The 72,089-nt window shown below is 39.0% G+C and overlaps 2 protein-coding genes across 2 annotated transcripts; one reads left to right on the top strand and one right to left on the bottom strand.

The window, feature by feature from the left end:
• Positions 1–11,168: 11,168 nt before the first annotated feature.
• Positions 11,169–29,991, top strand: onecutl (one cut domain, family member, like). The gene is made up of 3 exons (XM_041794362.1): positions 11,169–11,261; positions 11,668–13,035; positions 29,681–29,991. The coding sequence occupies exons 2-3, from the start codon at positions 12,009–12,011 to the stop codon at positions 29,989–29,991; spliced, it is 1,338 nt and encodes a 445-aa protein (XP_041650296.1). The 5' UTR covers positions 11,169–11,261; positions 11,668–12,008.
• A 9,652-nt stretch (positions 29,992–39,643) lies between these two features.
• LOC121513325 (cathepsin S-like) lies at positions 39,644–64,220 on the bottom strand. Its single transcript, XM_041792994.1, has 8 exons — positions 64,104–64,220; positions 55,596–55,720; positions 55,365–55,487; positions 47,603–47,755; positions 46,756–46,980; positions 44,158–44,323; positions 43,081–43,183; positions 39,644–40,015 (listed from the first exon to the last, which is right to left on the bottom strand). Exons 1-8 carry the CDS (start codon positions 64,120–64,122, stop codon positions 39,916–39,918), a joined length of 1,014 nt encoding a protein of 337 aa, XP_041648928.1. The 5' UTR covers positions 64,123–64,220; the 3' UTR covers positions 39,644–39,915.
• Positions 64,221–72,089: the final 7,869 nt, after the last annotated feature.

The following is a 72,089-nucleotide window of genomic DNA, read 5'->3' on the forward strand; positions in this document are numbered from 1 at the left end:
TAGACCGGACTCTCTGTTATATCATTCATAAATTAAACCAGTATGAGCTCAGCACTGGCCAGTGTTTAGCAGTTATAATGGATGTCACTGATACGTTTTATTAAAGCTGTCTTTGTTGTTAGACAAAAATAGAAATATTACACAACAGCGATACTGATCCACACCTCAGGACACAGCCTGGTAAAATAGATCACAACTAAAATATTAAAAAAAAGCCCCAAAGTCATGAGAAAGTTCGTCCAACTTAAGAGCATCCTCGAGCTACAGCTCTGTGGAGAAGTTTGATCCAGCATGTTGGTCACCCATTACGCATGCTCGAGAGTTTTAAACTTTTAGCGCAGTAAATTACGCAAACTTACTTTTTAGCAGATATAACAGCGAGAAGTTGGAGTACAGGGGCCGTTTTACTGACAGATTCATTTTCATAAAGCATCTTTTTTCATTATTTATTACATTATTTATTACATTGGAATCCCAGTAGTGGTCACAGTACAACATTTAGCACATGCACTAACAATAAAGAAAAAAAATATAAGGATAAAAAAACCTCTTTTCAGCCAGATTAGTCCCCTTTAGTTCAGAATAAACAATAATGATAAAACTTTACCTTAAGCCTGTTGCGTTGAACGTTTGGCTTTCAGAGTGTTCTTGTTTATTGAAACAGTTCTTTACTAAATAAGTGGGCTATCATAACTCAAACCTTTCACCACAGTCATTCAGTCATATCCATACAATCATTGACGTGTGAGGAATCTGAGCTGCTGCTGCACATTGGAGAGAAATAAAAGAGTGAGGGGCTGCATGTATACTTCCGCTGGTAGGTTTAGGACTTGGTAAAAATATAGATCTGATATATAAAAAAAGGTTGTGAAGTGGAATGTTAATATTTCAAATGTGTGTGCAAAAGTTGCAACAGGGATGCTGTACACATGCGCAGATGTGTCTGTGACTAACATTGCACATGCACATGAGAAAAATCACTGACATGTGATTTATCCTGACGTCTTTACCTGCAGCCACACCTGATATAACCTGTTATATTGCCAGTAATTATAATAGATGATTAAATAATATAGTAATAACATTTCTATTGATGTTTTTAGATGATATTTGTCATGATGTATGACGTTGAACAGCGTCACTCCTGCACTGTAGCCTGTTTGTTTATGCACCTATGCAACAATAAATATAATAAAGCACTAACTTGTGTTTGTGTGTGTGTTATTCCACTTTTTGTGCGTGTGTGTGCAATCAAACAATGCATTGGATTGAATGGGAACAAAGTAATTTGCAACGCAACTTTATTGATCACCCTTCTTACGTCACAGGTTTGAAAGCAGCAAAAGACGTCAAACTGAACAATAAATATAAATAAATAAATAGATCATAAGAAATCTGATATGAGATTGAAATATTATAAAAATATCGAGTTGGATGAACAGAATCCTGACGCAGCAACCCCATCAGCGTGATATCGATAAACTGGGAGTGTACAATTAATTTCAGCAAAATTATTGATCTCTTTAATGTCTCTAAGTACACATCGTCAGAGGTATAATCACAATGCTGCTGCTGTTTTAATCCATCAGGTTCTTCTTCTGCAGGACGCTGCGTAAAAGCGTCATTTACGTGCTTTCATTTTATTTCTTTCACCGCTTCAAACCATCGAGTCCATGGCTGATCTAAACAGTGCATTTGCCCTCCATCCTTTATCATTTAGTAATAAGCGATCACGTTTACTCGGTGATTAAACAGCTGCTTTTAGGGGCGTAAAACGCTGCTGTGTACAGGATGAATAATGCAGCCTCTGTCCTGTTGCTGCTGCTGCTGCAGGCCTCACGGGACGAGCATGCACAAAAAAAATCACACCCAGCTTCTGCTCATTTCCATCATATAGAATATGAATTATGAGTCTTGACAAATCATTCTTGTGCACATTTCTCTCCCCGTAGATTCGTTTTTATTCTGGAATGAAGCATTCCAGCGTCTGCACACACTTCTATTTATTCTGCTGCACATGCATGGTCATTTCAAGGCCACACCAGTGTCCCCTGATCTTTGACCTCGTCGCTATTGGCTGCTTGTAATATCGGCCATGCAGGATTTGATGCAGGTCCGTACACGTCCCTCAGGATTATGCAGGCAGTTAAATGGTTAAAATCTAAACAGGCTCAATATCGGCTTCAGATTAAAAGCTTATTCTACAGCCAGCATATTGAAAGTCACTTTGGATAAAGGAGCTGCAGCTAAGTGGCCAGGAATGTGAGTATTTCTGAGCTGTATTTATGGCTCTGGATGCGTAATGGAGGCTTTGATGCTCCTGCTGTTGAAGCTCCTCTGAGAGCTGCAGCTAAATGGCTCTGATGTAAATGTTTGGGCTGTGATGCTGCTGGGAGGAGAAGCACTCTGGATGGGGTACACTGGTCCTATACTGTAGATACAGGGCTGGTGATATGGACTAAAAATCAGATTTTGATATTTTAAGTGAACACATATGTGATGCATGCTATTCTTTCTGTAAAGAATAAACAGCCAAATTTACATGGGCCAAATATCAGACACTTTTATTGACAACTAGCTGCACAAAGACAACATGTGCATGAAAAAAAGACATTAAAAAATAAACTTTCTGTTTGTGGAAAAAAACATATAATAATAAATATTCTCCCTGGATAAAAATTAAATGCATGCAATATTTATTCACTCTTTTTCAAATAAGATTATCTTGTGGTTAATAAGTATATTGTACTCCGTGGCTCCTACTGTAAACAATCCTTGCATTATAGGTCCTGCATCTATTTATGTACATATACTATATTTTCAAATCAATAAGGGCCCAAGCACTCAAAATGCAGGGCTGTTATCCATAGAGTTGTTCATCTTTTACAACTTTGTCCTCAATTATTAGTGTCTAAACGTGCTTAAAAACTCTGGATATTTGGCACAGACATTGGGCCAGATATTTTATGGGTCTTAAATTCAAGATTTACAAGAAGGCAACCACAAGGGTAAGTTTCATCCCATAAGATGAACTTTGGTGGACATATCAATCATACAGAGACCAGGCAGGACATCTGCTGATTTGATGACTCTTAAAAAATTGGTTGTTTTGGGGCCATTTCCATGAGCCCTTATACACTGTGAGCCTGGATGAGTTGAATTTACTTAAAAATTTTGAGGCAACCGGTTGCCCTAAAACATTTAAATAATGTATAATGAAAACTTGAGTGAATTTAAGTTTTTAAGCACAACAAACTAGAGGCCAAGTTGATTTAACTTAAAATGTCTTGCAAAGTCAATTGCTTTGCATACTTATTAAACTTAATATTTAAGTCCATTGCACTAAATTACAAGTTGATTAAATTGAAAATAATTTGGAAAATTAAATTAAGTCAACTCAATAGTTTCAAAATGTGTACACTGTAAACGGCTGTTAGTGACCCACTGAACCAGTAGTTTATATTAATGTCAGTGTGCCATCCAACATTAACAGACATTAACATTCCCCCTATTTAACTGAGACAGCAACTTCACTCATGGTGCATTTTATTTATTTATCTTATTTAACCAGGAGAAAACTTCTTTGAGATCAAAAATCTTTTTTTCAAACGTGTTCTGGCCAAGACAGTAGCAGCAAACAGAGTGCATAAAGGTTTAATGCCCAACGGCATTCTGGGAAAACTGCACATTTGTCATATGATGTTGCGTTTTACAGTGCAAGATGCTTAGAATTCTAGCTTCTGTCTTAGATGCTTGAACAAAGACATTGCGCAATTTTGTTTCAAACAAGCCAAGACAGGTTTGAATTCAACCAGCTAATCAGAATTCAACACCTCAAAGCGTTTGATGTTATAAGTTAACCAAAAGTTTAAGTTAAAAAAATAGAAATTTTAAGTTTATTTAACTCAAAACAACAAGTACACTCTACAGTCACATTATAATAGTAGAATGCACCAAAATGACTTAAGTTATGCAAGAAAACTTCATTTTTTTAAGTAATATTTACTTAAATTATTTGATCACGAACAAATTTCGGGTTAACAGTGTAGGATCAACTTCTCCTTGAGTGTTCATATCCAGCTAAATGTCGCCTTACAGCTACAAGACACCTGAATAAAGAAAGTTTTCTAACTTGTTTTCTTCTACACAGCACTCTGATGAAGTCGGAGGAAAGATATGATGTTGTTTTACTGTAGCATATCGATACAAACACTGTTTCCTAACCCATGGGCTGTTAACCATTAAGTAAGTTCAGGGGCGGAGCCAGACATGTTTAAAATCGGGGGCTAAGCCCCAACAAAAGATGGCCGAGGGGTGGGCACTTCCCTAGGATTTATTTGTGTATTGGACAGTTTAATGCACATTTTCTGTGCACTTTTAAATAAAAATTTAAATTCAAAATGGCAACATCATGGCATCAGTTAGGCAAAAATACTGTTGCTCAACCTAAAAAAATATTTAGTTGATTACATCTTTTTTTTTTTTCTTAACCTAACTGTGGTAAAAGTGTCATTGTTATTCTAAAATCATGATACATCATGCTGGAGTCCAATAATTTATATTTTAAGTAACGTTGCATAGGTAGGGTAGGAATTTGGTGAAAAAGTTGACAACTAAAGCCCTGCATTTTCAAAAAAAAGCACACAAAAAGCAACATGTTGAGTTAGAGATATGAATTTATTCATGAAAATGAGGAAAACTGTATTTTTAGAACTATTTTATAAGTATTTTTTACACTGCCATTAAAAACTGACATGCATTTTTTTATTCTAAGAGAAAGTCAAAACTCTGTCATGTTTCTTTGAATTAAAAAAAAACACATACCAAATGTTTTTGTTAAATGTCCCTAATCCTCCTCTGTACATGTGTTCTTAAAAGTAAAAAAAGGAAACAATCTGATTTTTAAAATTGCTTACATTTCCACACTGTGATCAGCAACATACTTAAAACCAACTTGAGAGATTGGGGGCTTTTAGGAAAACATTCAGGGCTGAAGCCCCATGAGCCACCCCCGAGCTCCGCCCATGAGTGAACTGCCAGTAGGTACACCTAAAATATGCATTATACACCTAAAATCCCTTTAAGATGTCAACTTTGAATGTAAATAAGGTGTGAGAGTGAATAAAAAGCAACAAAAAGGAGTTTGATTGCTCAAAGAAATCCTAGGGGAGGACCCCTTGCCCCAAAGCTACGTCTAAGCCCCCAGTGTCTTCAAATCAAGCAAACAAATGTTTGGTAGATCCCTACAGAAACACTGTAGCATGCAGTAAATACAAGTCTGCAGGAGAATGGACATGCACCAATAATTTGATGATGTGGGGAGTTTCATGGGTGTGTGTGTGTGTGTGGGGGGGGTGCTCCTCTCACACAAATGTCCATATGGTATACTTTAGTGCTGCAAAATAATGCTAGTAAAGTTTAATCTAACCACAGTAAAAATCTTAAATCCAAAAATCATGGTTCTAAAATACATTTAAATGCATGGACACTTGTAAAAATGACACATTTGTTGGTAAAGGGGGGCCCTGTGCAATATTCCTTCTTGGGGCCCAAAATCCCAAGCTGCATCCCTGGGAGTTTGATGCTCATCAGAGAGATGATGAGCACTGTGTATCATTAAACTAGATATAATGTCCAGCCTTAGTTAGATCTAGAAGCTAAATTAATCCTGATATTTAATGATCTGAATTTAAATCATATTTTTGTGTTCACATTTAGGGATTCTTAATAAATCAGTGGTTGGATAATAAGTGGCTCTTTGTGGCCCAGTGCTGACAGTGCCATCTTCTCCTTGTAAAAAGTTGGGGGCCCTTCCAGCTCGGGTATCAGCCTCCCTTCTCGGATTTTCCAGCCACAGAAGGTGAACTTTCACCCCGACCTTCCAGAAGGACCTTTTTTTTTTATTTTCGCTCTGTAGCTGTTGACCATTTTACCTCCAGCTACTCGCCATCCATACACGCACCCATCCCTCCGTGCTGGCTGCGCGCAGGGCGGATCGATAGGGCAGCATCTGCTCCGGGAAGCCGGCGGTCCCACACCGCGCAGCGCTCCGCTGTTTCCAAACGCCAGAACTGCTCATCTCTGAAAATTAAACTGACAGACACATATGATTAGTATGCGCTGCTGCTGCTCCCTGCTCTGTCTGTCTGCCTGTGTGTTTCTGCACGCACTAGGCCTCACCATGCAGACGAGATGTATATGCATGCGGCTTATGGGCACACACAGGCGCCAGTGCACATTAATGAGACACGTGAACGCGCGCTTATACAAGAACGCACGCACTCTTGCAGAAATGCATGGTTTCACACAGAGTCAGTCACAGATTACACAAATAAAAGCACGAGGGGAATTCAGGGATATTGGGGCAACTTTAGAATTTATGTCTTTTTATTTTCATGAATAAAAAAATGAGGGGGGATTTTATTTATTTTGAGGCCCTCGTTACAGACCAATATGAGGCCCTTTCTCATTTTGCTAAAAGCAATCATAACAAGTGAACAAAATATTTAAAAGCATCGTTTTTAAGTCAAGAAAGATGTCTGCTCTTTTACCCAGCAGTCCTAGCTCATCACCTCTTAGAGGATCATAACTCCAACTCATGCATGGCAGGGTGTAACTTATAAAAAAAGAAAAATATATGCTCATTAGTCAGGCAGGATTAGTTCTTTTACCATAAATTTTCATTTTAAATGCATTACATGCAATTTTTCCCACACCACTCACTTGTTTCAATGTGTCTATAAGGATCTACTTCATGTTATTTGCAGATATGAAGATATTTTTTAGCATTAAAGGAGGCTTAGACCTTGCTGTGGTGTCAAAGGGATCCTCCCCAGGGACTTTTCTGGATAATTAAAACCATTTTGATGCTATTTTATTCATCTTTGGTACTTTATTTGCATAGAAAATACACATCTTAATCAGTAGAAATAATTTTATGCACTTTATGTGCACCGTGCACTCTTATATCATGTAGATCTTGAGGCCCTTTGGAGCATGAGGCCCCGAGCAATTGCCTACCAGTGCTAAATGATAAAACCACTCTGTAACTGTGTAGATGTTTTCTCAATTTCAGGAGAAGAAGGGATTTATCAAATACAAAGTGGAAACTGCCTTCATTTTTGTGCACACTGGCCCTAAACCAGTATTTCTGGTCACATTTGGGTTAGTAGTGCAGCACACCGAACCACTGATCAAAGCTACTGTGAGCATTTTTCACATGCATCACGCTTTATTGAGGTAGGATATGTTTTATGAGTGTAAAATGGACGAGCAGGATTTTCCTAGGCGTTATAGCAACACGCAAGAGGCAGCCAGAGCAAGATCAAGCTCGTCCCATACAGTGTTAATTTCATGGACTAAAACTATGACTAAAAATGTTCATCGACAGCCTTTTTTTCCATGCCAAAAACTAGACTAAAACTAACAGAAATAGATCTGTGATGACTAAAACTGACAAAAAACTATGTTGTTTTCATCAGGATGGCTAAAACTAGACCAAAATGTAAAGTAGTTTTCGTCAGACATTCAAAATCCTTGATATTTCTCCAATCTGGGTAAATCTGTCAAAAAATAAAGCATCTGTGGCGATTCAGCCTCTCAGCTGTAGAAAGCAGGGCCCCCAAGTTTGGCAGAGTGCAGAGAACACACCACCATGACTTTGTACCAGATTAAGGCAAGAAAATTAATGCTTGGACTAAAAGTAAAGACTGAAATGTGAGGACTTTTTATGGACTAAAACTAGACTAAAATGTTTTTGAGCTTCCATCGACTAAAAATAGACTTAAACTAAAAAGCATAGAAATGACTAAAATATGACTAAAACTAAAATGCATTTCATTTAAAGACTTAAACTAAGACTTAAATCAAAAATAGCTGCCAAAATTAACACTGGTCCCATAGCGCTTGATTAGGGGTCTGCACACATTAAGAGGTTGGGAAACACTAATCTGGAGCATCAAGAACAGACTTAAGGGTTTCCTTTTGCAGGACTGAGCATTTCCTTTATTGAAAAAGCCTTTTTAACTTTATCCCAATCACTCAAAATTCATCTGTCCTATTTACCCAAATTAAACAGCATAAAACAATGTCATTCAATAACAGTAATAATGTAAAATAAGCACTGTTACTTGTTTTTCTGAAATGGAAATCTTATAAAAGCTTTGTCATTTTCTTCACCTCATGCAATACAAGTTCAACCTCCTGTTTGATGTTTGCCCCGCCCACCCATGTGATGTCAGACCAATGAGGGCATGTATTTGCATTAAGTAACCCAGTAGGGCTGTAAAAACGGTTTTGCTTTCATGCATCAGGTGAGAAAATAAATATGTTTTGTTGTCTAACTGTACCATATCTTATAAGTCCAAATCCGCCTGATTTTATCCTGGGTAGAGTTCGTTAAAGCAAGAAATCCCATTCATTGAACCCGCTTGCACACGCATCCTGCAGCGTGTCTGTTCGCCTCTTACAGCAGCAGCAGGTCGAGGGTCTTCGTGGAAAGAAGAGGGTCGCATTGATCTCGTTGAGGGACCTTGCAGGCTGAAGTGTTGGCGCTGTGAGTGAATGGACCTGCGAGCTGAGTGCTGATGAAGAGCTGGGCTAAGCAGGCGTCACTTGACAGCGTTTATTCCTGAAAGGTTGCATAAAAAGAGGAGCTAGAAAAAACAATAAAAGAGAAAACAGTCTGAATGGTTGGTACTTTAGAGAAAACAGAAACTAAACGTTGTTATTTGACGACCTGGGGATAACATGGAGAACAGGAGGGCTGACATTGATTTATTTTTTCTGGAGTCAATAAGTTAGAGAGGCTATTTACATAACTGCATATTCACCCTTAATTTATTTCTAAATAATCTCAGGGCCTTCTAGATGTTGTCAAACGTCTTTTATAGCCTAAAACTAAAAATAAAAACACGAACAATACATTTTTTGAAATTTTGAAACATGCTAAGGGGCACTTAAAACTGGGACAATTAAGTTTTATAATCAATATCCTTAAAAAACCCACAAAGTAACCCCAAATAAAGGCTTAGACACTGCTGAGAAGCATTTAAAGTAGTAAGGCTCTATTAGTGTGACGCCATATGCCATATTGACGTTGCGTTTTGGACTAATATTTTAAAATATAACTATATATATGTGTGTGTGTATACTATAAATCAATTATTTGCTCCTTTTACTCTTTTAAAAATGTTAACTTTACCAAGATAGTGTCTCAGTCTATGAATAGCCTAGCCAAAATTGGTTACCGAGTTAGCTACTGTCAAAATGGGACAAAACCTTATTCATATTTGGAAGGCAACTTTATTTATCATAAAATTCATACTGTCTTTAGAGAAACCAACTTCATAAACCAACATAAAGCATGTATGTTATCTTAAAAATGTAAGCTAACTTAAACTCCGCAGCATTTAGCTAGCATAGCCTAGTCGTTTGTTGCTGCCTAGCTAACTACTACAACAGTAAATGCTGTCACTAACAACTCCTGGCTCTTTTTCTTGAACTGTGTTCATAATATTTTCAAAAATGTCTCTGAACAAATGAAATATGAAGATTTATGTATGTTTCGGAACAAATGGCAGAGAAAGAGCTGAAGCGATACAAGGCTGGCTAGCTAGCTACTTGGTAATAAGCTACTACAGCAATAATGCTTTTATGAGCTACTCCTGGTTATTTTTCTGTCTGTTGGCAGTTAGCCTACATGATATTCACTTTAATCAGAATAATTGATTAATACATTAACATTTTGTACATTTCAGAGGCTAGAGTAAACAAAGGCAACATGGAAAGACTAGTACAACAAAATGCTGTTACTAGCCACTCCTAGCTATTTTCCTTCCTTCTCCTGATATGTGGCCTTCATAATATCTCCAATAATCTGAATAATTGCAATAAACCTTTATTTTTGTATAGTTTAGAGGCAGAGAAAAGAAGGGCATAAAGGACAGAGAAAAATGCAAGAAAGGTGCCTTCATTTTACACCATAAATGTCTCATTGCATTTCATTGTTGATTTGATGTTATTAGATTTTTAAACAGCTTACTTTTTCAGGAGTCTGTGTTTTTAAAACCAAGGTAAGATGTAGTGTACCACGTTGCCAGTGGTAGGCTACATGTAATCCTTTAGATAAATCCATAACACGATTCTTTTTCCTTATAATTCATATTCTAGAGTTTGAGCTATCTATAAAAGGTCTGTGTCCAAACATGAGGTCAATTAGCCTTAGTTTAAGACAGAAAAAAGATCCAAAATGCCATAAAACAGCGTTGAATTTGAAACAGTGGGAAGTTGTGATTTATAGAGATTAAGTACAGAAATTATTAGATTAATAACGATTAAAATGTTAAATCTTTTGACAGCCCTAAAAAAATATTAGCCTAGAAGTAAGCTATGGTTTTGGAAGGTGCCCAAATTTATCCTTTACCCAAATAAATTACAAAATGGTATCTTAAAATCATATTAACTGCTTGTTTTTTGTGTCTTTATGTTACAGATAATTCTTCACGGTGACAATAGCAGCAGCAGCCTCACTTGTTACGTATAAAAGAACTAAACGACATTAGCTGCAGCTTGTAAAAATCCATTGATCACACACGATAAACAGCCGAGCGCAGCAGAATGACCAGGATGTGCGCACATAATTCATAAGTTGTGCTTGCAATCAGCTGAAGAAGGAAGGCTTAACCTGTGGGGTTATGAGAAAGGGAGCATCTCCAACCTCCTCCTCTGCCCCCCGTCACCCACCCCCACACCCATCCATCCACCCCCCTCCGGAGAGAAAGGGTTAATTGGAGTAGGAATTTCATCGCACATCTGTCAGATTTTTAAGGCCGTGACGCACTGAAAGCAGAGAGTCAATGTGAGCAAAAAAGGGGGAGGAGGAGGAGGAGGAGGAGGAGAAGGAGAAAGAGTTGGTGGTGAGATCGATGAAGTGGCAGGCAGAGGGAGGAGGAAAATCTCACGAGATAATGAAAGAAAAAGAGGAGAGCTGCTAGTGTAGAGCGAAAGCTACAGACCCAAACGGAGATTTTTTGGAGTGCGTAAACAAAGACTGAACGAAGAGCGCCAGAGAGAGAGGGAGAGATACGTCTGTCTGTATCACCGCAGATGTTTTTTTTTGCACTCTGGTTTTGGTGAATGTAGCACCCCGGGGCGCAGAGGACCAATTGTGTGAATCTGCAGGGCTGCTCGGCGACACAATCGGAGACATGCACAGGACGGACAACAGCCGAGGACGCGCTCTGAGAAGTGGAGAATAAAAGGTAAGATTCTGCTGCTACGTGAACCTTTACGTGTCGATGATTCTGTCTGTGAATCGCCATCATGTTTGGTAGTTAGTTAACGATTCGTTTAGATTCATTGCATGTGGTGTGAATATGCAAACTGGCAATGGCACAGGTAATGTTGGCTTTTCGCATGCGCGCTTCTTCTGTATCCACAACTTGGCATAAGCATGAAAAAAGAGATTTTGTAGATGGAGCAGGTTGAAGTGATTTGTCCTTGTTTTCTCGTGTGTTACGCGGGATGTGCGAACTAAACTGAATGAGATTCTTCTGTTTTAAAAATGTATTTGAGTGCACATTGGTGTTCAAACTGGCGTTTTTTGGGTTGTTTCCCTCCCCTGTATCGATGAAAGTTTAAACACAGCGCCTGTCTTGTCTTACGCAGGCACAAAGCGAGGCTTCTGCCGAGGAACAAACCAAAGAGACAAGAGCGCAGAGTGCTGATGCACAAGAGAGAACAAAAATCTCAGTTAAAGCTCCACATGCTGCTGCAAACTCGTTCTCTGGGAGTTTGAGGGAGTTTGAAGACAGTACTTAACGTTATCAGATAATTAATTAGACACCCCATAAGCCCGGAAATCAATTAATTCACAAATCAATAAATCCATAGTCTGGTGTAACAAGAGACCTTCCAGACTAGCTAGCGCTGCTGTTGAACAACAATAACAAGAGAAGAGCAACAACAACACAGAGCAAGAAGTGCACATTTATTTGCTGAAATTGAAGATGGATGGGAGTCTAGGGGAGATGTCCCTCCACAGCCACCCAGATCTGGCTCACAGCCAGGACGGCAGGGCCATGCTGCACTCGCGGGACCTTTCAGCTGCTTTCCCCAGGCCTTCCCTCGGGGGACCCTCCATGTCCCTGGAGCCCGAGCACCGTCCAGCAGGCTTCGACCACACCATGTCTGCGTTGGGCTACAGCGGCGACTCCCCATCCAGCTCTGGAAGCACCTACACCACCTTGACGCCCCTGCAGCCATTTGATGACAAGTTCCACCACCACCATCACCACCCATGCCTCCCCGTTAGCAACGTCATTGGCAGCTTCACACTCATGCGAGAAGACCGGGCACACCTCAGCACCAACTTCTACAACCCTTATGGTAAAGATCTCGCCATGTCCCAAAGCCTCTCACCCCCCTCCACAGGGTCAGGCTTGGGTTCCTCCATGCACGGCTACGGCAGCCCTAACAGCAATGGCGGCCAGATGCTCCACGGCGGCTATGACGTCCACAGCGGGAGCCTCTTCTGCCGGACGTCAGATTTCGCCCGGGAGATGTCGCCACCAGGCCTTGGAGGGGGCGACGTGCCAGTGGGGCATCAGCTGAACAAAATGGAGGCTCACCAGCACCCACCAAGCCACCACCCTCACCTCTACAGCCAGCACTACCAGCCACACCATCACCCAAGCCAGCAGGCCTCCAAGATGTCCGAGCACCTGCACTCCTCATCCTCCGCCTCATCCTCACCTGGAGAGGGCATGCTGCCGGGCGGTGGAGGCGGCGGCGCCGGAGAGGAGATCAACACCCGGGACGTGGCCCAGAGGATCATCACCGAGCTTAAGAGGTACAGCATCCCCCAGGCCATCTTTGCCGAGAGGGTGCTGTGTAGGTCACAGGGTACGCTGTCTGACCTCCTGAGGAACCCCAAGCCCTGGGGCAAGCTCAAGTCCGGCCGCGAGACCTTTAAGAGGATGTCCCGCTGGCTGCAGGAGCCCGAGTTTCAAAGGATGGCCTCGCTCCGGCTAGAGGGTAAGATCAGGCTTTACTCTATCTCACTCTCACACATACAGAAACAAACACTCTCTCTCCCCTTGTTTTCCCCAAACACCTTCCTTCTCCATGTCTTCCAAAAAAAATCTCCTCTCCAGTACTCAGTATGCAGCTCAGGTTGAGACATGAAGAAAAGCATCACACTGATGTTTCCCTCCTTTACACCACTGTGAATGTACCACTGGTTCTCCTATTGTCTCAACAGCCGGGGTAATAAGAACTTAGCTGCACATTGAGGTCAGTTTGAGCAAGAAAAGGGGCCATATGTGCCGTTCCTTTGTTTACTTTGCTCCCAAACAGCTCCTATTGATTAGTACAGTAGCGACAATAAAAAAGCCACAGACATTTGCCCCCTTCTTAAATGAACCATGAAGATCAGCGTGAGCAGCGGCTGGCAATTTAATCGCTTTTGAGCCCACAAAATAATTTGTGCAGATATGCCACTCTGGAGCGATTGATTAATTCGAGCAGTGATTTATATCTGCTCAGCGCATGGCTGAAGTTGACTTGGCAAGGTAGCTGATGCAAATTAGACTTGAGCTTTTGCCAGACGTCTTTTATCAACGTCGTCACCGAGGCAATTACTGCGCAGCTAAATACAAATGTTGTTCTGCTCTGAGGCAGCACCTTGCACAAGATTCCTCACATCTGGAAAACATTGCTGAAATGTAATTCTCTGAGCTGGATTGATAAGTCAGCCAACGGGAAATTAATTGATTTGGATAATCAATTACTACAATTCAGTTGTGAAGCAAAAATGCTGATTGTTAGTGAATTCTATCTTCTGAAAGTGTGAGAATTTAAAGTCTTTATCCTTTTTTATTTGATATTTTGGGGTTTTCACTGCTTGTCAGACAAAAACAAACTTAAAGATGCAATTTTTACACAATTATGAATGTCCAGACATTTTTTTTAATCAATATTTTTAGACTTTTGTAGTGGTAGTGAAACCATAATCGAGAAATCATTGTCTCAGCTTTGTTGTATACAGATTTCACATGGTAAAGATTTTTTTGAAAGGCACATTGTAATCTGCTGCTTGACATTTAATATTCTTTGGGGATGTGGGCAGAAGACACGCTGTACAGTGCCGCGTTACAGTGTTGTCCCTCCGCAGGGACCGAGGGCCCATCTGATACACGGAGCACGGAAAGAGATCCAAGTGAACACAGTAACATGAGACGAGCATGGACCAGTGTGATTGTGTGAGTGGTGTGCTCACTGCAGGGGTCTGTGAGCGCTACGTGTGTGTGAGCCTTCCCAGTTGATCACTGCTTTTCGCTCTCTGTCAGCAGCTCGACTGATTAAGCCCAACAACACAATAGGGTTCATAGGTAATGATTGTGCACTCTTGCAATCCCTTCACAATTATTGATCTTTGATTGTTCGCCTCTGAGAGCACATGTGTACATCCTCCATTCAGCAAAACGTTACAGCAATCACACCCTAAAACCCTCTTATCTGAAGATGACTTATCTCTGGGTTTTGTTCTTTCATTTGACAGAAATGTGGTTTGATGAAGCCAATCCTGCGACGAGTGAGTGCTTTGTATGCAAAACGCCTCTTCTTTTCTCACAAAAAGCCAATCTTCCTCGTGATAAAATAGCTCCTTTGTTCGTTTGTTCTGATCATCAATCATTCTTTCTTTATATCCAGCTTCCTTGTTTCCTCTTCTTTACAAACACAGACGTTATTTTAACGAGTCAGTCCTCCAAGTCCGAGCAGCCGATCAATCAGGCTCATAAAAAATTAAGATCCCTACACAGAGAAGTGTGCTAATGTTTGACGATGCTGCTCTCTCTGCCCCCACACACTCTGAAAATTGCATATTTACTTCTTGGCAAAGAAGCCGCAATTTGGACAGCTCGGCACTTTTCTACATAACCTACTTTCCAAAGGGGGTTGTTGTGTTTTTTTTCCCCCCACTTGGCCAACCCCCTTTTGTTTAATTACAAGCCTCTATTGATTTCCATGGGAAAGAGCAGCACGCCTTGCCCACACACACCTCGGCCGCATCGGCAAATCGAGACTGGAATTAGAATGCGCGGTGCCCTGTGCTCCCCGGTCTGAAGATAGCTCAAGTGCTCTCAGCTTCACGCCTCAAGTTTTAAGATGATCCTCCTTAATGCAGCACTCGCTTAAATACATAGAAGGCCCTTCAGTGTCAGTCAGCAGCTCTGTGTTTTATCCATATGACTCTGTCTCTTATACACGCAGGGCTGCAGAGCTCTAACAGTGATTACCAAACGTAGCTGCTGCCATTTTGTCTCCTCAAATAATTGTCTTTCTGCAGAGACGTTTTGCAAAACAAGGAGGAGGTGATCCCTCAGATTTATCCGCAGTATCTTGTTTTTCCCTTTGTGTGTGTGAGTGCGTCTGTACTCTATGGATTACTGTATATCAGATGCATCTCTAGCTGGGGCTGGGCAATGTACTGAGATTTTAAGATAGCAGCACATTCTTGAAAGAGATATAGGTGAAACAGTAAAGTTTATATCAATATATTCGATGATGATGATGATTAAAGAAAAGATGACAGGCCTAATGCCCAATGAAGATTGTTTACAGTAAGAATCACTAATGGTAGCATGCTCCTTGACCACAAGATAGTCTAGTTTCAACCATCATTCATCTATTTAATCAAGGAGCATTTACATGATTAGTGGGGCTATCAGCTCTAATGTGTTAATCGCATCCATAAATAGTTGCATTAATCATATGTGTTAATGTTCCTCCCAGAACACTTTGGTTAAGCCATTTCAAAATCTCCAAGTGATGTAAATAAGTCGACCATTGCTCCTTAATGTCTCCTTTCACTTTAAAACACCCAAAGACAGCTCAGTGGACAAATCAAAAGTCATGTAAACCTTGAGAAATCAAAAACTCGCCTTTTTAGTGTCTCTTATTTCCTCTTCAATCCATAGCAAGTTCATTTTTTCCTCAGTTAAGTTCATGTCATAACCTTTGCCCTATGCAAAGTTTCCTGTTTTCTTTCATCGTAAAAGTTGCCGTCTCCAAACAGGAAGTCAAACCCTTAGTTTGAGATAGAACAAAAACCCAAAGTGCAACTAAAACAGTTTTGAATGAAAAGTAGTGAAATTTCAATATACAACAGAAGTAGATTGATTGTGATTAACAATTAAAAAATTGAGAATAATCACATTTTAAAAAATGGAATAGATCAACAGCCCTAACTATTAAAAATCAAAGGATATGGATATCTGATTAAAAAAAGCAACAAAATAGAAGTTCTAAACACCCAATATTGGGTATTTTCTTGTTTTCTACTATCAAAGTGTCAGGTCAACTCCTACATACTGTCTTAAATGCACAAATACACTGACAACATTTGGAGAAGCGAATGAAACTAGCCTTGCTCCTTGCCAGATGTGCCCTCTTTTCCAAATGTTGCCAACATATTTGTGCAAGAAAGACATTTCCTCCCTCTGTAAGATCATTACTTCACCATTTTTTGTTTGTGTAATTTAGACAGTGCCCTTTATCTCTTTATGTTGAAATGAGACTGAAGTTTATTAAGTTTCTAGTTTTTTCTAGTACCTTCATTCAAAAGTGGAAATTAGATCATCTTAAAATCATCTTAGACACATGGTGTATAACAGAAAGGTCTTTCTTGGTAAAAATCAAAGGATATTGCTATGTTTCTGATACCACAGCAATGAAAATAGATGTTCCAGACACCCAATACTGGGTAATTTGTTGTTTTCTACTATCAAAAGTTGCAGGCAAACTCTTACATGCTGTCTAAATTGCACAAATGCATTTGGAAAAGTGATGGAAAGTAGCACAGAGAGAGGGAAACCCTTACTCCTTGCCAGTTACGCCCCTTTTCCAAATGTTTCCAACATATTTGTGCAAGAAGGACATTTCCTCTCTCTTTTTTAACTCAACATCATAAAGTTTCAATTCTTTTCAATACCTTCAATCATAAAGACAATGGAAATTAGATCACATTAAAACACATGGTGTGTAAGGGTACAGGGAAATTCTATACATTACTAGTAAAAATACATAGATACTGATTTTGTTAAATCAATATTTCAGCAAAAACAGTGAGCTAAAAATAAGTTTTAGACAACCAAAATCAATGAAAATATCATTTTAATCACCCAAAATTGCAGGATAACTCATGCACAGTTTCTTAATTGCATACATGTGTTGAAAACATTTAGAAAAGTGGTTGAATTTGATAAGGAGCAAGGGTTTCCTCATCAGTTCTACCCACTTTTGCAATATTGCCAGTATATTTGTGTAATTTCATTACTGGTTTCTCTCATTTGGTTAAAACATTCAGTTTTTGTTATTTTCAGTACCTTCATCTTTTCAGTGTAGAAAAACTTTAACAACGCCAATACAAAGACATGTTGTCAATGTTTTTGTACAATTTAATCAGTTTTAAGCAGTTTGTCTGCCATTTTTTGACGATTTTAATTCAAATTGCAAAATATTGGGTGTCTAGGACTTTTTTTTTTATTGTTGTACCTATAAAAATGTTTCAGTATTGTCTTATCAAAGTTAATAACAACCAGAATTGTGTCAAACATTTATCATTAATGTACACTTTTTGGGATATAAATCGTGTATCATCACTCAGCTTGAAATATTGAGATGCAGTTGTTGGTGCATATCACCCAGCCCTATCTCTCACCAACCTCAGACTGTGGAGGAGGCAATCAGGATTTAGTCGGAAAAGAAGAAGGTGGGATAAAGAGCGCCCAGCCTATGCTTCGACACTTAAAGTCAAGGAGTGGGGAAGGTGGGGGGATCACAGACTATAACTTTAAAGATGATGGCCAAAGCCCTTGACTAAAGGTCTAAATGAATAAGAAAGGTCAATGCGGTTTACGTGTCGGCTCCAGTGCTTGCACCACCCCCACAGTAATGAAAGCCACAAAGCCTCGTCCACCTCTCGCTGCGTACAGTCCACGTTATTCCAGCCAGGCTCAAAGGTCAGAGCAGATTCCATTTGCATATCGGGAATTGTAAACAGGCCGACGTGGCCTTAGCTGCGCAACACCTAACAAACACTGTTGTTTTTTGTTTTTTTTTATCTGGCTCCTGCAGCTTCTCCGGCGCTGAAGGGGTTAACCAGCCTCTGTGGGTCGAGGAGTCTGAGCTGCACAGATTTAATCAATAATTTCTATCAGCCCCTGGCCCAAGAAATCAGCAGGGGGTGGGCTGGGGGGCTGAGGGGGTGCAGGAGGGAGGGGGTTGTGGGGGTGTTCTGGCTAGGAGGAGGAGGATGAGGAGGGTGGGTGAGTTGGGGGGGGGGTGTAGGTTGAGACGCCGGGGGGTAGGGAAAGGGCTTTCGATCACGTTTCAGCAACACGAGACAAGGGCATACATCATGATTAGGGGCTGTTCCCACGATCATAAGAAGCCTATAGGGGAATATTTATGTCTCCAGGAGTAGCCCCAGCACCGGGGATTTATAGCATGGTAATTGTGAGCCTTTTACACATGATTACAGCATAAGGAAGCATTTACTTAATGGTTGGCGTTATGATCGTCAGGAAGGGAGAGAGAACTGAGGATGGGAGGAGGAGAGCGTCAGGACACCCGGACTCCTCCAGTAAGCCATAAATCCACTCTACAAGCAAGCCAGCTAGCCCTATCATGCCGTTTCTTTCATTACTACATGAACGGAGAGTGTACCGCTGCATAATCCATAAGGCCAGGTGATACAGACCTAAAGTCCTTTCATGATACCTTTAAGCTGAATGGCAAAACCCGATACGCTTCTCAGCACTCATTAGCGCTGGTTATGAATTTCTGTTACATAAATAAAGATTAATTGATATTTTGTCCGTACAGAAATACCAAATGTTTCTCACAAAACCAGTGATCCTAGTAAATATCAAGCCATACCCAAACCCAGCAACAAATAGCAGTGAAATAGAGAGACTTGTAAACACTGTCTCAATTGTACAAAAATGTTTACAGTATTAACAGTTTGTCAAAATTGCCTATATTTCAAAATATGTTACAAAAAGTTCCATTGGATTATTCATGATCAAAGGAACCAAGAAGTTCAGAAACTCAAACTTCAGTCAAATGTTTAATCAGAACAGAGAGGGAACTGTCTAATTTGCACAAATATGTTAGCAAAATTTGGAAAAGTTGGTGGAACTGTTAAGGAGTGAGAATTTCCCTCTCCCCTTGCCTGTTCCAACAACTTTCCCAAATATTGCAATTGTATTTGTGTACTTTAGACAGCTGGCAGAAGATGATATCACAACACATATAACCTTGATTATCTACAGTTGCATTTTTAACCAGAAGATGAAGAGAGAGCATGATCAAAATTGCAAAAAATACTTTAGCAAAATATAAAAAAGTGGGTGGAACTAGTGAGTAGATAATTTTGTTAATTGAGCTGTTAATTTTGGCAGCTATTTTTAATTTTAGTCTTCTTCTTTAAATGGAATTTCTTTTAGTTTTAGTCAAAAACAAAATTAACACTGGTGAGTAGTGAGAGTTTCCTGCACACCTTGCCAGTTCCATCCACTTTTGCATAAGAAAACTGTCTGTATTGCTCAATTATGATTCATTTTCATAAGATTTCAAATGTATTTGTGCAATATTGACAGCATACAGGAGTTTCTCTGTCATAATGTACAGAAACGTTATCATAAACAATCACATCGTCTAAATTGCACTAAAATGTTTGCAGCATTTAGAAAGATGGGTGAAACTGGTGAGGAACCATCCTCTTCTCCAAATGTTGCCAACATATTTGTGCAGTTAAGACAGCATGCATGAGATTGTACAGTTAGCATACAGGAATGTATTATCTTCAGTTGAATTGCAACAGTTTTCCAATTATTGAAAGAGAGGAAGCACTGTCTAAATTGCACAATTATGCTGCCAACATTTGGATAAAAGGGGTGAAACTGGAGCGGAGTAAGGGGTTTCCATCCACTTTTCCACATGTTGCCAACATTTTTGTGCAGTTATGACAGCATGCAGAAGTTTTTATCTCAACATAAGGCAGCTTAAAGATTTACAGTTGTGTTGTTATCAAAAATGGAAAGAACACTATATAAATTACACTTATATGTTGGCAACCTTATAGTTCCACCAAGTTTTTAAAGTTTTGCCAAATGTGCACTGGCTGAATTGCTTAGTAATGTTGGCAATATTTGGATAAGTGGGGTGAAACTGGTGAGGAGTGAAGGTTTTCCATCCACTTTTCCAAATGTTGCCAACACATTTTTGTGCAGTTCAGACAACCTGATAGAGTTTGTTTTAAAAAGTACAAAAATGATCCTCAGTCATTGTTAAACAGAATTAGAAAGAGCAATGTCTTAATTGCAGAGATTTGTTGGCAACATTTGAAAAAGTGGTTGCAAGTAGCGAGAAGTGAGGGTTTCCATCCATTTTTCCAAACGTTTCCAACACACTTGTTCAATTTAGACAGTGTGAGAGAGAGAGCACTGCCTGAATTGTAGGAATATTTTGACAACATTAGCCACAAACCCTTGCTTCTCACAGGTTCCACTAATGTTTTAAACTGTTGTCAACATATCTTTCTAATTAGACACAGTGATATACAGAAACTTAAAGATCTTAAGTCATATTTTCAACTAAAAGAGTAGAAGAGAGCAATATCTTAATTGCACAAGTACATTGGCAACATGTGGAAAGAGGGTGCAGCCTAACTTTTTGCTAGCTTCCCCCACTGTTCCAGATGTTGCCAGTATATTTCTGTAATTGAGACTGTGTGAAGTAGATTGCATCAAAACTACTGCAACTGAAAGAAATCCTCTGTATTTTCAACCAAAAGAGAGATAGCACTGGCTAAAATGGACAAATAAATTGGCGACAGTGGCAACAAATCATCATTTCTCACCAGTTTTACCCATTTTTCCAAGTGTTGCAACAATATGTGTCTAATCTAGGGAATGTTAAGGAACTTGCCGGCAATTTTTGGTTATTAAAACAATATATTACCCAGTATTGGGTGTTAAGTACTTATATTTTTGTTGTTCTAGTATCAAACAGGCTTTGATATCATTTGATTGTTACTAACATGATGTAAAAGCACCCAAATTGAGTAAAATGAAGAAAATGATAATTCCCGATTTAGTGTAAAGCTTTCAAGAGATTAGCCCTTTGTAGGTAATCATATTTGTGTCAGTGGTTCCTACTGTAAACAGTTTTTACAGAGCATTAGGCCAATTTTTTTTCTAATCATCATCAACATAAACTATATCATCTATTTACCCTACATCTCCTTTGAAAATGTATTGCTAGATCTTATAATCTGTATATATTGCCCAGCCCCTGCACTATTATGTGGTTCCTTTCATTACTACATGAGCTGGGAGTGCACCGCTGTATATACTATCCATAGATGCAGCACCAGCTCATCCTTCCAACCCGCAGCCCAGAAATATTGATGGTGGAGATGGTGTAACGCCCGTGAAAAATGTAGCATTTGGGGAGAGAAAAATAATTTCACTTGTAGTGATATTGACATGCCGTTGACATCTTGGCCTGTTCAGATTTTAATGAGACGTGGTTCGATAACTCTCAGAAATGCAAACGAGCTCTGGATGCCTAAAAGCTAACAGGCACCTGCAATCTCAAGTTGACAAGAGCGCATCCTCAAGTCAAAACATTTCCTTCAGATAATGATTTTAGAGGAGAACATACTCAGGGAAATCAGATTTATTCATGTCCAGTAGAGTGCTTCGGTTTCACAAACTCGGCTGGATGTCAAAGCAATCAAAGTCCGTCTATGCTGCCCCCAACCCAGCTGTGATGCTGCTGTCATCATGGCACTTGTGGGGGGAAAAGCTGGCAGTAAGGTCACTCTTATTTCTCAAGCGCTGTGCTAATGGGAGAAATTTGTGGCTGTGCGTTTGAAGAGGCGGTTGTACAGTAAACATCAGCAGCCGGCGCTGTGTGAGATGATTCTCAATGGGGAGATGTAAGCCAATCAATCGATCTCGTCAGAGCTGCTTTGAGGGCATCTGTGGTTTATTTAATGTATGTTTGTAGCATGATTGTGTCTTTGTGTGTGTTAGGATTTAAAATATGTGATTTCAAGGTTATTCCCAACTGATATCTCCATCCTAACAAGTCATTTTTGTCAATAATGGAGTTCCATCAACCTTGTTTTCTTAAAACAAGGACAGACATCTACCAGTGCTGAGAGAATTTATCTGCCAATTTCTACTAAAAAGCAGCTTGTTCAAAGTTTTTTTCACAAGATGAAGTGTTATTCTCATGCTGGAGGTTTGATTTCTGGCTTACATTCAAATATTGGTTTCTTGAAAATTCTTCAAAGGCCCATTTGGGTGAGAACAGACATCTACCAGCGCTGTGAGATTTCATCTACCACTCCTACTAGAAAGTAGGGCTGGGCAGTAATGGGTGAATATCACCATTAATCTAAAAGAGGAGAAGCATGTATTACTCTGTTTGCCTGGTTGTAATGCAGTACTACTGCCAGACGGAGGCGATAGGGCATTGTAAAGTGCATTACTAGCTGCCATTGGCTAACAAAAGAAGAAGAAGCAGTTTCGTTACAACAAACATGTTATGGACAGACTGTTAAGGTGCTAAAAAACAACTCAGCATAAACAGTCGACAGTAATTTAATGTAAATAATTAAGTAATTTATTTTCTTAAATCACCTTTAAGAATCTATTTTACATTTTAATGTCAAATGAAATAGATGATTTCTTAAGCTAAAATTTGCACAAAGTATGCTGAATCTGTCAGCCTGTTGATGACTGTGTGCTAGCTTCAAATGAACAAACTCAATATCCATCCCTGGCCTTTCATTAGAGATTGAAATTTTCTTCAAACTGTCGGTGACTTTTGTTGAGTAATTAATCACAAAAGAGTCTTCCCTTCTCCAAAACAGCCTGACGTAAGGTTGTTTACTGAAATGAAGTGTTTTTCTCATAGTTCTGATTTTTACCTTTTTCTAAATTCAGATTGCAAATTCTTACAGGGATACCTTAAAATTTTGGCAAATTCGCCCATTGCCATAATCCCTATAGTCTTACTGATAGGTTTGTTACCTTTAGTTGTCGGTACAAGCTGTTTTTAGATAGGCAGTGCTGAGATAAGAGCTGCTCTGCCAACGCAATGGAGTCTTATGGTATCCCGGCTTTCCCTCATCAAACTCATCAAATACACAATCCAACAACTCCAAAATGCTTTTGTGGACAAGTTGTGACCTGCATATTCACCACGCTATGAAATAATAAGGTTCGGCCACCCAGGTATATTTGTTGACCAACCTGTACATGCAACTGAGCAGACACTTGTCCAAAGCAACTGTCTGGGACAGGCATTCATTGCGTCAAGGATCCCAAATTTCCCGTAAGAAAGACAGTGATGTAAACCCCTGAGCTATCCACAAATTATGGTCTTCAAAAGCCATCATTTCTACATTTTTCTGCAGCTTCTTGCTGCCGATATCATCCTGTCCTCCTACACTCTAGGGCAGTGGTCATAAACTGGTGGCCCAGGGGCCACATCAGGCCCGCCACAGCTTCTCATCCAGCCGCCAGAAGATTTTTAAAATCAGAAATAGTGCAGAGGAAAAATATGTTGTAGTATTTGGGTATGTTTTTTTTCAAAAATCCCAGTAGGCTTTAAATGTTGGCTTAATATTTGATCCTTTTTACAGAAATCCACCCGTCAGTCACTCGTAAATATGATGCATAATTAAGACATACTTGTGAATTCGTTCTTCGTTCTTAAAGCGGCTGTTTTCCATGTCGACTTTCCACTTCAGGTACTTGGAGAGTTCAGTTTGTCCTGCTAGAAAACCACCATAATAGACTGGTTTCCTGACTGTTTCCCCACCAATCACAGTGCAGCATTTTAGCATCAAACCCAGTGATGACAGCATTCCAGTCCAAGAAATATATAGCCAAAATATCACAATTGCCCTCTAGTGGCAGCTGCAGTTTAGGGGATTGTCACTGAACTCACTGCCAAAGGCAAAATTTACATTTTTGAAGGAAAAAAATAGCTAAAATATTATGTGTTAACTGAGCCAAAATATTTAGCTGAATTTAGTTTTTTGGAAGTCCAGCCCATTTAGTGTCTTCCAATTAAAAACTGGCCCTTGTACAAATGTAGTTGATAAGCAGTGCTCTAGGGGGATGGTTGTGATATGTTACTTCTTCAACAATAAATCTTCAAACACTCAGCTCTTTTAATCTTTAGTGAAGCCTTTCAAAAGGTGGTGATGCTACTTGACTGTCTGTTTATAAGGTACTGTTGATGAATGCTATCAAAAAATCTAAGATGCAGAAAGATGCAGGACAGGATGACCCACTCTGCCACCAAAGTACAGTATTGTTCAGTGGGAAATGCAACAAATGTTATTATTGTAAATTAAAATAGATAAGTGACGTAAGTCCAGCTGGGGCCAGAAAACCTACAAGTAATATCAAATGCAATAATTGATTTTGTTTTGTCATTGCATTTAAGCAGAATCTTCCTTGTCTGCTTTGCAATGCATCATTGAAATGGTTGGTTCTAACACCCCTGACCTTGGAGGGTTTCTGCAGAGAGTCTTACATTTGATCTCAAAAATTTAGATTATAAAAAGCCTTTTTTTCATTTTGAGTAGTCTTGAATTTTAGATGGCGTTCTGGCTGAGGCATGCACGACAATTTTATAAAATCTTCATTGTCCTGGGTGGCATTATTTGGGTTTTTATGACCCTTTTAACAGATTAATGACAGTTCACAGCAATTACAGCAGCATGTAGGATTGTTCATACATTCATAAAATCATGAGCTAAAATGAGAAGGTGACAAATATGAGGTATAAATACGGTTAAAGGACCTTTAGTTCCAAGATAAAAATGACAGGAAATAATGGTTTACAGATACTTTGAAGCAAATTGAAAGATATATGCAAAAGAAAATCTTAAACTTTGCATAGTGGGAGTAAAAGTTGCACGATGCCACATGAAATCTGAATAGCGCCAGTGCTGTGTAATGTTAATACAGTGTCATTTCAGTTTGTTAGGTGTTAAAAAGGACCTTAATTTTGTTTCCTAAACGTGTGCAGCAACCTTGCCTTGGATGTGTAAAATATTTCAGGATTCAGTGTTAACTTTAATCTTTAAAAAGCTTCTTGATTCTTAGTAAAAAAATCAAACCCCCTGATTTAGTCTTGTATTTGAAGTCTGTATTAATTTAGAATAATTGTTTTTATTTCAGAAAATATCACACACCATCTTATTTATAACAAAACCTTAGCTTATTTTGCAGTCAGATTCCAGTCATCCTTGCCAGTTTCCAATAAAAGTCCAGCATCTGCTTCTCCTCCCTTAGTCTCTGTGTTAGTGTGCAGTTATTTGTGTGTTGTGTGCACATACACCAGTGCTTACTCGTACAAACTCATTTGATACCATCAGCAAAACAGTCGCTCAGCCGCACAGCGCTGATTGAAACCTCTTAAAAGTGTGCATTTAGGTAATTGCACAACTCCCCCCAAATATGTTTTAGTCCACTTAAGGCTTCTAAACACCGTGGGCAATGCAGAGTCTGCTTGTTTCACTCACCCCTGACGTAACCTGCCTTTAATAGAAAATAAATTAGTTCCCCCTAAAGTGATTATTACTCACTCACCGCCGCCACATGTAAATGACTTTTATGAGAAACTAATGATGTCGAAGTGTCCACTAAGGGAAAAGAAGGAGAGGAAGTGGAAGGAGATGGACACAGAGAAGAGAGAGAGAGAAGGGGGGCTGAGGGAGGAGAAGTTGGCTCGGTACACAAAGGCGTAAGGTTGGTGTTGTGTTTCCTGTAAATACAGAATTACAGCGTGTTAGGGGGGAAGGTTCAGCGATGGATATGCAGAGGAACATGCAGCCTGAATTCAAAATGCTCGTCTGATTCTCAAAATGGATCTGAGCTCTGCCCACGCACATCAGCCTATTTTTCTTCTACACTGGACTTTTTTTTTTTTGCAGGGTAATTTTTTTTTTCTAATCTCAGACTTTTTCGTGAGGAAATATTGATTATATAATTGGGCAGGCTGCCGGAGCTACAGTGGTGTTTAACCCAGACCCTTGCTTTTTGTTTTTTTCTGCCTGGTGTAAGCAAGACTGACGTTAAAAAACACAAATACAAGAAGACTTCATCACCTCTATGGGTGATTAAAAAGTTTGAATACAGCCAGCTCCAACTCTGGGCTCATTTAAGGAGAAATAATCACGTCGTTATCCTGGTTGGACCAAAGTTTAAATAAAAAATACAAATTCAAAGGATATTCAAAAGGTCTAAAAGTGGCAACAATAGGCAATCAATTATTTCAGCTCTTCTTACTAGATTTTAGAAAATCAGCTGCATATTAAACAGTTAAAGTGTTTTTACATCTTTAAGCGAATGAAAAAATGCTACTTTAGTTTGGCTCTTATTTTCACTTCAGTGTCTCCTTATCTCTGGGTTCTTGGAGGAGATAGTGACATTACCAAACATTTAACTACATTATCTGTTAACCAAGACATTAACTCTATCTAGTACGTTAATTCAGCTCAAATTTAACAGAAGTTGTTATTGATATGTACATTGAAAGCTTGTAAAAGTCTGGCAGGGCTGCAAGATGTTAGTGTGTTTTTTCTCCTTTGCTGTGTATAAGAATCATGTCATACATCACTAAAAGTGTTAAATCTCTAATCTCTTCTTTAAATTGTGACCATTTTAATATCCAGCCAATGCAGCAGCCACAATCTACACAGTGACAGCCAGATCCTCTGCTGTCATTACTCCATGGCTCATCATTTAGCCTACCTTGAATCCCTTCTGTCCTTTCCTGATCACAATATCCCAACAAAAATAATCCTGCTTCATTGCAAAGTAGGAATCTAGGATGATATTGTCATGATGTGGATATTATATATATATTATTATAATAAAGACTGTCATTAATCACCATGATCACAGCACTAGCATTATTTAGCCCCATTACAGTGGTGACATAAGCCTTGCCTAACTATAGGGCGGGACTGTTGAGCCGACGGGGCTAATGCTGACAGCTCAGTGCAAAGCTGCACTGGGGTTGGAAAGGACTAGAAGAAGAAGTAGGGGTGGAGAAAAGCAGGAAGAGGAGAGGGACAAGAGACACAACAAAACAACAAATGAAAGACAATAAGTACAAAAATAACTGTGGATTTTTTGACCACATGGCCATCATCATTTGAAGTCTTGTTCTTTGTGCAGCATCATTCCTTAAGCTCTGAAGTGTTTTAAGGACTTCTGTTTTAGATTTAAACTACATCAATATCAGCTAAAATGAATTTGGAAATATCAGTTTATAGGATTTTTGCAAAGTCCAAACTCTTGTATCCCTTTTGCAAAAGGTAGTTATGATCCAAACAAATCCCACCTGTAAAGATCCACAGACTGCTTTAAATCTGCAAATAATAAAAATGTCTTTGATTCACTTTGGCGGACCTCGAGAGGTACACAACTTCATGTAGGTGAAGCAGCATTTTACGACAGAAGTACCTTGGTTCTTTTAGCTTCGAAAACAACATTAATGGAAACCAAATTTAATGGAAACTATAGCTTTTAATAATCCTTTACCAATTTGACATTCATCTGAAAAATTTACAAGAAACCTAACATAGATTAAACTGATTGATAGACATGGGCCTATGTTTGTGTGAGACACACATGGAAATGGAGATTTTGGTTTATTTGAATATTTATTAAATTGATAAATTGATATTTGAATTTTGTCGGTATCGGACATGTCAGTGTTTTAAAATGCATTTTAACCAATACCAATAAATAAATACTTTTCAAGATTGCCTTTATTGATGATTTGTTTTGCTGTCAGCAGTAAAACATACATGCATCAGGTCAACAAGTACAACATGAAAAATACTGGTATAGGTAAAAGTCCAGTCGTCTGTAAAGTCAAGAGGAAAATGACATAAAAGAATAGAAATAAAATTAGAAAAAATATTATCTTTACTGCAAAGAACGCAGTCTTCCCGTTACTAGATTTGACCTGTTCCCTCTTATTCTGAGTCTTTTTGTTTTGAAAAAAATGACATTAAAATAGACGTGATTCTTCAGTAAACCATAGATATATTCTTTTTTCACTTAAAGAGATTCAGTTATGAAAAACATTAATTTCTTTGGTTACATTTTATATTTAAAATGTGCTTTCTTAAGAGTTACAAACTGTAAGAACCTTCTGACAGACAGTGAGTAACTTAGAGTAAATAAAAATGTGACCCTTTCTCACGGAGCGTATGCTTTCAATTTGAAATTAATTCTCCTAATGAAACCGCAGCTTTAGCAGCAATTTGATTCCCTGAGACAATTCTGACAAAGTGGCTGAAATAACACAAAAACACATTCCTCTGAAGCAAAGACAAAAAAATAGGAGTAGTTCAGAGCAAAAACTTAAACCCTTAGGACACACTAATAAGTGTAAGGAGTGAGGATGACAACAGATAAAATTTTCAGCTGTGGAAGGTCAGTTGGTTCTGCTTAAAACTCTGCAAACTTAATGTAAAAGCTTATAAAGGGAAGTGTTATTGTACATTCATACATTCTGCTGATGTCTATAACTTAGGCCTATACATTGGCTGTAAATTCACATCTGCCTACTCTGGTTATAAAATTTTAAAACTATTATCTTCCAGTGCTGTATTATGTTAATAATCCCTGAATCCCTTCTTTTAATATTGTAGTGCTTGTATCACTGCTTTAATGTAAAAGTTTTGCTGAAAGGTCTCAAAGTCGCGCTGCAAATGACCCATTTCATTGACTGAAAATTATCATTAGAAATTTGATTTATTATTTGTATTAAAAATTCAATGATTTAAAAATCTGTAAATATTTTGAATATTGTAGCAATAGTATTGTAATGTGCTTTTGAAGCAAGGCAAGCAAACTTTATTTACACACCACCAATCATACATAAGCAAAAGCACATGAAAATACATGACACAGAGCAAAAACAAGATATTGACAATATAAAAAATCAAACCACGTGGTCATGTACTGTAAATTATTGAAGTTTAATTCAGCTGAAGGCACATGGTATTTAGAGACTGGGACCTCTGCTTCAGCGATTCTGTTATCCTCTCTTACAGTAAAAACCCAGAAACCATACTATAGCAAATGAAATCAGGTGAAAGATTTAACTGAACACCACAACGTTTGGATCCATCAGCTGTTTGCAGAATGAGAACACAGTGAACCTGAGTACATGCTGGATGTGGTGATTTTTTTTGGGAGACATGGCCATTGTTCTTTGTTGAAAACATCTGACTCTGCCCTTATTTTCAGACAGCATCCATGTTAAAATGTACACTGTGATAGCATGAGAAAAAGGGCTTTGGCCTGGATGTTAGTTGCCTACAGCAGCTCACTGGCAATAAGACGTGACAGGTTGAACATCTTGATTCCCTTACTGCACAATGAAACAAGTTGCTGATTCATCTCTTTTAACTAATCAAAGTTGCTTAGCTAATCTGTTTTCTTTCAACAAATCCACTTTCCCCCAGCTTAATCCATTTGTCCTAGTTAGGCGGCCAGTCAGTTAGCTCACCCGTTTCCTCTTTCCTTTTTTAATTTATCCTTTATCCGTGTGCCTACAGCCTGCAAGCGGAAGGAGCAGGAGCAGAGCAAGCTGGAACGCAACCAGGGCCCGAAGCGCACCAGGCTGGTATTCACGGACCTGCAGCGGCGCACACTCCTGGCCATCTTCAGGGAGAACCATCGCCCGACCAAAGAGCTGCAGGTCACCATCTCCCAGCAGCTTGGCCTGGAGCTCTCCACTGTCAGCAACTTCTTCATGAACGCCCGCCGACGCAACCTCAACAAGTGGGCAGACGAGGGCCGTCCCTCCTCCACGGGTTCCTCGGGCTCCAGTGTTTCCTCCTCCGCAGTGTCCTGCACCACGGCATGATGACGGACGGCCAAGGAGGTGCGGTGGGGAGGGCGCCGAGGGAGCAAGGGGGCACATAGACTGGTCTAGGCAGAGATCAGCCGTAATAAATGTCCTCCTCGTTATCAGAAGGAGTGACGGAGCCAGCTATTATAGATGATTTTATGAAGATGAAGCATTTTCCCAAACCAAAGTTGATCGCTCCCTTGAAATGAAAGGGGGCGATACCCAGAGTGATATGACTGCAGGATGAGAGGTCCTGCTTGTATAGTCAAGGGTGCAAAAATGATTTGACTCAAAGACGAGTCACACCCTTACATAGACATCATCTCATTGCATTATTTTGATTATCTAGATTAGAGATAATGAGGGTATTACAAATCAGGAGAAAGCATATTTTGGTGTACCTTCAGATCTATAGTCATCTCTCCAAACGTGAAGAATCAAGAGGTGCCGTTTGCTCACATCTGGAGAGCTCCATTGTGTAACTTTTTAATCAAAAGTGTTCGCCATCATCCAAAGACGTTAATCCCCCTTACTGTTCTTGTGGTCCCTTTTTTTCCTCGAGAATCAAGGTGAAAGAGGAAGAAGGGGCATTTTTTTCAACTTCCCATTCTTTTCTGAAGAACCTTACTCCCCTTTCTTAGCATGTGTTTCCATGGTGATGGTTCCCAGGACTGTATGGCGTTGTTCCAAGTTCTGAGCCTGGAATTATCAGGAGGGTTCTGTAGCGTCTGTGACTCCCAGCTGTCAATCATTTACCATCTACAGGAGCCTTTCCTGTGTTTTGTGAAGAAGGTCCCACCTTGAATGAATCAGAGTTTTCAAGGGGGAACTGCGGTGCATCTCGCTGTACGCCAGGACAGAATCAATAAACACAAGTAAGAAGCAAAAACAGACTTATTGGTGCAACTGTCTAGCTTTAAGACTCTCAGCGAGCTTCCAAAAGAAAGCTCCACAGCCATTTTTTGACTCAAAATCAAGCCAAAAAAAAAAAGGAAAAAGAAAACTATCCTTTGAACACGAAGGTCCACGGGGAAGAGATACACCTGACACAATGTATAGTGACATTGTCGTATTTTTTCCACTCATTTCCAAACTACTGTACACACCTCTACTCCATTCCGAAATCTTTTTTTTACAGATGTCTAGAAAATGGAGGAATGTGATTCTTTCAGCCCTTTTTGTACAGATTTCAAGCACATCGCTCTATTTATAGAAAACACGTTGGAAGTGCGGGGCGGTTTGTTTTAGCCCTGCTGACGTACTAAGTCATTTTTTTGGTCCACAAAGGAAAGGCTTTAACATGCCTCCTTATAACCAATAGTTACATCAAACACAACGTTTCAAATGCAATTGCTGATCTGATCAATGTATTTATTACTGCATTTGTGTATTTATTGTTTTCCCTTTTTCTTTTCTCTCTATTTATTTGGTTATTTATTTATGCTATCTATATACTGTAAGTATTTATTTAACAATGCTCTGTATGTCTGTGTGAAACTGAAGACTTTTTCTGATGGGCACTTTTAGCTGTAGAATCCCATCGTAATACCAAAGATTAACATTGCCTCCCTGAATGTACGGCCTGAATCCCTAAAACCCAGTACCTGATCCCAACCCGATCCAGCCCCGCCTTCCCAGTGATGTTACGTTTCTCTCTATCTTTAAGGCCTGGCCTTTGTTTTTGTTTTATTTTTTTGTAGGAAAATGGGGATTTCTTTACTTTGCAAATGTCTCTGCGGTCAGCTCTTAATGCCAAGGCCAAAGCTTGTTTGAATGTTGTGATAATATTTATAATTAATAGTACTATGAATAACAACAATAATAATGATAATTATGATGTGGCATCCCATAGGTTCACAGGTTGCTTGTAAAGTTGTGTTCAGACCAATGCCATCTGGCAGAGTGTGTAAAGTGTCTGGGGACCCACTTAGAGTGCCGACCGAAGGCCCCATTAAGTGCAAGTCCTTTAGGGTCACATGCAAACGTGTACTGTGTGTCTGCCTGGGGAAATGCATGGTTGTGACTCCCCTCCACATGTCCCCTTACCAGCCCCCCTCCCCAGTGCAGTGCAGACACTCCTGTCTATGTCCAACTCAGTGTGATCTCACCGTCCTCCACATGCCAAGCCCTTCTGCCAGTTGTCTCAGTTCCAAGAGGATTTTTAGGGTTTGTTCATGGACCTCTGTGGTTTGTACGATGTTCTGGGGATCTTGGGTTTAGGTTCCCACAGTTCTGAAGGTCTTAAGGGTGGTTCTTGGCTTTTTAGGGTATTAGGGTTCGTCTCTGGCCTTCTGGTATTCACTCTGGATTGCTTTTTGTCCTCTCTGGATCTCTGATTCAATTATGAGGCCTTGTAGGTTTTGTTCCACCTATTCTGCAGCTCATAGGATTTGTCCCAGGCCCTTTGGGTCTTTTGAGGTGTCCTCCTGACAGCTGGGGATGTTGGGTTTCTGTGCCTGCAGTTCTGTGGATCTGTTCCTGCACCTTTGGGATTCTTAAGGTGTGACACAAATCTGGAGTTTGGTTTCTTCTGAAGATCTTACTGTAACTGGTTGCCTTGGGTTGTAAAGGTGTCTTCCTCATCCCAACTGGTCTTCTGTTTCTGTGCCAAGACTTCTGAACACCTTAGGAATCATTCCTACTCTTGAAGACTTGCCCTGTCCGATCTGTGGTTCTCAAGGTTGTTCATGTATTTACATTAACATTAACATCAGACTTCTAAGATCCCAAGATGATTTGATTCTGTGGGCCCTAGAGCTTGTCCCTAGTCTTTTTGGGGGATGGTCTATGACCTTTTTGGTCCCTCCAAGGTGATTCATGATTTGGTTGTGAGACTTCTTAGGCTCGTAGGCATTGTCCTTTTACTACCAGGGGTCTAAAAGTTAGTACCTAATCTTGCAGGAGTGTTTGACTTTGTTGCACGGCTTTTGGTATTGAGCTTCATCTCTTGCATTTTAAGAGCCTGGGTTAATTCCCACTCAACTGAGGTTTTGGGGTTTGATACACGATTCCTAGGATTTTTAAGGGGCCTTCCAGCAACTTGTACTGGCACAAGTGATTTGATTTGTCAGCATTCTGCTTTGTGAATGCCTAAATCAGAAGAAAAACCACCCAATACCTGATTCTCTGACCCTTGTGTAAATGCTGCCAAAGAGTGGCGAGGATGGCTTGGCCGTCATCCACAGACTCTCTCTTTTTCTCTGTCTTTAACATTGGAAGGGGCGGATTGCCAGGGCCCCCTTCACAGCGTGCACTTGAAAGACGGGCGGTCATGAAAAAGGCCATCGACTTTTTCGCAGACTTCAAAGGGGAGGCTTTTTTCATCCCGTCTCCTCTCTGAGTATCTGGTCTGGGGTCCGCTCTCGGCCAGACCTGTGGGCTTTAGGGGGCATTCAGAGGGGGCAGGGGGGGAGATCAGAGAGGAGGCTGAATCATCCAGAATGAGGATGGTAGTAGTGGTGTGTGCGTAGGAAAGGTGGGAGGGAGGCTGTTTGAGGAATAGGAGGTGTTGGAGTAGTGGGGCATGGAGCTGAATTAAACTTTAATGAGCAACAATTGTAAGCATGCTGAGAGCAAAGGGGGGGCAGTGGTGGGGTGTGCGGTTGAGTCAGTACAGGGGAGGGGGAATAAAAAATAAAAGACCTCGGAGGCTCCTCTGCCGACCCTCTGCTCGCTACTGTCATTGTATCAAAGCTGAGGTGACACCTTTCAGGTTTCTCTTTGTCCGTCTGACTGGGAGCCTAAAATGGAGACAGAGCTTTTTGTATTGAGCCACCTTCTGCTCCTGTCAAGTGGGAGAGATCTTCCCTTTCTGTACAGAGGGGAGGGAGGGAGGAGTGAACCCAGTAAGCTGCTGCAGGTGATCCGCATCGCCATCCAAGCCTGCGGCACCCCCTAGTGGCATTAGTAGAAATGTGACCCAGAAACAAGTCTGGAAGCCAAGGCTGTGGAGAGCAACTCTGAGGGGAGTGGAAATGATAAGATAGCAGAACTGAAAGCTGTTATATATACTTTCAGAATTAAAAAAAGACAAAAAAGACCAGAAAAATGTAATATTTTTTTGATAAACCAAAAAAACCAACAACCAAAGATTGATGGGTGACTGCTGAATCAATATGTATCATGGGTAGTTTTAGCAGTTTCCTATCAGAGCTACCGTAGCACTCAGAGGATTCAAAAAGCACCAGTGGGGTTTGGCGTGCTGGTTATTTATGTTACATAAAACAGTATTATGTTGACCTGGAACTGAGAAACTGACATGAGGCACTCAGTATGTTTACATGCAGTTAGAACAAGTTGAGTTATTGTGTTGGTCTAATGAAAACTGGACTCTCAAATGACATTTTAACATCAGTGCAATGGATTTATGCTCTATGAATTTCTTACAGTCACACACCTAAATAATAAGGCTGGAGATGGATTTACTCATACATATACACACCTTAGTCAGACCAGAACAGGACTAGGTGTTCTATGATGCTATACAGCCTCTGCAGAGGTCAGGTCAGGTATGGGAGCGTCAGCCTTGGCCCTGCATTGCTCTGGCCTCCTGATGGCCATTGTCCAAGCCCATGCCCCAAATTTGCAGCTGTGCCCAACGTCTGGTCCATCCCACTGAGTCTTGTGTACCCATTATTGGATGAGCTGGATCAGACATGGGAAAGTGCACCAGGTGCCACTCCCATACCTAGCAGCTGACCTTGCCGTCCTAGGCACATTAGCATTAGACACACTGTTTTGCCAAATGAGTCTAGACGGCGGCTCTAGCCATCAGTCAGCATCAAGAGTACAGTAAGACTGGGAGGACCAAAGACTGAAAAGACTTTAGTCTGCACTTTTCACCCAGGATTTGTCTCCTGGAAGTAAAACAGCATTAATGCTAAGCACAGCAGAATTTTTCTGCTTTTGTTTATCACCATTTTTGCTAAAGGTATTGTTTACATCATATTTGTACCAAAAGTAAAGCAAGGAGAATGTGCAAAATGTGCAGAGCTGTGATATTGTACATGTTTTGACTGTTGAACTCGCAACCTGTTTGTCAAAAAGGAAGAGAGTTCATAGTAACATAGCTGAATGGGTGTATATCACCAGCTAGCATGGCAGATCTGGCATACTTCTATCAGTAAATCAATTTTACTCCCAGAATCCTTTACCAGGACGACGTCCAGAGACATATCCTAATTGAGCTGTAACCTTAGATCAACTTAACTGTGCATGTAAATGTACTGAGTAGTGTCTTCAGATGGAAGTCTTTTGACTCTGTAAACCCCAGTGTCCCCATGTCCGTCCTTGCCCCGTCCCTTGTGTGTACATGAAGACTTTACCCATCTACCTCAACTGTGTGAGATGTTGTGTGGCAAAGATATTCCTTAACCAAAGAATCCATCCTGTCAGGGTGTCTGTCTAACTATCTATCTATCTATCTTGTCTGTCCATCCGTCTCTTCTTCATGCCTTTTACTCCAAACCAAATGTGCTGGAATCAATCCGTAACAGGAGCCGAACGAGGCCCCCGTCCAGCCAAAGCTAAAGTCCAGTATGCTCGAGTGTCCCATTGATCCATGTTCTGTATATAACTAAAATCATTCTCAAGACCAAAAAAAAAGAAGGAGGTGACAATCCAAGCAAGGAGGATCTTGCTGTAATCAACGTTGCCTAATCCTTGTTTTCCGAGAATCATGTGATTTGCTATAACAGAAAAGCCCAAAAATCAAGCACTCATCCCAAAATAAAGAAAAAAAGGTCGGAGGAGACAGAAGCTATTTTTCCACATTTGTAAGCCACCCCTCCCACCCCTGTTTTTTCCAAAATGTTTAGTGTAGTTGAAATACTGTTTGATCCCACTGTTGTAAGTAGGAATTAATGAAATCCATACAAAAAGCTTTAAACGGGAAAGAGCTGAGGGAAATATTATATTTGACTGAGTCTGACTTTCCTCAGCTTGGACCCGACCCACCATGCTTTATCGTGCCATTCTTGTCCATGTGTTAGACTTACTAATGAATGTGGCTAACCAACCAAAGGCTTTAAAAAAAGATACACAACACTTTAAACGTCAATCATGGTGGGACATTTTGTATCAACAACTAAAGAAAATCCCTTTGAATACCTCATGTGAAAATTGTTTGTTGTGATGTTGCACTAAAAAAATAAAAATGACTCATTTGTAACCCAACACTGAACTCTGGTGACTTTATTCTGACCTTGTTGGAGGTGTAAGCGAGAAGCTTTTGAGGTATTTAAAGGCCAACACCAACACCTTTTTATTGGAAATGTTATCCAAGACATCTCAATCTAAATAAACACTTTAACTGGATTATATTTGAAAGAAACTACCCTTTTGAACTGTTGTGCTATTTTTAAAGTTCCCATGAGTCAGCTATGGAGGAAAATTTGATACTGCATATTTAGGCTTCCTTTACAGACAAGACGCCATGGATGGATGTGGATTTTGATTACAAATGACAATGGCAAACAGTGTTAAATAGGAAAATAACCTGATAACTTACGCCAGTTCTTTTAGATAGCTTGTAAGTCATGTGCATCATTGGCCAAGGTCCTAAGTACTAGAAAAAGTTTTTCATTATGAATATAAGTAGTACATGTCTTATTCTGGATTAAAATATAAATGAACACCCTTGGTTGGCCAGGTCCTGGCTTATAAATTCAACACGTGTAGGACAAATATAGTTTTAAATAAAGCATTCCAGTATTTTATGTCATGAGAGCGGTCAAGTTGAGCTGTTCTTTATTGCATAGTATTTTTAAGGGTTGTCAAATGTCAGATGTATTTGAGATGTATTTGAAAATGTTTTTTTTCTAAATCAGCCTAACCGCAGTATGCTGTGGCCCAAATGGAGACCTAGAAGTCCTCCAGGGATCACCAAAAGTCTTGAACAACCAGACTCAAAGCATTTATCTCCATATTTTTACTTCATTAACAGATATTATCGCAAACGTGTACTTTTCAGGGGCATAAACATTATTTAAAAAGTGTTTGTGGGGTAACAAAGTCCAAATTATGAGCCATTGCTGTTCATTTTTTTGGCTGTCATCTGCAAAGACATTTAACTTTTCCTCATCTGTGTAAATTCAATTTATATCCTAGAAAGCTCTTTCCTTTTTATGTTTGTTGAAGGCACTGATCGATTATTGAAATCAGAAAGTGAGTGGCATAATAACTAGTTGAATGGAATGTCACCAGTTAATCCAACACCAGTCAAACTGTGACACCAGCTCTGTGCGTCAGACAAAATAAATTATAAAAAGGTGATACAAGACTTGATATGTTATCAAGTATTTTGGAATAATGTAGAATGTAATTTGATTAATATATATATATATTTGTTTTTTTTTTTTTTGTTTTGTTTTTGTTATTGTAAATGTCCTCTGATGGCCAACTGCAGTACGTCTGGAGCCCACCAGGGGCCCACACTTTTGGAAGCACTGTAATCGATTGTTTAAGTGCTGCACTGCTGCCCAAGTATATCTTTAAACTATGACTGAGGGTTGGAGACAGCTTAAAAGTGCTTAGTCTGCAGAGGTGTCAAGTAACGAAGTACAAATACTTCGTTTCCTTACTTAAGTAGAAATTTGAGGTATCTATACTTTACTGGAGTAATTATTTTTCAGCCTACTTTTTACTTCTACTCCCTACATTTTCAAGCAATTATCTGTACTTTCTACTCCTTACACTTCAAAAATAGCCTTGTTACTCCTATTTCATTTCAGCTTGTTTTCATTCCAGCTTGTCATCATTCAAAAAAACACAAATAAAGAACCCAAAAACCTATCCAGATAAATCGCTCCATCCGGATAGAGTGAATTTGATTGTAGTTGGATGAGAAGTATAGACATAATACCATTCTGACACCCTATTGGTTTGTACGCGATCCATCGCACCTGCGCACGGCACAAATCACGTCACACTCCAGCAAAGAAATAGCAGACGTATGTACCCTAGTACAAAGATGTCCTTGGCAGAGACTCAAGAGAACTGGAGCGAAATCTCCCAACCAAGCACCAGCGAGGAGGTTGGTAGCCAGGAAGGCCAATACTTAAAGGCAACTAGTCATCATCAGTAGTACACATATATGGTTCTTGAATTTATTTGCATTGTGCTGAATTGCATTCATTTTCAATGGGCATAAATGCGGCTGAAACAGGTGCATCCAAAAAATTTTTAACATTAACATTTTAATATAACATTATAGTCATTATGGCCTTTAGAAAAATGTTTTTTGGGGAGGTGGGGTAGTGCACTATAGACCCCTGTGGTGCGGCCTAAGCTTTTGTCCTTAATGGCATTTTTCCCCCTTACATTACTTTTACTTTTATACTTTAAGTAGTTTTGAAACCAGTACTTTTACACTTTTACTTGAGTAAAAAGCTTGAGTTGATACTTCAACTTCTACAGAAGTCTTTTTAAACCCTAGTATCTATACTTCTACCCAAGTAATAAATGTGAATACTTTTGACACTTCTGCTAGTCTGTCAAATACACTGTTAAACACAGAAATGTGCAGGAGCGTATGTACAAAATGACTCTTTGAAATCTGATTTTACTTCTCAGGAGTTTTCGTTTGCTGCTTTCTCTGCATAAGTAACTCAATTAACCTTTAAACTCCTGAGTTTCTGGACTCTTTTCTTATTTTAACCATAAAAAGCGCTTTTGCCCTTTTTGAAAGTGACTTAATTATCCAGATAAAAATATTTATGGATAGAAAATAAAATAAAGGCATCTTAATGAAAAGTTTAATATCACTGAGCTCTCAGTTGTTTTTGTTGAGAAAATGAGACATTTAAAGGAGTTGTGGTGTCCTTATATTGCATGACTGTGTCAGCAGCTTTCCTGTTATAATAGTTTTATTAGTGTGAATAAAAAGACAAAATAGCACACATTTAAAAAATGTTGCATCAATTTATAAATAAATTGCATTGATTAACAAACCAATGTTGACAGATTTAATATTTCATATTTCAACAAAGGAAACATACTTTATTAAGACAGTCACACACTAGATTTTAATTCTCACATTAAACCTGATATAAGAATTTCCCCTTAATTCATGCAACCTTTCAGATCAAAAACGCCTAGTTTTAGCTCTATTTTTTGGGTTATATTTGAAAGTCTGAATATTGGAATGGTTACCGTCTTTACAAATTTGCAAAACATTTACTAATAAGCTTTTTTCCCACAGTGGTCCTCAAATTCATCCCAGTAAATAAAGTCATCCATCTATCTTTGGTGAACTATTCATTTGAAGATTTTTGAGATGAAAAGTGGAGCACCAAAACCTGATAGAAGGCTTTTCCTCTCACCCAAGACAATGCTAGTTGCCTGCAGGCAGTGACTAAGTGAAATGCTATTGCATCAGCATGTGCACGAGTCATGAGATATTTACCAGAGATGGAGGTATTGATTTTTGGAGTTCCTTGTGTTATAACATGTAAAAGCTAAATTGACCAATGAGCCAATTTCCTGAAGAGTCAATGGGATCCTTTGAGGCAGTTTTCATGGCAGATTTAACAGAAAGAAAAACGTGAGCGTGGTGGTGTAAAATCCCATGTTCACATACATCCCCTCCAGAAAACCAAATAGATATTGACTAAAAGGCAGACAGGAAGCTGATCGGTAAACTGATACATTGATCCAGAGTGACTATGTCTCATTGTCACTGAGCCTCAGTGAGAAGTTGTCCTTTATTTCAGAATCACATTCAGACTCTCAAATGTCACATTATTGAGGTACAACGTCTTATAAATCATGCTGAATGATGCTTAACAGTGTTGTCTTCAGACACGGCAGTTTTTGTACAAGAGACATTAAAGTGAATTTAAAAAACAAGTACACAAAAAATTGAAATGAATCAAACTATCAAAAGACAATATATATTAAAAAATGAATGGTACTAAAATATGCAGCAGTTGTTGATGTGCTCTACATGAGGGGGTAGATGCCGTACAGGGCGATGCCACACTGGTCGTTCTTGTTGCGAGCCATTCGGATGTAGCCCTTGTCTCCAAAATGTTCGCCCCAACTGGAAAACAAAAGAAAAAGCATATTATTACAGGGATACATCACATTTTCAGAGCAGGGCATACGTCCACAAGTCTGTTGACTAGTAATTATCAGCGTTAATGTCTTTGAAAAAGATTTCTATTGTGGATGTTGACTGGAAAAATGACTTCACCTTTAACTTTTTGTTAATTCATTTTCCATTAATTTCACTGTCATTTCTCGAATCCACTTGTATCACGAGAAATGTCAACCATGAAAGAGGGACAAAACATTTTTTTTTAATGGTAAAGCAATGAATGTGAATAAGGATGTCCTCAAGTGGCAACCTCTGGTTGAAAATGAAGTGTTGCAGCTGTCTGTCAGGAGAATTTGGCCCGCATATAACTTGTATGGGTTGAGCTTCCATATGAGTGTTTCTTCTTTACAAGCAGTGCATTCAGAAAGTATTCAGACTCCCTCAGACTGCTACGACGTTTACCAAGTCAGTTTGAGACAAAGTTTTCAACATGGCACTACCATGTCTACTACCATCATCAGTCTATGGTTTAGCCATAGTCAATTAGGTTACCTCAGGTGACAAACTCAATCACAGCAGGGGCTGGATTCTGAACTTGAGTCTAACCTGAGGGCCAAACAGGGTCAATATTTAACCATAAAATGTCAACCTTATTTTCACCACAAATGAATTATGGGGGTAAAAAACTTGGCACTGATGATACATGATTTTGCGATTAAAAGGTGGACATGATAAGTCAAAAACTCAAAATCTGAGATAAAAAGTCAAACTTATGAGTTAAAAAGGTAAAAACATGACATTTAAAGTCAAAATAATTTTTTTAAAATGCAAAATATGAGACAGAATATTGAGTCCATGAATTTTAAAAGTCAAAACTTAGACAAAATTCAAAATCATAATTTCAGTCAAAATATAAGGTAAACATTAAAATCATGAGTTCAAATGTCAAAATATTAAGTAAAATAAAAAATCATGCATTTTTAAGATAAAAAAAGAGACAAAATTAAAGTCAGTAGTTGAAAAAGGAGACTACGTGAGATAAAAGTCAAATCATGACTTTAAAAGGTCAAAAAACTGAGATAAAGTTAAAAATCCTGCATTTTAAGGTAAAACAATTAAGATAAAATAAAAGTTAAGAGTTGAAAACATGAGATAAAAGTCAAAATCATGACTTTAAAAGGCCAAACAACTGAGATACAGTTAAAAATCATGAGTTTATAAGGTAAAAAATTAGATAAAATTAAGTTAGGAGTTGAAAAAGATCAAAAACTGAGATAAAGTTAAAAATCCTGCATTTTTAAGGGAAAAAAATGAGAAAAAAGTTAAAGTTTAGAGTTTAAAAAGGCCAAAACATGAGATAAAAGTCAAAATCATGACTTTAGAAGGTCTAAATAGGATTTGAAATTTAAAATTAATAATCTAAAAGGTAAAAATATGAGATATGAAGTCAAAGTTATGAGATATAAAGATCAAAATATGAAATAAAAAGTCAAAAACATAACTTTTAGTCATAACTGTGTGATGCAGAATTGAAAATACTGAGAAAACATTCATTTTTCCCCATGTTCCTGACTTTCAATCAAATTTTTTTTACAGTTCACTTTTTCTAATTTTTATGACCCAAGAAGGATACTATAAATCATCTAGGTTAACTCTACATTTTTATACTGGAGGGAATCTGCAGACCTCATACTGGTGGACCAGTTATAATAATTGTACCACGGGCCAGATTTGGCCCCCGGGCCTCAATTTGACACCCGTGGTTTACCCGTGGATCTTTTACATCACAAATGAATACAAACATTTTTAACTCAACTTTGTGAAAATGTCAATAAGTGATAGATAAAACAGACAGATCCACGCTGTGGGAATGATTACAACTAATGATAGTGAACACCTTTGATGGGTCAATATTTCAGCTACTACACTTTTGTTATCTTTTTTAATTAAGAAACTATTAAAAAGGTAAAAACTGCCTAAAAGCATTCTTTAGAATTAGAAAATATCACTGATCATCAACTGGAGGCCCAGGCGCCACATCAGACCTCCAGAGGGCTGATAACATTCAGAAAAAGTGCTGAGGAAGAAAATATATTGCAGTATTTAGGGTATCTTGTCTTTCTTTCATTTTATGATCCCGACAGACATTTAAGTAACTCAAAATAAGTCACATTGATTTTTTTTTTTAAAGATTGGCTGATGATTGATCAGTTTTACAAAATTCCAACTATTATTAACAACTATTAGCAGATCCCGACAGACATTTAAGTAACTCAAAATAAGTCACATTGATTTTTTTTTTTAAAGATTGGCTGATGATTGATCAGTATATGGACCCAATATTCAAATCAAACGACATGGCAGCCCCAGAAATATGTGTCTTAAATATCTCAATCGCCCCCTTGTGGCTTGCTGCAGTATAGGGATTTAACTGTGTGAATAGGGACTGAGTTCACTGCTAAAGGCTAAAAATGAGGTACATTTCAAAGAAAATACAATTACCTAGACTAATTAAAGACATTTAAATGTTTCTTTTATTTAGTTTATTTAACACGCCCACCCTCACAGTGTCTGCATAGATAGAAGCTGGCCCTTGTACAAATGTAGTTGATGACTCCTGCTGTGCATGAAGACTAAATGTATTTCTTTTCCATTACGCTGACTCTTCTCCTTATTTAGAAGGTCACACTTTAAAACGCCACATTACCCTGGAAAATTACACAACATAAAAACTCAAATCAGCTGAGATCAGCAACAGACATCTGGAATGTTCTGAGGTTCTTCAGGCAGAAAGTCTTGAGAAATGAAACTCCTTCTTCTCTATTATTCACTAACCATAAGTGATTACTTAAGACGTTTTTGGAATTTTACGTCACATCTACCGAATACTCAATGTCAGCAAAATAACCAAACTCTGATATTAACACATCTTTGCTAAACCTTTCATGCTTTTCAGGTTTCACTTCCTGTTATCCTAAAAACTGGGGAGAGGCTAACAGATGCTGGGCTCACAATAAAAACCAAGTTTATGGGGAGAAACGGGAGGTCGAGATGGTAGAGTGTCTCACCTGTTCTTAACCAGCCAGTAGTCTTGTCCGTTCAGAGTGCCGTAGCCGACAGCTAACACGCCATGATTCACTTTCTGTGTGCAGCTCTGATCATCATACACTCCTGAAAGGACAGAGATCATGTCAGTCTTTTTAACTGATTCACTCAAACATTCACATACTGAACACGGAAATGTATTTCAAATGGCTGAATGTCTACGTTTAGCTCTCGAAGTCAAAGCTCAAACAGGTTTAGGGCACGCTCACACTAAGCAACACCACACCTAAACCAGTTTGACCAGTGTGAGCGCCCTGTACCCCACTGAGAACACGGTACATTTCCTCGGCAGTGACATGGATGGAAGGCATAGGCTTTGGCACAGTACAATTGCCCATAAACACACACAAGCCTAGGTGCATGATATGGTCATGAAATGTAACTGATATGACCATTCTTCTTAAAGAGATACTTCAACATTTTTGCAAATTCGCCCATTGCCATAATCCCCATAGTCTTACTGATAGGTTTGTTACCTTTAGTTGCCGGTGCAAGCTATTTTTAGATCTGCGGAGCTGAGATAGGAGCTGCTCAGCTAACACTATGGTGTCTTACGGTATTCCAGCTTTCCCTCATCATACTCATCAAATACACAATCCCACAACTTCAAAACGCTCTCGTGGACAAGTTGTGACCTGCACATTCACCACGCTATGAAATAATCATGGAACATTACGAGACGGAGATGTTTTAAAGGTAAATGCAAAGCCGGAACTACACTCCAGACATGGCTGCTGCACTGTGTCACTCCGCCCAGTGGTTTACTCAAGAAATAGTTCTGAGTATTTGCTTCATGTGTTGTAATGTTACATAATTATACGTTATTATTTCATAGCGGACTGCTCAAGATTTTCTTGTTACTATTTATTCTCCAAGTTCATCTTCCCTGAAAGCCAGAATCTTTTTGTTGCTTTATGATACTTAAATGCTAAAAAAAGTAATCAAATCCTGTTTCCATTCTTATTCAAAATAATCCACCTTTCAGCATCTACTTCCTGTCCTTAATCTTAACAGTCATTATGTGAGCGTGTGTAACATACCACTTCTGTAGAAAGCAAATCTTGGCCGTGTCGCGTCAATTGCCACTGAAACGGGTCCAATGGTGGCGAGAGCCTCTTTCAGAGCGTTCTCGTCTCCCTCAGGAAGGAAGCTGTACCGGGAGCAGTTGGCGGCACGGTACTTAGGGTTGTAGTGGCAATCTTGTTCCTAAAAAAAAAAGAGAAAAAGTATCATTTAGCCGTGCCACAGAACAGTGCAAAATTCTCTGCTTGAATTTTTAAAAAAGTGCAGAGGAATGCCAAACATGAATTTCCCAAGAACCAGTTCTTGAAACATTTTCAAAAGAGTTTGATTTCTTAATTTATCTCCTTCTCAGAAGGTGAGCCAAAAAGTGGAATTCAGACACCGACATGTCTCACTCTGATTATCAGAAGGCTTCACATCACAGGGAGGGTTTGTTTTATTATTATTGTGTGTAAATTAGAGCCACAACACCTCCACAAGGCTGCTAAAGTCTGTTGGATTGGCACAGAGCTGCCCTCCTCCACCTCCTCCTCCACACAAACACCAACTCCAGCGGACCAGATGAAGCCTGGAGGACAAACATGTTGTCCGCTCCGATTAATTTATTGTTGCTCCAAAGAGACATTAAGAGCAGAGCAGAACAAGGGAGAAGAGTGTTTCTGTCTACAGCCTAAAGGGTCCGACTTAACTTATTGCACACCCACATTCTTGTCTCTTAGAAAAAATTAACTTTTAAATCTGATTTTTTTCCTATATCTCTACATGTCTCCACTAGAAAGAAATTTACAACGTCTCCAAACTGAAAATCTGAACTCCTGCACTTCAATCTTCATTTTTAAAGCATCTTTTTTTATTGTTATCAAAGAACACTTTGGAATAACTTTGAACAAATTCCTGTTATTTTTTGTTTCTTTCACCTCTTTAGCTGAAGATCCTGAATACATGTTGTTATTTCCAAGAACATTTTATGCCTCAACCCTGCCATAGCAGGCCATTCTTGGGATTTTGCACAAATTTCCACTCTGACTCAAGGGCAAATTGATTGATTTCGGCAGTCAGGATCAAGGTCATTTATCCATTTGCTTATCCCTTAAATGCGAATGCAATATCTCATAAACACTCTTGGATTTTTTTCAGACTGTGCACAACTGTCCACATTTACTGAGGGCTGACCTGAGTCATTTTATAGTCAAATTTAATGATAATTGGACTTCATGTTCAGTCCTTGCTTATGAATCCAGCATCTCATGAACAGCCTTCCACCTTTGCACTGACTCAAGGATGAACTGATCAAGATTCTGGTGGTCAAAAGTCAAGGCCATTGGTTTCATGTCATCAAAAACAGTCCATAGCATTAGATGGCAGTCAGAACTGAGAATCCGAGGCACTCTGATGTAGTAAAAAAGCCTTTATTATTAAACAAGGATATCTACGCGTTTCGACTCCAACGAGTCTCCTTCAGGACATAACGAGCAGATAAAAAACATGTTTAAGAACAAAAGGAGCATCATGTGACACAATCATGTGACCAAGGTCACCACAACATAATAACACAAATCAATGACAGTAGATGTCATGAAGCGCAGAACTCACATTCCTTTATTACTTTAAATAGCTCATAATAAATACAGCATTAAAGGGCTGTATTTAGAGCTGGCCAATTAATCAAAAAATAATCAAAACCGACATTTAGAGCCTGTAACTGATGAAAATCTGCCATGTCAATTATTTCAATGCTTTTCCCTTGTAATATCTCTCTCTACTAATGCACCACCCCCTTAAAAACAAATTAGCTGTTTAGTCACATGATAGGCAGCCATGTAGTTTCATTTCAGCTGTGTATTTTAATTTCAGGTGTCTCAATAAATAACCATTAATTGTTCATCTCTGCATGTTCCTCTCAGTTATTCGCTTTAACATTATACAAATATTTACAGAGCAAACGGAGTCGGAAGTTGGGGGTGGAATAATCATTCATTAATAGTAATCGAGGTAAAAAACCCAATTAATTGTGATTTTGATTTTTTGCCATAATCACCCAGCCCTAGCTGTATTCATTATGAGCTATGAGTAAAAAAAGGTCACCACAAAAACATTAAGATATATATAATATGGACTCAAGAAACATGACAACAAGGTCACCAAGACACGAGAGTTTAGAACACTGTAATTGTTTTTAAACTGTCACTTCGGGGATTTTCTTCAAATTTTGCACAATGGCCCACTCTAGGATTGAGTTTCCATTTTAACATGTCGTCAAACCTTTCCCAAATATTACCTTTTCTTGTGAGTCTCATATCTTAGAAGCCCTTTGAAAGTTTTTCTTAAAATTTTGCACAAATCACTCCACTCCAACTCAAGGATGAAATATCAAGATCTTTTGGCTTCAACTTCATCCCTTGCTTACAAAATTTCTACCAACTGTACCTCCACATAATGCACTTTTACCATTTGACAGTCGTACACCTCACTGAGGCCCACACTGTAACGACCCAGTGCTTGTTCTAATTATGTTTTATTTCAGAGATAAGCCTCTCACACAGTTTACCAATATCCCACCCACGATGCCCAGGTTGTCTAGGTTAAATGTATCCAGGATGTTAGAATCTACTCACATGTCCGGTGTAGGGGTACGAAGCTTCAGAGTCGATGCCCTGGTTGTCGATGACGTACTGGAAGGCTTGGTGCATGAAGCCTCCATTACAGCCATGGTTGCCGTATTTGCTGGAACAGTCCACCAGATTCTGAGGACTCAGGTCCACCAGTTTCCCCGTTGTCTTTGCCAGCTGACCCTCCAAGGCCCCCGCGGCACTGAAGGCCCAGCAGGAGCCACAAGAACCCTGATATCAGAAAGCTTTGTTACTCTTTTTTTATAAAATATAAAAATATGCATGATATTTTAAATATAACTCCAAATGTTGGCTTAATTGGCTTCATTGTAAGATGAATATTTTCATCATTTGGCAGCACAACATGCGGATGGTCCAGCTGAGCCAGAGAGGTTAAAGAGGTCTGCTGCTGTCTCTCTGGTTTAAAGCTATTTTTAAAAGGCTACACAGAACAGAAGGAAAGTCAATACTTTTGAGTCTGGTGAACTGATCTGCACAAATATGTAACCCTTTTTTTGCTGAGAGCCCTGCATCTAATATCCACTGCTGGGATATTCATGCAGAAGCAGCTCCTGATACTGAGCTACTGTTAGCGTGATCTCACACCCCCTCAAAACCAGAAGTGGATGTGGCAAAGATAACTTGCAAAATGTGGTGCTGATGCGGCGATGACTTCCTCTTTTTTGACAAACGTCAGAGGAGGATTGTGGTAAAAGTGACTAATGGGAGGATGACTGCATCACAGCATGTCTCTACTCTTATCATCAGCATGGGCTCACCCTGCTGACTGTGTGTTTGAGATGAGATAAATGAGTCACTGATGGAAACATGACTCCAGCGTGTTTTTTTTTACCTGCATCTTGACTTTGGTCACACAGCCTTTCTCTCTCCAGTCCATGGTGTCAGGTACGTTGGCGCCTGTTGCCCCTGCGAAGGGAGAGGGTGACCTCTGGATGTCAGAGGGAGGAGTGAGTGTGGCAAGCTGCTGCAGGATCTCTGCTTCTGTCTGTGAGGAAGAAGAGTAAACAACAGCAGAAAGAAGCTACAATTAAAAAAAAATCTTTCAAAAGAGCAGGGTTGTCAGAGAAGCTAAGTCTTCAAAACTTCGCAAGAGGATCTGGCTGCAGACGTCAGTGGTGGGGTGGTTTGGGTTCAGGCTTTTACAATGGGGCGACAAGTGGTGTTCTTTACCCAAACCAGAACCAGAATGAACCACTGAAGATCGAATATTTTTGACTCTCTGTCAGAGGTTATGATAGGTGGTTATTTTTCACAAGAGCAGAATTTTATGAATGAAATTTCAAAATTTACTGAGAGGGAAAAACCTAAATTTAACACACCACGAACTAAGGAAAGCCCAAAGATGGTTAGGGTTAGACATCCGAACCCTAAAGCAGGGGTTTTCAGCCCACGACCCCCAAAATAAAGGTACAAGACACCAGGGACCCCCACTGTACCCAAAGGTGGTTGAACATGGCCATGCACAATTAAAAATAGTCATATCAAGGCTGCCCATTAGGGGGTAAATGGGAGAGTGTTCTGGGGCTCAGCCAAACTGGGGGCCAGCAATATCATGGTCCATTGTAAAGTTAAGCTGTGGTATTTTATATTTTATCTGAATAATAACCACTCTTATCAAAGAAGATAATTGTAATTCATTTGTGTACTAAGTAGCCCTCTTAAAAATGTAAATCCTTTTGTTAAAAACAGAATTAAAATATATTAAAAATAGCTAAATTTGGTTAATAAAAATGGAGTTTAAAAGTAGGAGAAATGGGTTATAAATGCCAAAAGTGGCAAAAATTAACAAAAAAAAATTATAAAAATGGGTTAAAGTGGCAAAAACAGGCATCTTAAGTGGTAGGAGGGATTAAGAAGTGGCTGAAATGGCATTAAAGTGGCAAAAAAGGTGGAAATTTGGTGAAATGGGATGAAAACTGATATAAACTGGCAAAAAAGGGTTAGCTGAAGCAGAAATAGGTATGGGTTAAACTGGCAAACATTGGCATATCGAATCATGAAATGTGGCATTAAAAGTGGTAAAGGGGGTTAATAGCAAAAAGGAATGCCCGTCTCTGTTCCGCATCGAGCAATTTGCACAAAAGTGTAACAGAGCAGTGCACGCCCAAGCTTACAAACACACCCTGGCGTCCCGTAATCAGATGGCAGCCGCTGCCCGAGCTGCTGCTTTCAATGAAACTCGAAACTCGGGATTTCTTGGTTCAAAACTTTGTATTTTCCTTTTTTTTTTTTTAAGGATTTATTTTTGGGTCTTTTCATGCCTTTATTTGATAAAGGAAGGACAGTGGATAGACTCGGAAACAGGGAAGAGAGTGGGGAGAGACATGCCGTGAAGGGCCACAGGCTGGATTCGGTCCTGGGGCCCTCGCGTACCTGGGTAGCGCCTTATACCACTCGACCATCTGCGCTCCCAACTTTGGATTTTCTAAATGAAATACGGTGAAAATAGATCCATTAGACTTTTTTTCCTCCATGTTTCTGAGTTGGAGGTCCGACTTTAAAGGGATACTTCAACATTTTGGCAAATTCGCCCATTGCAATAATTCCTATAGTCTTAGTAATAGGTTCATTTCCTTCAGTTGTCGGTGCAAGCTGTTTCTAGATCTGGGGGGACCGTTACACCAGCTGCACCACAAACGCTATTTTAGCAGACGGAATTTTTGCTTTCCCTCATCAAACTCATCAAATACACAATCCAACAACTCCAAAACACTCTCGTGTACAAGTTGTGATCTGCACGTTCACCAAGCTATGAAATAATAACGTATAATTATGTAACATTACGACACATGAAGCAAATACTCGGAACTATTTCTTGAGTGAACCACTGGGCGGAGTGACACAGTGCAGCAGCCATGTCTGGAGTGTAGTTCCGGCTTTGCATTTAACTTTAAAACATCTCCGTCCTGTTGTTTTCTCAGATGAAATGTTGCTCAGTTAAACTGCGCTGGTTTTTAAATCTCCCGTTTACGGAGACAGCAGCACATACTCGCCGTTGCGGAATGCCGTGACGTCCTTTCACACTCGTTGCGGAAAAGTCTGTTAGGGCTCTGATACTACCTCTCGATCTGGATCAGAGGTGGGGTGAGATAGACCCCCCATTACAGAACAGTCGCTTTCATACAGAACGGCGTTGCGGAACGAAGGCGTAACAGACACGGAAAAGAGAAGCGGTGTGAAAGTAGCTATCAACAGAGCTAACAATAGGTGGAAAGTGGAAAGATTTTGTTTAGAAGGGGCAAAAATGTGTTAAAATTGGCAAAAATGGTGAGGAGAAAGTGACGAAAACAGGTTAAATTTGGCAAATCCCAACGGGGTCCCAGCCCCAACGTTGAGAACCCCTGCCCTAAAGGTCAGGGTCAGGGGGGTAAAATAAAAAATAACACACTACAAACTAAGGAAGACCTAAAGAGGGCTAGGGTTAAGCATCCAAACCCTAAAGGTCAGGGCTAGGGGGTTAAAATAAAAAACAAAACACCACAAACTAAGGAAAACCCCAAGGGGGTTAGGGTTAGGCACCCACAATCTCATGGTTAGGGTTAGGATGAAAACAAAAAGTTACACAACACAAACCAAGGAAATCCAGTAAGGGTTAAATGTTACTTCCTGCCCCACAGCCGAGGTCGCCCCATTATAGAAGTCTGCAACAGATGATCCCAAAAAGCCTTACCCTAGAGGTCTGCAGCCAGATGCCTCTCAAACTTTGACATCTTTTCATCACATCTTATCACAAATGTGTGAGGTATGGGTAAATAAACTCTATTGAACACTGATGATAATTTGCCCTTGAAACTCTTGGTTTATCATTTTATCAATAAAATAAACCAGGGGTAAAAGATCCTTACCATCAATAAAAAGTCACAAATTTAAAATTCTAGATGTCCCTCACTTATCATTTTATGTTCAGACTAATGTTAGTGCAGCTAATGTTTTACTACAAGTTGGCAATATACATTTTGTGACGACCCTACTGTCTGCTGGTTGCTTGATTTCTCGTTGTACTGTGTGTGTGTTTCAGGTGCCGGCAGGTGTGGTGGAGTGATTGTAGATTAAGCACACCTGGGCCCAGTGTTTTCAAACCCATAAGTGCAAGCCTCACTTCTTCATGGTTGGGACAGGAGAGAACGCTAGAGAAACACTACGGCCTATTTAGCCATGATCCACATTTATTTGTAATTTTGTCATTTATAGAGACCTGAAACTGAATCTGCTCTTCTTCTCAACTCTGCCAGTAGTTCTGTCCATTTTGGGGTTATTTGTTTGGCTTTCACTTAAATTTCTGAGTCTGTTTTACTCATCTCAGCTCATTAATTTAATTTCAAAATGCAGAGAGATGCTTGTCTTGGTGTTAAAAAAACATCCTGAACCAGATCCCTGCTCAGCATCTTCTGGCAGCTGGATAAAGTTACAAACGCCCCGTGAAGAAACGGGTCACCCGTAGCGCCCGCCTGTATTTCTCTGTGAGGAGAAATCAAAACAAGGCTTTAAAGAGAAGAAATACTTGACATGCTTTCATTCTGCATGACACTGACTCAAACACCCTGTAATCAATTTCTTAACATTTCCACAGCGCTATCAGTGTTTCCAGCTCCCTGTCCAGCTTTTGAGCCCTGAACTTTTAACAAGAGCAATTAAAGAAATAAAACTGCTGCATGCATTTTAATGTTGATATCCAAGAGATTAAAAATGAGATGATTAACCGCTGTGATATCAGACTTTTATATGAGTGCACAGTTTGTTGCCTCAGATTCCTTTGTTGCATTAAATAAATATAATGAATTCCTCTGAATAAAGATTATTTTCCCTCTCTCTGCCCTTTGAGCTGTTTCAGTAAGTAAAAACTTTTTTACAGTCCTTCCAGTAAAGTTTTGAGGAAGCAGCTACTGTATGCTCCTCGTCCATGATTAAAGATCAATAAGGCGGACTCAAATCCAGTTTCTAAATAGTGACCAGTACGGACCGAGGGGAGGCAGGTTAAAGGATGCAGCTAAACAAAACTAATTTGATATTCCAGTCTGCACCCTGCATCCCTCACTCATTCATTAAGTTAGTCTCCTTACTGTAGGCCATTTACTACAGCACATACAGTATGTGGTGTGTTCATTCTTTAGAGCTCGGAGCAGAAATCATCTCATTATTTCAGTGAAGTCTCAAAGGTCTGAGTGAAACTATACTTTCTAAAGTGAACTAAAGTCAGACCAGAGGAGGCCAGAGGGTTAAAAAAGCACAGACTAGCAGCAAAATCAAATCATTTACATTCTGACAGAAGTAAAAACTGCACTTCTGTCTTTATTTAAAGCTTTGGTATGTCTGAAGCAGCTTTAACATATGCATAATTACAGAATGATCAAATGACAGAGGGAAAGCTTTGTGCAGAGTGAACAGGTTCATGCTGACCAATCAGACGCTCAGAGTTAACACGCTTTGCACTTTAGCTACAGGTAGTGGCTTTTTCTTTACTAAAATGTCTTTAAATCACTGCCTTATGGACTGAAAAGTGTCTGAGCCAGATTTTACAAGAGTATTTGAATGCCATGTGAAACCTTAAATATAGTTTTCCCTTCAAAAGATGCAAAATTGTAATCATGCAGCTACCAGGTGTAGAGTTAAAACCAACATATCAGGCTATATTCTGCTGCTGATGTGTGTATAACTAGCACAGGTTAGCTCATGCTATAAATCAATCATGGCCAATACAATTTGGCTTTTCTGGCTAAAAAAATGTCAAAAAAGCCCTTATTAATGTCAAGGTGAAAACGGATTTCTACAAAATGATGCCAATTAAATAAAAATATAAAATGTAAAATAAATGCTTAAAAATGTTCACCCCTTTTAAAGTGATTGATCTGTTGGCACTAGTAGTCTCGCGATTAGTAAAATGGGGATCACCTGAGTGCAGTTAATGTGTCTCAAGTGATTTTCTGGAAGGTCCACTCCCTGGTTAATTAGTATTCCTGGCTACCATTACACCATGAGGACAAAGGAACACTCCAATCAACTCATAGAAAAGGTTATTGAAAAGTTTAAGTCAGGGGATGGATACAAAAACATTTCCAAGGCACTGAACATCCCCCAGAGTTCAGTTAAATCCATCATCAAGAAATGGAAGGAATGTGGCATATTCTCAGCTTTGAAGGAGTCTGATGAGAGAGGCCACCAAGACACCTACGACTACTCTGAAGGAGTTCCAAGCTTAAGCAGCTGAGATGGGAAAGCGGCAAAGAGAAAGCCTCTGTTGAATAAAACTAAATAAATCTAGACTAGAGTTCACCAAAAGGCATGTGGGAGACTCCATGGTCAAGCGGAAGAACATTCTTTGGTCTGATGAGACCAAAATGGTGCTTTTGGCCGTCAGACAAGATGCCAAACACTGCACATCACCACAAACACACCATCCCCGCTGTGAAGAACGGCAGCAGCAGCATCATGCTGTGGGGATGCTTCTCGGCAGCTGGCCCAGGAAGGCTTGTAAAAGTAGAATGAATGCAGCAAAATACAGGAAAGCTTTTTGAGTCTGCTAGAGATTTATTTTCCAGAAAGACAATAAAAGCATACAGAGAAAGCTACACAGAAATGGACAACAAACTGAATGCTCTGGGGTGGCAGAGTCAAATCCCAGACCTCAATCCAAATGAGAATTTTTGGCTGGACTAGGAAAAGGTTTTTCATGCCTTATCCTTGAGCAACCTGGCAGAGCTTGAGCAGTTTAGCAAAGAAGGATGGAGTGAAATTTCAGTGTCCAAATGTTTGAGCCTCATTGAGACCTATCAGTACAGACTGAGCGCTGTGATTGCAGCCAAAAGTGACTCTACTAACTAGGGGTGGGAATCACTCGTGGCCCCACGATACGATATTATTACGATTTTAAACATTTCGCAATACAACCAGTCTTGCGGTACTATACATTGTGATATATTGCTATCTATACCATCTTTTCAACTGTTTAGCTGATTTAGCATTAGTCTTGCCCTCATGTTTATTGTATTTCCACAGTATTGTATTTTTATTTAGCACTTCTTGCAAACCTCATGTGTCATGTCCATCTCATTTGTGCCCTGTTGCATTCCTGATGTCTTTCCCCTGGTGCTGCCATGTTTGTTGCACGTTTCTCCTTCTCTATGACCGTAACTTCTGCTGACCTCACTGGACAAACAATTGTCCAAACAATTTATTTCATTTTCCATTATCATAGACTTCAGCTCATATTAGCAATTCATTAAAAAAAATCAATACTTGGTGGACGAGATGATACGATATATCACCAGACAAAATATCGGCATACTATGCTGTATCGATTTTTTTCTCCCACCCTAGTAAATACTGACTTAAAGGGTGAATATTTATGCAGTCACTTATTTTACATTCACACTTTTATTTAATTGACATAATTTTGTAGAAATTTGTTTTCACTTTGACATCAAGTAGTTTTCATTAAATAGTTTTTTTTGTAAATTTTTTTGTAAAAAAAGAAAAAAAAAACAAATTAAATTGACCATGGTTGATTTATAAAATCACTAAAAGGGTAAAACATCTAACAGGGTGAATACTTTTTATAGGCACCGTAAGTACAGGCTATGATTTAAATACCCTGCAATTCAATTTACATTTACACATTATAAGACTTACAAATTACTTTGAAGTGAGCAGAATAAACCAATAACATAACCCAGTGTTTTCAAGTTTAAATCCATGCCTCTTCTTCAGTCTTCAACTATAAATAAATTATTTATCAGTTTGGTCCCAACTAGACTCTGGTTTTTACTTTTCTCATCTTTCCTGCTGTACTTAAGTCTGATCCTGACAAAAACACCAATGAAGTAGAGTTTTGAAGGCACAGCCTCTGCCGCTTTGTTCCGCATGTCTTTGACAAGTGTTTGGCCTCTGTTTGAGATGCTGAATAACTAAGTAGAGCTGCAGCTTTTGGTTACTGAACACTTAAGACAAACTGTGCAGCAGGCGAAGTTCGCTCCAGGTCAGATCCTGCAACAGAACCACTGCCAGACGTCTCATTGAAACAAATTCCTTATTTAAGCCGTCATAACAGGAGCTCAGGTTATTTTATTAGCCTGTGAGAATAAACTCCAGAGGGTAGCAAAACAATTTAAGCAAACACCAGGTGCTTGCAAAGTCGAGTACATCCTCGAAAAACAGCTCGATAATGTGGCTTTACTCCAAAAGGGTCACAAGATGAAGGCAACGAGAGTTTCCTGCACATATTGCTCCTGTGCCACTATTGACATTTAAGGTCCTTATATAATAATTTGCTAATGTTTCCTATTATTTTATAACTCTGAAACATAGGCATCTAATTAGAATCATGTAAATACATGGCCAGAAAGCTAGCCTAGCGCCTGTGGGGCCTCATGGGGATCCAGTCTTGTCAATATTCCAGTATATGTATAAAAATATACCATATTTTATTATAATGATTATCTACTGAGTTTCAAAGTTCAAACTAGTCACACTGCCGTTCTTCTGTGTTTTTCTGACCTCCCAGTATCAGGAGTACCAGCAGCCGTTATTGAATAAAATTGATAATCATAAATCAATACTTTTTTTTCAATATGAAACAGCAGTGTGAGGGAGTTTCTCACCATGTCTCCCATGTGGTTCATGCTCAGATCGTAGGTGTGAAGCCCCATCGAAGCCTCCAGGTTGTGCATGGTAATGAGCATCAGGTTCTTCTCCCACAATTCCCGGCGGCGTGCATCTTCCACCTCAACACAAACAAACACAAGAAGAGAGCATGAGGTCAAACGCAGCAGAAGTTAATGATAAATCTTACAAGATATCTAATAAATGTATATCCAGGGTTTCACACATACAATATTTTGGTACTTTTTCTCATGCGTCTTCTTCCACAGCTCCCAGTGGATGTCCAGCCTGCTGTCAAACATGGCCGCCGCCCCGACACAGAGGGAGACGAGCAGCAGGCTCCCTAACACCAGGCCTGTAAATACAACACAGACACAGAGCACATGAGGAGTCAGGATGTTGGCTGACCTTTGATGAGACGGCTGCAGGCTGACACGCTGAGAAAAACAAACCACCGGGCAGAGATCAAGCCTTGAGTTGCAAACAAGGTCTACTTTTTTTTATATAAAAACCACAGAGAGAGAAAAGAGACTGCAGGTGTAGTGAAAGTGAAATGTTCTGACATTCCACTTTGATCAGACATCAGAAACAAAGAAAAGAAAGGACTTTAGTTAAAGTTTAATACACATACAAATCTTTACTTTTTTGTTTGTTATTTAAAACCTAGACATTAAGACTTTAATCCATATGACATGAATTTGAATTTCGTTGTAGCGAGCCTGGAACTTCAGTGACTTTTGGGGGTATTTGGAGATTAAATCCACAGCATTACATCTGATAATAAGCGTATTTTTATCCATTTTCGATCATGTACTTTGTCTTTCTTCAGTGGGCAGTGCCATTTTTGTTGACATGCAATGCATTGTGGGAGTTGTAGTTGACCAGTTAGCTCTACTGCTTAGAGGAGTGGCACAAATGAATCTAACTGCACAAAAATGCATGGACTTTTTCTTTGTATACATGTAGATATTTCAAAAACCGTTTGTTACAGAATGGTTTTTTTTCACTGTTTTGTCCCCAAGAAATGGAAGAACAAGTCTGTGCACAGAAAAGGCTTAGTTACTATTGTTAACCGTGTGTTATCAATAAGAATCTGTGTTTTAAATTCCAATTTGTTTTTTGTTTTGTCTTTAAAGTCCTATAACTTCTTTAAAATTCAAGTGACATTACTGTAGTAGATATATTCTTAAAGCCCAGGTTGTCTCAGAAAAAGGACATATGGAGCTTGACTGTGAACCACAGGGTTGATGTTTTATAATCTTTTTAAGACAAAAAGTCCAGACGAGACATGACGGTGAAAAACATAGCTGTGAGCTCTAAGGGTTAAAACCTTGCACAGTTAGCTGATTGGTCACCAAGCTTCATTATGTAATACCTCTGCCTGTTTGGAGAATAAACGGACCAATCAGCATCCTCTAAGGAGAACAAGCTACAGGCATGGTTTGGTTCTACTGCAAGCCTGTAAACATTGTTTGCCAGTAAAGAGATTAGCATTGACACAGCTAGAGCTGTAGTTTTATCAGCAGTGAGTGGACAACATTTCTCTATGGAAGCTTTTCTTAATGGAAAATTTTTTTTTTTGCTCTTTTCCCAAACCTACTTTATTCTATGACACTGTGCCGGTGTAGTTTAAACATGAAACATCAGCTTCGCTTAGTAGCTACAGAAATAGTCGATGGCAAAGGAAAGGAGCTCAACTTGACATCTGCAGTCTGAGTCATTCAATATTTTTAAGATTATTGTCACCAGGATTAGTTTTCTAATAAAATGTTCACTTTTGTCTGAGTTTCAGAGTTACTATCTTACAGATGTTACTGATGTTTACAATAGAAATATTGCCAATGGCACATCTGCCATTGATATCAGTTCATGCCCACATTATTTTCCAATGACCGATGCTTGCCTAAAAGGACGATATCGGTGCATGTCGATGTTAAATCGTCACATCTGTTCATCCCTGATTTGAAAATAGAATTTGTCTTGGATTAAAGTTGAACTAAAGAGGGGTAAAGTTTTGAAATAGTTCATGTGACTTAAAAGCTTTGACACATATCTCACTAGTACAGTTGGCCCCACAAAGGAAAAAACAGAATAGGTCTCTACTGTTGCTGTAAGTCGAGGATGTGGTTTTTTACATGTTGGTTGCAGGTAGGCTGACATATTGCTCCAAACATCTGCCCATCAGTCAAGTTAGACGTTTGCAGCAACAAATCAGCAATGAGGTTTTCACACCCACAGGGTTAGAGTTATGCAGCAAACCACATGTTTTTGTGAAAGTCAGCTTTAGATTCTCACCCAGAGATCCAGCAAACATGATGGTGTAAAATTAAACAGATCAACATCAGAGTGAAGACAAAGACCGGGGACTTCCTGGCTCAAAATGAGTTCTGGTACCTTCTCTACAGTGCATCTGTGTCTGTGTGCAAACTGGCCTAACCAAACACTTTTACCAGCAGACTTAGACATTTAAATAACTGCCACTACAGACAGTCATGGACGAAAATATTGGCACCCCTGGAATTTTTCCAGAAAATACATCATTTCTCCCGGAAATTGTTGCAATCACTTTTGCACCCTGAGTCTGCAGGACAGCCTGAATTTGTGTGGAAGTTGACTGAGGATGTTTATCCACCATTCCAACTATCCTGTGTTGCATTTATTTTTCAATTCTTCTCTTCTGTCCACATCCAGGGAGATTAGCCACAGTCCCATGGGTTATAAACTTCTTGATTATATTACGTACAGTGGACAAAGGAATTTCAAGATCTCTGGAGATGGTCTTGAAAATTTGAGATTGTTCATATTTTTCCACAATTTTGCTTCTTAAGTCCTCCTACAATTCTGGGCTCTTCTTTCTCTTCTCCATGCTTGGTGTGACACACACAGACACACAACACAAAGGTTGATTCAACTTTTAGACATTCTAACTGGCTTCAGCTGTGATTTCTAGATTGCCAGCACCTGTTACTGCCACAGGTGAGTTTAAATGAGCATCACATGCTTGAAATAAAATAATTCACCCACAGTTTTAAAAGGGTGCCAGTAATTTTGTCCAGCCCATTTTTTGAGTTTTGTGTTAAATTATGTCAACTTTGTCTTTTTTCTTCAGATTTTTTGTGTTGTTCCAATGCACATGAAGGAAATAAACATGTGTATACCAAAAACATTTGTAATTGCAACAATTTCTAGGAGAAATGGTGTATTTTCTGGAAAAATTCCAGGGGTGCCAATATTTCCTTCCATGACTGTATGTGGTGTTCACAGATGTCAAATCCACCCTGTGCTGGGTTACAGAGGATATTGTTCATAAAAACACACGTCCTCCTCTGATAGAGCTGGTGTTGGTAGGGAACTAGGCGGTGGTGGCCACTACCAGATTTTGAATGCAAGGAAACCCCTGGCCATAGATAAAATATCAACCTCAGTAACCTTATTTGTATTTGACAATCAGTTTTGGCGCCAAATTTACTTTCCACCATGCATTCAAGGACAGAAATACATGTTAGAATGCATTTTACTTTATTTTCATTTCTAAATCTTCACATTTCAGTCATGACAAAAGATGTGACGGTGGTAGTAAGGTGGTAAGATGTGGTACTGGAAAATGGTTCAGTGTCCATTTTTCTTAAACCAGCATATTTTTCAGCCTCATGCAGCCAACATTTAGTCAGAACAGGAAAGAAACAGTATCACTTCCATCAGAGCGTGTTCTCGATTCACAGAGAAAAAAATCTTCTGCTTTAAAACAGCGCTGCATAACATGATCTGATCGCAGAAAAGCCTCTGATATCATATTTAAATCACACACATTATGAAAGTGTTCTCTGCCAACATCTTTCATTTGTCTTCCCGGCAGCCGAGGCCAAACTCGTGATATTTGTTGATCTGTGTTTGAGGACCTCTAAGGCCTTTGCTGAAATCTGTTAGTTGTGTTTAGTCATTAAATTATTTCCTGCAGAAACATTAGTGTAAGGGGGATGAAATTGAAAATAGCACACCACAAACTAGGGTTGGAAATTCATCGCAAATTATATTAAATCGCATTACGGCCTGCTGCAATTTACAAATAGCAGAATTTGCAACATTTCTTTATCTGGAAGTGTCATAATACCAGTTTAATACAGTAATTTTCTGCAGCAGCAGAGATTTCATGCACAATATTAGGGCTAAACGATTGGCTAAAATAATCTAATTGTGATTTTTTTTCCCCAAATATTGTGATTGTGACTTAATATGCCATTATTCTTGGGTTAATCTTATGTATTTTTTGACAGATTCAAGAAATAAATAATTCCATAAGTAAGACCATGTGTATTGAAAACAATGAAATTATTTTCGAAGCAATTAATCCAGGTAGCACGAATCTGAACATGGGGGTGCAACAAGCTTTAAGCTGTAAAGGGGGCGGCTGGGGTGGAGGAGGTGAGGCTGGCTACCAGCTGATCACACCTGGGGTATGACTTTCGTGAAGTCACGCTAAGCTTCCTCAGTTTTTCAAAGATTTATTTTCGGGCCTGTTCTTGATAAAGGAGGACAGCGGATAGACTCGGAAACAGGGACAGGAGTGGGGAGAGACATGCGGGCTGGATTTGAACCCAGGTCGCCCGCATACATGGTGCATGCCTTAACCCATTCGACCATCTGCTCGCCTCTTCCTCAGTTTTAAAGAGAACGAACTAACTATTTTTGCTTATATTGCAATTGTGATGTCATTTGCTTTGTTTAAGGGCATTATCATTTTTATGTCACTCATTTTGATTAAGAAAAACATTCATGAAACACAAAAAGGAGAATTTTTGTAAACCACTAGAAAAAAATTGACACAATGTTTGCATAATGTGCATAAAATCGCTGCCGCTGAGAGAAATTGATTCATCAAACTGGTATTTTGACAGATTTCAAGTCAAAGAAATATTGCAACTTCTGTGATTTCTAAATTGCAGCGGGCCATATTGGGATTTAATCTAATTTGCAATTAATTGCCCAGCCCTACACAATATGCAAACATTCAAATGTCATTTTTTCAATAGTTTGGAAAAATCCTTTCATCTTTTAAGTGTGTTTTTGTTAACCAAAGAGTGACAAAAAATGATAACCCCTTTGAAAAAGCAACTGATACAAATTTGCAATTTCAAAAAAATCATGCAATTTGATTCTTTTCGAATTTTCTGCCTAGTTCATTCTATCTAGTATTAATGAGGCTTGGCGTTAATTCATGAGAGTCATACGATCAGCTGATAGCCAGCTGATACCAATTATTGCCTCACAGCTCCCACAGCCAATCACAGCTCTTTCCCTCAACACAACGGTGTATATGGCGTACTTCTCACTAATCCCTGCTTTCATTAATGCTGATGCACCATGCTGCTGCTGCTACTACTGGTAAAGCATCACCTCCTCCACCCCAGCCTCCTCTTTTATAGCATACAGCTTGATGCACCCTCATATTTAGATTCATGCTACTGTGGATTAATTGCCTCTGAAATAATTTTATTGTTTTCAAAACTCATTGTCATAAATGTATCTATGGGGGTTTCTAACTATGTGATGCCTGGAAAGTCAAAGCATGCTGCTTGACTAACCCAGGGAGCATCTTTAGAGCAGATCCTTCTCTGCAAAGTAAAAATGTATAGTAGGGGTGCACCAATCGATCGGCCGGCCGATCAGCGCCAATTTCCTTTATTTTGGGGGACTGGCAATCGGCCGATACATATGAAATCGATCTTATCTACCTCTACCTATTAAAATGTGAAAAATGAAAGACTAAAAGAACTGATATAATTTAGTGGTTTGGACAGCAATGCTCTAAACTTCTCATTTATATTTTAGAGAACTACCTCATGTGTGGTTAAAACAACAAGTTCGTATTGTTTCACAGGTATTGTTCAATGTTTTTAAATAAAATAAGATTGAAACATTGAAGGTGTATGCTGTCAGTTATAAAAAAAAATGTGTATCAGCCAAAATTGGAATCGGCAGGTCTTTTTTAAGAAGATCGGTGATTGGCCAGAAAATTGCAATCAGTGCACCCCTACTGTATATCCATTTTGAAATAAAATGGTAAAATGTATGATGAATGTTCCTGACTGAATGTAGGTTATATTATAGAATAATTTCATGCTTGAATTTGTTGGAAAATACAAAAGATGAGGAACCTAATAATAGTCGCATATTAAATTGTCAGCCCTACCACAAGCCAAGGACAAACTAACAAGGGTTAGTACCCACCCCACTGTCGAGGTCGCCACATTGTAGAGGTCTGCAACAGCTGAGCCCACAATAGAGGTCTGCAGCCAGATGCCTCTCAATGCTATGACCAGTGCTATATTGGATAACTTTAATCTGGACTCATGAGCCTGGAAGGGACCACTTTACCTCTGTCACATTGGCTTTCTTTGCCTGCTCGGCCCCCTGGGCCTTCAGTGGCTGTCTAGTCTGGAACAAATCAACCCTTTTGTTTTTTTTTGGCCAAGCATCGATGACTTTGACTTTAGCTCTTCTTCCATCCAGTATCTGGTAGAGCCTTGTTTTGTTCTATTATAGTGGAAAGGGTGAGTGTCAGAGAAGTTAAAAGTCATCTGATAAAATATGTCTTAAACCACCTCCACCACACTGTGCTGAAAGGGTGTGTTTGTGTGTGTGGGTGTTTAAGCTTTCCTCTGATGATCAGCAGCAGTATCTCTAGTATCACTTCCCCAAATATCAAACTAATGAAGAGTACATAATTCACCCCCCAGTGAGGCTGCTGTCACAAGACCTGAAGTGAAACTAATGAACAAGCGAGAAATGTGGCTGAATGTGTTGGTGCTGTCGCCAAGCATCAACATCAGCTGTTGTGAAATCAGATGATTATTTTTACAGCAGCTTCAGTGGAAAGAAGTGTTTGCTGCCAGAAAAATACCAGGATCAGCATTTAATAAAGGAAGTTTAAAGACTAAGCAGTGGGGTGTTCCTGTAAGTCAGCTGCTGTTCTGAATGCAGATCTGCAGGTTTCACTACATCTATCAACAACAGGAGAGTTATAAAAGCAAACCCAGACTAAAAATGTGAGGCTGGCATTTCCCGAATCACAGCACTTCTCTAAAGTGACATGAGTACAGTAGGAGGAACTTTACAAGACAATAGTGGTGATTTTGGGTCGGATTCCCCACTTCTTAAGTTTCTAAAGCATTCACAATATGAGTAAAATATAGATATTTTTAATCTTTTAGCCCTAATATTAAACATGTTCAACACAATATTTCAGATCAGACATCCTGTTGTGCTCAGCAGGCAATCTATGGGCTGTCACACAGAACAGAATGATGGCCAATCAGGATGCAAGCTGACTGAAGAAGGAAATAAAACAAGCACAGCCATGAGACGACAGTAAACACCAGAGACAAAGGGCCAACTTCCTGATTGGTGGTGACAACATAGGTGTTTATACAACATGTGCAGGATGCTTCAAGGATCAGTTAATGAATTCTATAAAATATGGCAGCCATACCTGGACTACTATGATAATGTATGCACTGTAAACATCAATTTTACTCTGAAACATTGAGTTGAATTAACACTGTTTTTTGTAACCTGTTCTATATACTTATTATAGTGATTATACTGGACAATGTTGCCATGGCGATTATGGTGTAATACATAAATGGTATCATGAGTCTATTTGCTTGGTTATCAAGGAAAATACAGAGAATAATGGTAGTTTTGAAGTGTGTGTATATCTCAACTTAAGACAAAAATATTAAAAAAAAACAAAAGCTTAAGTTTTAACAGTACTGCTTTCAAAATAAGAGAACATTAAATAATGAAAATAACTTTTCCTTATTTTCCTTTAATAAAGGTACTTATAAAAAGCTGCTTAGCTGCTATATTTTCATATCAGCTGATGGCAATATTTAACTTTCAAGCTTATATGTGCCAATATCTATATCATAACCATAAGATTGTACATCCCTAGGTTTTATTGTGAAAATACATTGCTTTGTGGCAACATGTCACTAAAAAACCTTTGTTATTTATTTCTGAGTATCTATACTTGAAAATAAAGCATGTGTAGCCTTCATGTCAGTGGTTTTATGGAGGAAAATACCGTCATTGTGTATCCCAGGTAAATTCTGCTCGTGTATTATTAACGTTAAACTTTGACAACCTTGAAAAAGTCCTGTTGACTCTTTAACTGACCCTTCCATTCAAAAACTATCATCTACCATTAGTGCTCCTCTTTTTTGAGCTTGTTCAGAACTCTGGTCTCTGTAGGTTGTCCTAACTGTGCTACAGGTTTTAAGAAACTTCAGGTTTTAAAAGGAACCCTTTATGTTGGGGCCTTTTATTTAACCTGAAAAGGAATTAAAGGCTGTCAAAGTCAAGTCTTTCTAAAGGAGAATCAACTTTATTTCAATTCTTGCGTCTTTAATAAACTCATTTTAGGCACACTTATAAAAAACAGGAAGAGATCAGGGTATCATGCGATGTTTTAACAGTTCTGTGTGGTGTTATTATGAAGAATGTAGTTTGAAACACCACTGTAAGAGTCTGCTGAAGCTTGTTTCTTGTAAAACACCCTCACAGCTCCTCTAAATAACACCAGATAGTCATTACAGAAGAGAGAAGCGAAAGTAAAAGAAAACGAGCTAAACCTTTAAATTCAGGGGTTCTTCTGTCGTTACTGTTCTGTTGTGAATACAAAAACTGATGTTATTCTGATTAAAGTTGTAAATTCATGAAGGCAGTCTCAAACTTACCTTGATTTGTGGCTCTCATAGTCGCGTTTCTGTTGAACCCTCTCTCTCTCTCTCTCTCTCTGGTGTTTTCCTGGTTGATATTTATGAGGTAAATGTCACATGGTCTTTCTGTATCACTTCTTCTTCCTCTTCAGACCTTCAACCCCCCCTCCTCTGTTAACTAACCACCTGAACGGGGGCATACGAGGAAATAAGGAAGTTTAAAGGATTTATTTGTTAACTTAAAAGGTTAAAACGAAGAAAATCGTCAAGAAAACTAAACATAGTTCATGAATTATTAAGAAGTAAATAAACTCTGGAGTAATTCCTGACATATTGTACCTAAAATCGTTAAAATAATCAAATATACGCTTTGTTTTTAAAACGTCCACATTATCTCTAGCAGCCTCTGGAGGCGGACGAGTGTATTACAACTCACACAGGACTAATGAAACCAGGAAGGATATCATCTAAATAAATAAAATTAAATTAAAAACATTCTGTGATCGTCAAATCAAAAGTTTTTTTTCAGGGATATGTCTAGGTGTGGATCTTTTTGCATCAGGTTTTGTTATTTTCATTTTCATTATTTTTCTACTGAACTGTAGTTGTTAGAAGTGAACAGAATTCAGTGATTTGCTAAACATCATAAACCCATATTCTATTTATAATAGAAAATAAACAGCATATCAGATGTCAAGACCTAGACATACCGACTCATGAAAGGTATGAGCTCATTTTGTATTTCATGACAGGAACACATCTAAAAAAAAAAAAAGCAGGGACGGGGCAAGAAAAGGCTGGAAAAGTAAGTGGAGCCAATGAAAAAAGCTGGTGGAGATTTTTGCAACTAGTTAGGTAAATCAGCAACAGGTCAGTAACACGACAGGGTGTCAAAGGAGCATTTTAGAGAGTCTCAGAAGTAAAGATGGGCAGAGGTCCACGAAGATGCAAAAACCCGAGTCTATAAATTGTGAAACAATTTCAGAAAAATGCTCCTAATCGTAAAATTGCTCTTTTTTTTTTTTTTTTTTTTTTTTTTTTTTACAATACATAGATGTGTCATTCTAATAGGGCTGTGTAGACTTTTTGGAGCCACTGTACATCCATGCACTTTATTTGGCTCATTGTCTGATGATTACAGGTTAGTTTCTTCAGATCTTGACTTAATTTTGCCTTATGTTGAGATAAAAACACTAGTTTTCACATGAAGATGAGTCCATTTCAGTCACTATCTTTGAAAATCGTCTTAATATTGGAGAAACCCCAAACTGTTATCCTAAGAGAATGAAAGAAATAATCGAATACCTCAAGAAAACAACACAAACTATAATAAAAACTACTATTTATCACAAAAAGTATGCAAAATAGAATATATGCATGAAGAAAAAGAGATGTGCTTATCCACAAATAATCCTAAACTTCTATCTAAATCTTCAAATTCCCTTTTTAACACATTAAATTACCTTTTGATTTCTGAATTTCTGTAGCCATTTTTTAAAAATTGTATCAGTTTCAAATGTAGTCCAGCACTTTAAAATGTATGTATTTATGCTATTATGTCATTAGTTTATGTATAATTCACCCCTTGTGTTTCCCACCTATCAATTCCCCTAATTGTGCATCTGGAGTCAGACTTTCAGCTTACCTAAGAATGCATGTACTAAAGTTTCAGGTGTTGATGCTGGTAAATGTTGAAGCAGCAGAATGACACTGTCAGAAATCTTGTGTGGAAAAAATAGAAACCCACCAGTTTAGAGAGTTAAATTGTTTAATGAATTCCATGGAAAGCTGCTCATTGGGCTTTAATAATTCCGACGCTGAAGTGAGATGTTTGCTGCGATGCCAGTTTAATAAGAAAGGTCAGGAAGGTCACACAGCATGTCTTCATTCGTCTCTGAAGTCCGGTCAGTGGCTGCACACAGAGATGCGGATGTGGACCAAAGTGTGGGTCAAGAGGTGGTGTTGACCTGTCGGCAGGCCGGAGGAAAGGTCCAAAAGGTCACGGATGTAGATGGCAGGATGCCAGGTGATACTGAAGTCATAAATCAATAAAAGTCATGTGAAATGTTACATTTATCAGAAACTGCTGTGGATACAAACATGCAGGCCTGGATTATTTTCTATGATTGGATTACACCCACTATGAATTGATAGTTATTTATATTCAGTTGGATATCACATCAGCTAGTGGAGCTGCAAAGACTGAGACTGTAGAGAACATCAACAAACAGCAGATACAGGCTTGTTAGTCTGCTTTAGCTCTATGGGGGTCTAGTAATCCTGTTGTGTATTTGCTTTAAATACTTTGAAAATCAATGTTATGTTTTCAATTTAAATTTGGACCTATGCAGTGATATTTTATTCTAATAATCAACCCTGATAATGTCTCATGCATTAAAAAGTCCACATGCTAATCCAGCATGCAAAGATTATCTGATTGGTTTCTTTAATAAGGCATTTGATGCAAGAACGGGTTTTTGCCTCAGCTGAAAAGATATAAAGGTTAAAATTTGACAATATTCAGTGTTGCACCATAAGATTAGCGGTATTACTTTTCCGTTGACTGAATATCAAACATTAACCAGCTCAGTCTGAGGCTAGAAAGAAGTACTTCCTCTTTTAGAAATACTTGAGACAGCTGGATTTACCCAGAAGTGGTTTTAGTCATTTTGAGGCCTGAGGCAAAGAGCAAAATGAAGCCCTTCCCTGTTTATCTGAAAGCAATCATAATGAGAGTGCAAAGGAAAACATTTTTTCAGATAACAAAGCCAGAGAAGCACAGGTCATACCAAAATCTGAAATCTGAATAAACAGCAGAACTTCAGGACAAGGTTATTATAGTTAACTAAAACTAAAATTTGAAAATCATTTTAGTTAACTCAAACCAAATAAAGCTCTACCAAAAAAAAAAAAAAAAAAAACTAACCAAAACTACATAGTGCACTTACAAAACTAACTAAAAATAAAATAAAACTAAAGACAAAATATCCTTAGTTTTAGTCTTTGGCACAGCCAAACTGACTGGCACCGACACCCAAGTCTGGAGGGGGTAAATGACCTGATTTGATTGGTTAGAACTTCACACAGTCGTGATTTTATGTCTGGAGTTGTATTCAAGCATCAACTTTAAATAAATAAAATGATAAATGAAGGTTAGCCTGTTTGAATATGTTTTTAAAATGTATGATGTTCACTCAGCTCTGAGGTGAATCTGAAAAAAAATGAAACTAACACTGAAACGAATATACACTCAACTAAAATGAAGCTTTATTGCAAAATAAAAACAAAACTACACTAACAAATCAGCTGTAAAACTGATCAAAACTGAACTTAAACACTGAAAGTGAAAACAAAATATAAATAATAAATAAAAATTAAAGCTGCAAGCAGCGATAACGGGCCCTCGTAGCCCGTTTCATGTCAAGGTGTTACGCGAAAGCGGATACGTAGCAACCGTTGCATGCCAGCAACAAGGTGCACTGAACCCATGGGTTATGTGAGTTTTGCAACACTCACACTGTCACAGAAACAGAGGGTGATACCTGTCATTCATTTCCAGAGCTTGCCATTATTTTGGCAGTAAAACTAATGGGAAGGAGGCATGCGCCCTGAAAATTTTGAATGCAGCTCCAAATTATGAACCAATCACCGTATAGTCATTTTCACAGCTCCTCTTTCTGCTCTGCTTGGCTCAGCCACTGTTTCTCTATCTCTCTCTCCTGCATGCTTGCAGCCTCACTCCCTCTCCCTCGTGTGCACACTCACTCCACAGGAGAAAAATGACCGAGTGGCTAAAAGCATTAACTGAATGTTCCAATCATTGGTGATGAAGATCGACCAGAGGAGCAAATAGAGGGCTCAAGATGTGTACTAGTTTGTTTCATCATTTTCATCAATGCTTTTATATCTATTTATATCTCCTCTCAAGAATGAAAATGGTCTCCAGCAGCAAAGATCACCACTCATGGAGATGTGCAACTCAAGTTGTGAAATCGGTCTACAGCAGCAAAGATCATCACTCATGGAGATGTGCAACTCAAGTTGTGAAATCGGTCTACAGCAGCAAAGATCATCACTCATGGAGATGTGCAACTCAAGATGTGAAAATGGTCTCCAGCAGCAAAGTTTATCACTCATGGAGATGTGCAACTCAAGTATGAAAATGGTCTCCAGCAGCAAAGATTGTGGATTGTAGAGATGTTCTACTCCAGATTTGAAGTCTCAGAGAAACTGCAGTTAAACTCAATCTGTGTCTTAGCTCAGTTGAATGGGTAACTACCCCATAATCATGAGGTTGTTGGTTCAAATCCTCTGTGGAGTTTTGAAGCAGCTGGTGTAAATTGCTGTCTCAGGAGTAAAAAAGACTGCCAAAGAGTTAGAAGGCTGTGGGTTTGATTCTTGGTGCATTCTTAAGTCCAGTCCCCAAAAGCAGAGATCAGATCTTCTGAGAAACATGATCAGGTGTGTGTCTCAGTGGAGTAGTGGAAAAGCCAACTGACTGTGAATCAGGAGTTCACAGGTTCAAATCTTACCATGGGTTCAACTATTTTAAAAGTCTGAGTCCAAATCTAGACTTCAGGAGACCTGGACAGCAGTTGGCATTTCAAATCTAACCAATGTCTTTAAGTTTTCAAGATTTTAGTCCAAATAAAGAAGGAAAAGCCCCTCTGAGGCTCTGCTGGATGTCTGGCTCTATAGTCTAAAGAGATAGTGGACTGACTTGGGATTCGGAGGTTCCAGGTTCGATTCCCATCTTGGTCTAAGTGAATTTTAAAGCCACGTCCTGAACAAAGAGGTCAAATGCGCCAGGAGAAGAGATAGCAGTGTGAAAGGTATGGCGGCGGTGACACAGAGGACTGGACTAGACCAGTTCTGCAGGGGATGCTGGGGTTCAAACCCCACTGTGGCCGGTACCTGGATCAAGGCATGCCTGATGGAGAAGGGGGGATGCGGTGCTGCGCCCCCCCTGGGGAGCCGTCAGAGATGTAAGCAGGGGGTTATGCAACAAAAATGCAGACACAGCTGGAGTTTTACAGGATGGAGTCTTTATTTGCATGCATGCATGGTCACTGAGCCCTCATGGGGACGTCTTCTCCTCTGCTGTAGAAACAGGAAATACTCACCACGCTGTCCTCCAGGGTCAGGGTACCAAAGTATCATTTATTTTGAAAGGGCATTTGAACGTACGGAAATCAAGAAAATGGACAACTTCACTTGTTTTTTGATTAGTGTCCAGAATCGAAAAACGAGTGAAGTTTTCCCATTTCTTGATTTCCGTACGTTCAAATGCCGTTTCAAAATAAATGATACTTTGGCACCCTGACCCTCCAGGCCCTTCAGGTCCTCTCTGGCCTGCTGCCTCTGCTCATTCAGCAGCCTGCAAACAAAAAACACATGAACTCACATTCCACATAAATAAACGTACAGATGAGTCCTTTACTCACATGAGTTTCTGCAGCTTGGCGTCCTTCTCCTGCTCTTCAGTCTTCAGTTTGTCGTAGTCTGACATCAGCCTCTCCTGCTCCAGCAGCAGACCCTGGTTCAGACTAAGAGGAGACGCTCGTTAAGCTCTGATTGGGCGCTTTTTAATGGCAGAATAACTGTCTGGAGAAATGTCAACAAACCACATCAACATACAGTGCTTGACAAATTTATTAGACCACCTGTCATATTTGTCTCAAAGACCATCCAGCATCATGAAGTGCTTTAATGTGGACTCTTTCATTTTCAGTGAGCTCTCCACGTTTTATCATTTTGAACAGGAATGAGGAATTTCAAACCGAATTCACCCAAATTTGAGCCGGCTCACTGGGCTTCTCTGAGAAGTCAGAAATGAATCAGGCATAACATTCAACCACTAAAACTCATTTTTCTGTTCAGGAATGCAAGTAAATAACTATAATTTGACATATTAATCAAGAAATATTAATGTGCTTTACTATTTTTTCAGTTTTTTTTAGTAAATCAGTAAATTTGAAAATTCATGTATAACAGCAACAATAATTATATTTTAGCATTAAAAATATCCTTTGGGTTAAAGAGCTTCTACATATTGGTGTATTAACCATTGCAGAAACATAAAAAATGATTTTGGTAATTACCAATGCTGTTAATTTAGGGCAGCTGTGGCATAAACCTTACTTTGGTTAGGGTGGTCTAATAAATTTGTTAAGCACAGTATATTCATTTTGTTCATCTGTTTCTGGAAATTTCTCCAAAGAGTTATTTGGCTTCAAAAATGGTACAAGGCAGAACATTTCTGAAATGATAGAGCTTTACATCAGGGGGTCCTAACCTTTTTTCTTTGGGTCCCTCTACTCTAAATACTCTGGAGCCCCCCAGGACAATCTTTGAGAAATTAAACATCCTTTTTAATTGTTTTATTGACTAAATCCCCGTATAACAGGCCTGCATAAACGAGTTCTTCATAAATATCTGCATATAAACTATCGATCATTACAACGGCATTTAGAGCCACCATAAGAACACCAAAATGAGAAGGTTCAGTCAATTTTTAAGTAAAATCTCAAACATTTCTAATTTAACAAGTCATAAATTTACCAGAAAAAGAAAACTGGAAATTTATGTCAGCTAAAAGGTATAATTTTTTGTCATTATTAAATCCAAAAGAGCTGTGGAAAAAGAAAATGACAAGAGAAGAAACTGTTTTCCTTCCATAAGTCCTACAGTTGATGGCCTAATCAGGGTATTTTTCTTAGTAGGATCAATCAGTGAGGAAATGATCCAAGAATGATCACATTATCATTATTCTCCAGACTCTGAAGAGACATTTCTGTTCACTGTTTTCAGTTTGGATCCTTGTAAATTCACTAGTTTAGGATGTTCAATTCTGACATTAAAAACTTGAAATTTTAAAGTGCATGATGAAATAGTTTAGGATTTTTGAACTACAAAATTCTGTGTTCAGGTTCTTAAAAAAAATTTTGACTTTATAATCTCAAAAATGTACTTTTAAATGTCACCTTCTTCCAAGAAATGTACAGATCCTTTTTATTTTGTTCAACCTTTTAGAGGGCTCTAATACTTCCTCTTACATTTTGAATCATGACTCTATAAATAAAAGTTCATTATAGGTGCTGCCCCAGGGATGCCCGGACCCCAGGTAGGGAACCTTCACATGACAACAGTGTAACAGGTGTGTGTAGACTTTTAGAGCCAGTGTAAAGCCAGACTACAGTTGTATGCAGCTAAAAGTTCCTCGCTCAGTAAAGAAGGGTGGTACGAGGATTTTACATCCTTCCTCATGAGGATCACACACAGCAGACAGTCATAATGACTGTCACTACTTTGGTTTGAAAAGACAATAAAAAACAAACTTTAGGATCATTTAAACCAGCATAAAGTGGTTCAATGAGAACCAATCAAATCTGTGGAAATATCCTAGATCTAAATAAAACATCAAACACGAATAGGTTTGTTGATTTTTCTACTGCTTCATTCGTCTCTGAGGACTTGAAGTCAAAATTTTAGGCCCGGTTCAGACAGTTTTGACTAAGTTCCAGATCCAGTTCAAGTCTTGTCACAGACAGTTATTAGTCTAAATGAGTAAAAATCAACGTGTGGCTTTATTGGGATGGTTTGTGGCTCTTTTATGTCTTCATTTCAAATATTTTTCCCCTGAAAACCTTAAAAAACTTCCACCTCAGGAATGATCCATATCAAGCCACATTAATCAGTTTGTTTCCACTCTCATAGAGGAGGCTTTAATCGTCAACCTTTATTTTTTATTTATTTATTTATTTTTGGACACTTTTAATCCATTTTTGCCTCTTTTAGCCCATTTGTGCCACTTCTTATGGCCAGTTTTGTAGTTTTTGCCACTTTCATCCTGGTTTTTGCTATCTGCAATTCTTCCCCCTTTTTCACAGTTTTTTGGCCACTTTTCACCCAATTTTAGCTGCTTTCGACATTAAATGACACTTTTTATGTTTTTTTCACTCTTTTAAGCATTTTGCCAATTTAGTCACTTTTCACCATAATTTA

Source organism: Cheilinus undulatus, linkage group 8 (assembly GCF_018320785.1).
Source record: "Cheilinus undulatus linkage group 8, ASM1832078v1, whole genome shotgun sequence".
NCBI lineage: Eukaryota > Metazoa > Chordata > Actinopteri > Labriformes > Labridae > Cheilinus > Cheilinus undulatus.

Bases quoted from the DNA above. Each gene is read 5' to 3' on its own strand.
- LOC121513325 (XM_041792994.1), bottom strand. The intron at 46,981-47,602 runs GTAAAAAAAAAC...TTCTGATATCAG, and splicing joins TGACCAAAGTCAAGATGCAG to GGTTCTTGTGGCTCCTGCTG. The intron at 44,324-46,755 runs GTGAGTAGATTC...TTTTTTTTTTAG, and splicing joins CGTACCCCTACACCGGACAT to GAACAAGATTGCCACTACAA.
- onecutl (XM_041794362.1), top strand. From the start codon at position 12,009: ATGGATGGGAGTCTAGGGGAGATGTCCCTCCACAGCCACCCAGATCTG. The intron at 13,036-29,680 runs GTAAGATCAGGC...GTGTGCCTACAG, and splicing joins GGCCTCGCTCCGGCTAGAGG to CCTGCAAGCGGAAGGAGCAG.